General features: G+C 40.9%; 1 protein-coding gene and 2 pseudogenes across 1 annotated transcript; all 3 read right to left on the bottom strand.

Annotated features, from left to right (window-relative positions):
- Positions 1–33: 33 nt before the first annotated feature.
- On the bottom strand, positions 34–1,376 carry LOC142179122 (purine permease 1-like). The gene has a single exon (XM_075248936.1). The coding sequence runs from the start codon at positions 1,270–1,272 to the stop codon at positions 496–498; it is 777 nt and encodes a 258-aa protein (XP_075105037.1). The 5' UTR covers positions 1,273–1,376; the 3' UTR covers positions 34–495.
- A 26,781-nt stretch (positions 1,377–28,157) lies between these two features.
- On the bottom strand, positions 28,158–50,227 carry LOC142179121 (purine permease 1-like; annotated as a pseudogene).
- Positions 50,228–52,177: 1,950 nt separating this feature from the next.
- On the bottom strand, positions 52,178–54,513 carry LOC107795509 (purine permease 1-like; annotated as a pseudogene).
- Between the last annotated feature and the right edge of the window lie 2,487 nt (positions 54,514–57,000).

Raw genomic sequence — 57,000 nt, 5'->3', positions numbered from 1 at the left:
GTACGCCAATAGATCACCTAAAGAGAAGTTGATAGTTTGTACTGATTCGAAGGCCTTATGGATCTGATGATAATTAATACCAAACGAGAGAAATATGTTACTCATCCCGTAATTTATCTTGGCACGAAATTTAAGAAAGAAAAATAGAATAATGAAATTTGGGTTTTAAACATGTTATATAATATTTGCGTGTCTTTAAGACTTTTCAAACTTTTAATTTTAAACTTGTATTAATATTGTGTGGCTATAAAAAACTTCTTATTAAAGTTAAACAAGAAGTTTAATATCAAATACTTTCAAATACAGAAATGTGTTATTTTACTTGGGACAGACTAATATATAAAGATTTAAAATACTTACTCTTACACTGCAATTTTTTTTACCTCGTTATCAATTAATGTATTATAAAAATTACTTGCAGTTATCTTGTAAATGACATAACTATAACAAATTTACTTGACGACACACAAAAGTTAAACCGACAAAAAAATAGTGTCACATATGCGATGAAATGAGTAAGATGCATAAGTAGAAATGTGTCACAAGGGAAGAAAAAAGTACCTGAAAGTCGTTATTGGCGATCATTCCTACAGTGCAAAAAGCAGTAGCGGCAAAACACATGACCATCTGAATCTCCAATACCAGCGTAGCAGTAATAACTTGTTTTGCCTTCAAATAAATCAACTCAATACAAGGCAAAATGACTCCATACAAAGCTGCTGCCAGAAGTGTCATCATAAAACCAAGAATATAGGCTTTACTTGTCACACCTTCTGGTCGATCACCATTAGATCGAACACCCAATAAAACAGCACCAACTGTCAACAGAATCACTGCATTGATAGAGTAGGGTGTGAACTTCAGCTTCACTATGAAGAAAGCACCTACTGACGTGAAGGCAAGTTGAGCAGCAAGAAGAAGTGAAGAAGTTGACACAGGAAGTTTTGACCCACCCCACGAATAGAGAAAATCATCAAGACCAGTGACAACGCCAATGACGAATGATGCAATGAAAATTCGGGGTGTTATGAAGTAAAACTTGGCATTAGAGCCTTCTACTTTTCGACGATAGAAGTATAGGATGGCAAGAGGTATAAGGGTGAGTGGCCATCCAGCAGTTTGTAACCAACTGCTAAGCCATACTCTTGAACCTCCCTCGACATAATATAGACGCATCATTAGAGGGCCACCACAAATACCAACAGCGAGTATTAGACAGTTAATCACTAGGAGGATTCTCCTCATATTGGTGCTTAATCCTTTATCTTCCATATTTTTTTCAAAGAGATTTGGATACTAAGTTGGAGTATTCTGCTGCTCAGGCTGAATGGTCTTCTTCTGAAAAGGTTTGGATTATTTGACCTCTTGTAGTGATGAGATCTATTTATAATTGAGAAATGTTAGTACATCTCCACGATTTGTTTCACGACATGGAGTGGCCCCAGTTTAAGAAGGCTTTTCCATGATTAAATTAATTGTAGTACTAGTAATTTTCTTATGATTCACGAGGGAATAATATAACAATAAAAAAAGGGACACACAAGCATTGTTTGTGAGTAATTTTGTTATTAAATTGCTGTGTTGAGTTTCTAGGAAAACGAGTACGCCCACCATGGACTATGCTACTGGTTGGCATAGAGCTTTGCATTTGAAAAGAAAAATATGGATTCAAATTAACAAGGATGGGACAAACGTGGGTTTTAGTTAATTATGAGTAGTCAACTATGGTCTTCTGTCTTCCCCACTCCCCCACCTCCACCTAACTTGGAGTTGGAGGGACGCGCCATAATGGTTAGACCACATCTTTCAAATTCTTTTTTCTTTACTTCAATAAAATGAAGTGAAACTCGTGGTATATATTGATTCTATTCGGAGTATCATCTCGTCAGGTAGAGGTATTTAAATAGATAAACTGTAAGTTATAATTACCGGAATAACAAACGGGTACAAGTTTAGATGGTCATTAAGCTGATTTACCAATATATTAATTAACAAATAGGCAGAAAAGGAAAAAGTGAAAATATTTCCAACTATTCAAGTCATTAATAAGGAAACATAAAGTAAGCTTTCAAAGCATGAGATAATCAAGGAAAATATTTTACAAATGTTAATAACAAAGGCATTATAACATTTATAAGAAGGATAGTATAACTTAAATTTCAAAGCAAGTTACTTTTTGGATCTTCCACATTTAGAAATGATTCTTTAATAAAAGAACAGCATTCACACACACTATTTCAAGGCACTTCTATTTTTTTTAAAAGTTTGACCAAATATATTACAAATAGGCAAGACAATTACCTAGACCATGACACCCTAAACAAAAAAAGAATTTATTTTTAATTTAGACCTAATTCATAAAAGGAAAAAAAAGGTCCCAAATTTCACATTAATGTTCCGTTTCGTTCCTTCCTATAGCCAGTCAGTAGGTGGTTTGTTATAAAACTGAATTAGTCTATTTGTTTTAATGAGTGGAATACGTATCTATTCAGTAATATTGAAAGGAGAAATTTAGTCATGTAAAGTGAGTACTTTTTCAATATCTCTTGCATCTTAGTTGGCCTCATTAATATGTGTTTGGACAAGTTTCTTATTATCGGATCATTAGTTCTGGGTTTTCTATTAGAAAAGCCTTTAATTGTTGGAAATTTTGGGATATGAGTGATCAGTTTCTCTTACACAAAATATTTAAATACGATGTATGTAGCATTCCGTAAATTCAGACTAAGTATGGACGTGTTAAATCAGTATTAATATGACATCTTAGACATACGAAGTCCTATTGTAATGACCCGACCGTTCGTTTTGAGAGTTATAGCCCCGAACTCCTATTTATTGCTTCCCCCATATCTATTTATGCTATTGTGACTTGCCGAGAGATTTCGTTTTGGTTTTTGGAGTGTTTTGGGACACTTAGTCCCTAAACGGAGGCTAAAGTCTTAGGATTTGGATCGTAGTCGGAACTGTATGAAGACGACTCCAGAATGGAGTTCCGTCGATTCTGTTAGCTCCGTTAGATGATTTTGGGCTTAGGGGCGTGTCCGGATTGTGTTTTGGAGGTCTGTAACTTATTTAGGCTTGAAATGGCGAAAGTCGAATTTTTTAAGATTTGGACCGATAGTGGAATTTTTGATATTGGAGTACGTCCGTAATGTTGAATATGACTTGTGTGCAAAATTTGGGGTCAATCGAACGTGGTTTGATAGGTTTCGGCATCGGTTGTGAAAATTTGAAGTTTCAAGTTCTTTAAGTTTGAATTGGAGGGTAATTCGTGATTTATTCATGTGGTTTGAGGGCTCGACTACGTTCGTATGGTGTTTTAGGATTGGTTGGTATGTTTGGTTGAGGTTCAGGGGGCCTCGGGTGAGTTTCGGATGCTTAACGGATCACTTTTGAACTTCGGAAGATAGCCGATTTTCTGGTGTTTTGTTGGAGACATTTTCTTCATCGCCTTCGTGAGGGATTACTCATCGCGTTCGCGATGTGGTTCCCGCGTGTGCAAAGATGTGGAACATTGAGGCTACGCATTCGCGACATGGTCCTCACGTTCACGGAGAGGAATGGGCGGATGGAGCTTCAGGCATTTAAGCCTAAGCGTTCACGAAGAAGGTCCCGCGTTCGCGTAGGGTCCGCCAGTGAAAGGTGCTCGTTCGCGAAAGGTCACCCGCATTCGCAAAAGAGGAGTTTCTGATGAACATTTTTTGTTCAACGCGAACGCGAGGTTTTGACTGCGTTCGCGAAGAAGAAATTAACTGGGCAGATATAAAGATTCAAAAATGAGGGTTTGGCCATTTTTATCAAAACTTGAGTTTGGGAGCTCGGATTTCGACGAGATTTCGAGAGATTTTCAGAGATATCGATTGGGTAATGATTCTACACTTGATTTTGGTTATATCCCACTACTATATCATTAAATTTCGGATTTGGGTTGAAAATTTGGGAGAAAATGGGAAGAAATTCTTCAACTAAAATTTTGAGTTTTGATTGAGATTTTGACATCGGATTACTCATCGCGTTCGCGATGTGGTTCCCGCGTGTGCAAAGATGTGGAACATTGAGGCTACGCATTCGCGACATGGTCCTCACGTTCACGGAGAGGAATGGGCGGATGGAGCTTCAGGCATTTAAGCCTAAGCGTTCACGAAGAAGGTCCCGCGTTCGCGTAGGGTCCGCCAGTGAAAGGTGCTCGTTCGCGAAAGGTCACCCGCATTCGCAAAAGAGGAGTTTCTGATGAACATTTTTTTGTTCAACGCGAACGCGAGGTTTTGACTGCGTTCGCGAAGAAGAAATTAACTGGGCAGATATAAAGATTCAAAAATGAGGGTTTGGCCATTTTTATCAAAACTTGAGTTTGGGAGCTCGGATTTCGACGAGATTTCGAGAGATTTTCAGAGATATCGATTGGGTAATGATTCTACACTTGATTTTGGTTATATCCCACTACTCTATCATTAAATTTCGGATTTGGGTTGAAAATTTGGGAGAAAATGGGAAGAAATTCTTCAACTAAAATTTTGAGTTTTGATTGAGATTTTGACATCGGATTACTCATGGCGTTCGCGATGTGGTTCCCGCGTGTGCAAAGATGTGGAACATTGAGGCTACGCATTCGCGACATGGTCCTCACGTTCACGGAGAGGAATGGGTGGATGGAGCTTCAGGCATTTAAGCCTAAGCGTTCACGAAGAAGGTCCCGTGTTCGCGTAGGGTCCGCCAGTGAAAGGTGCTCGTTCGCGAAAGGTCACCCGCATTCGCAAAAGAGGAGTTTCTGATGAACATTTTTTGTTCAACGCGAACGCGAGGTTTTGACTGCGTTCGCGAAGAAGAAATTAACTGGGCAGATATAAAGATTCAAAAATGAGGGTTTGGCCATTTTTATCAAAACTTGAGTTTGGGAGCTCGAATTTCGACGAGATTTCGAGAGATTTTCAGAGATATCGATTGGGTAATGATTCTACACTTGATTTTGGTTATATCCCACTACTCTATCATTAAATTTCGGATTTGGGTTGAAAATTTGGGAGAAAATGGGAAGAAATTCTTCAACTAAAATTTTGAGTTTTGATTGAGATTTTGACATCGGATTTGGATAATTTTGGTACGAGTGAATGGGTATTCATATTTGGTGACTTTTACCTGATTCCGAGACGTGGGCCCGGGGAGGCTTTTTAGGGCGATTTTCTAATTTCTTGCTTTAGCTTTGATTTCATTAATTAGATTAGTTTATTATAGTTGTATTTATGGTATGAATTTGATTTTGGCTAGATTTGGGTCATTCGGAGTCGGATATACGTGGAAAAGGCACTGTTACTGATTGATTGAGCTTGGTTCGAGGTAAGTGGCTTGCCTAACCTTGTGGGGGGGTGGGGGTGGGAATCCCCTTAGGATTTGATACTGTTGTGATATGTGAGCATTGTGTACGTGAGGTGACGAGTACGTACACGGGCTATATTGTTGTAAAATCGGATTTTTACTGAGTAGCAAGCTTTCTTTTCTTTTAAATTGAGTTATATTTTTTTTATGAGTATTAGTCTGTTTCCATTCTTATTTGAGATATATCAATATGTGTAGTTATCCCTTTTAGTCTAATATCGCATGTCTACGTGCTTTAACTGCTTATTTGAACTATGTGAAGCATGCCTAGTCGATTTCCTGCTTTTCCTTGTTCTTTATCAGTCTTAACTACAGAACTCTTGTTGTTAACTGTGGTATTTATCGATTTGAGGTGTGTTTTTACTTTTGAGTCTATGAGACGGTTCCTCAGGAGTTCTCGCTGAACATTTAATTTTGAGACTACGAGGCAGTATCTCGAGAGTTCTCCCTGCACATTTACTTTTGAGATTACGAGGCGGTACCTCGGGAGTTCTCCCTGTACATTTACTTTTGAGACTACGAGGCGGTACCTCGGGAGTTCTCTCTGTTTATTTACTTTTGAGACTACGAGGCGGTACCTCGGGAGTTCTCCCTGCATACTTATTTTGGGACTACGAGATGGTATCTCGGGAGATTCCCTGTTGTTTATCCCCATGTGTTGTACTGTTATTTCGCTGTGTTTTCTTTTTGTTAAATTCTAGTATCTTATTATACTTTTATATTCTCCTGCTTTATTTATTATATACCAGTGGGCCTGACCTGACCTCGTCACTACTATACCGAGGTTAGGCTTGGCACTTACTGGGTACCGCTGTGGTATATTCATGCCCTTTCCTGCACATGTTTTTCGTGTGCGAATCCAGGTTTCTTTTACCAGCCTCGTCCTTAGTTGCAGTCGTTGCTATTTTTGGAGAACTTCAAGGTACATCTGCCCGCGTCTGCAGATCATCGGAGTCCCCCTCCATCCCCTATGTTGATTCTTCTCTTATTTCTATAGACACTGATGTATAAAATAGTTAGAACTTCGTAGAAGCTTGTGACTTACGGTGTTCCGGGTCTTGGGAGTGTTTTGTATATTTTGAGAGTTGATTATTGTATATACCGAGTGGCATCTCAATTGCTTATTAAAATATCTATTACCGTTAGTTGTTAATTTTCATGTTTTGTTTTCATTTCTTTTCCGCAAGTGTTAGACTTACCTAGTCGTAGAGACTAGGTTCCATCACGACGATTCACGAGAAAATTTGGGTCGTGACAAGCTGGTATCAGAGCTCTAGGTTCATAGGTGTCGTGAGTCACAAGCCGGTTTATTAGAGTCTCGCGGATCGGTATGAAGACGTCTGTACTTATCTTCGGGAGGCTACGGAACTTTTAGGAAAAATTACACTCCTTGATTCCTTATCGTGCGAAAATTGTTGACTTCAAAATTCTAAACTTCTGTATTCTATTCTCTCACAGATGGTGAGGACACGTATATGCAGATCTGATGACCAGGCACCCACGCCTCTGCTAGAGCCGCGAGAGGCCGGGGCCAGGTTAGAGGCCGAGGACGTCCACGCGGTGCAGCCAGAGCACCCGCACAAGCTGCTACAGAGGAGCCCCTAGTAGCTCCAGTTAGAGGGCAGACACTTGAGGTACTTGTTGTTGCACCAGCCCTCCAGGAGACTCTAGCCCAGTTTCTAAGCATGTTCAGCACCTTAGCTTAGGCTGGATTGATTCCACTTGCTCCTGCCACATCTCAGGCCGGGTCATAAGTAGGAATTTTGACCGCTTATTTGCTCTCTTTTACTTACGTTTTAGCTCAAAAATGCTTAAAGGTATTCCCGAGAACTAATGAAATGTGCTTTCTTGCAGGAATATTGGAAAACGAGCCAAAGAAGTGAAAATCAACTCAAAAAGGAGTAAAATTGGACAAAAACCAAAACAAGGCAAAAGGGCTACAGTGCGGACTGCATAATACTGTGTGCGGCCGCAAACTCTGAAGATGCATAGATAGAATTTCTTCACAGAGTGCGGACCGCATAATTATTGTGCGGCCATAGAAGACTAGATTCCGAGACTTGTAGTTTGGAAGCTTGAAGATGTGCGGACCACACTATTATTATGCGGCCACAAGATGCCAAAATGCGGCAGCACTCATAAATGTGCGGTCCGCAGAATGAAGCCCAGATCCATACCAAGAGCAAGAGTGCGGCCGCACTCAGAAATGTGTGGTCCGCACAATTAGAGGAAGTGCTGCCGTATCTAACTTTTATACGACCGCAGAAAGCCAACCTGACCAGTCAGTCTCAAAGTGCGGACCGCACATAGAATTGTGCGGCCGCAGAACATTCGCATGGGCAATTTTGTCAGATATTTTCAGCTAGGTATAAATAGATCTTTTTGTCATTTTTAGGTTAGGTTTGGTGCACCTATACACTTAGAGCCATTGGGTAACTTTATACTACTTTAGCATTTAAACATTAGATTTTATTTCCTTAATCAATTATTATGCATTTTATCTTAGTTTCTTCTTTAATTTATTCATTTTCCATGAGTAGCTAAACCCTTAGCTAGGGTTGTGACCCAACCCTAGTATGGTTACTTAATGGGTGATTGATTTAGGGCTTATTTATGATTGGGTATATGATATTTAGCCTAGTTCTTGCTTGAATTTAAGAATTGATGGTTGCAAATATTGATTCATGCCTAATTGACTTAGCCTATACTTGAAAAAGTGAGACTAAGTGTAGGAAAACTTGGCTAACAAGAAATTGGGGTGAACTCAAGAAATTGATAGCCCCAATTAAAGGGTCGAATCGAGAGATAGTAAGATTTGACTTGAGCATTTATCACTTGTTTCGTGAGATACCCATTTAGACATAAGAAGCCAAATTGGGCAAAATCACTCAAACTACGGAGAGGTATAGATTGAGTAATTGTGTGTGATTGCTATATTGTATCCCGATCAACCAAACATGCCCTAAAGCTCTAAATCCGTTAGGCAACCAACTAGGCGGAAGTCGCAACCTTAGATCTTTTATAACTTGAAAAACAACCAAATCTAAAAACATTGTCTCTTAGCTTTACCATTACAAGAATTAGCATAAAGTAGAAGGAGAAACAACAATTGCAAATGTGGAAGTGTAATCTTAGACACGTCATACATTCACACTAGGTATATACTTAATCCCACATCAAACTCCATGTGGAATCGACCCCGACTCGCATTGGGTTTTTATTATTGCATCGACCGCCTCACAACCTAAATTAGTGGTATGAGTTTAGGCTATATCACCGGGGGAGGAGCACAGACTCCCATCGCCGGCACTCCAAAAAAGCGAGTTTAGGTCAACCAGGTTCCAGAGATTATACAGATGCAGCCGGTAGCTCCAGCTCAGCCCGTGGTTAGGGCAACAGTTTCTGAGTCAGAGCAACTCATACTTAAGTGGTACAAGAAGTACCACCCTCCTATCTTCAGTGGATTGGCATCATAGGATGCCTAGGGTTTTCTGGAGGTCTGTCACCGTATTCTCCGTACTATGGGTGTAGCGGAGTCGAGTGGGGTTTCCTTTACTGCATTCCAGCTTAGAGGAGTAGCCTATCAGTGGTGGCGTGCTTATGAGTTGAGTAGTCTGACTGAGGCAACTTCATTTACATGGACTCAGTTCTCGGATATGTTTTTGAGAGAGTATGTCCCTCAAAGCCTCAGGGACGCATGGCGCACAGAGTTTGAGTAGCTGCGCCAAGGTGCTATGACCGTGTCAGAGTATGCAGTTCATTTCAGTTATTTGGCCCGACATGCACCGGCCTTGGTTGCCATAGTTCAAGAGAGGGTTCGTCAGTTTATTGAGGGACTCCACCCCAGTATCAGGATTAGTATGGCCTGGGAGCTAGAGATAGATATTTATTACTAGTAGGTTGTGAGTATTGCTAGGAGATTGGAGAGCATGCTTGCTCGGGATAGAGAGGAGAGGGAGGCCAAGAGGTCCCGAGAGTCTGGAACTTATAGTAGTACTCGTGCTCCTGTTGCAGTTCGCCATGGTGGGGGCTATGGGAGTCGCCACGTTCATTCAGCTATTCTAGCCGCCAGTGGTATTCCAGTCTCTTCTAGGCCCCGGGAGCCTTATTATGCACCGCTAGTGTCTAGTGTGCCTCCTGCACGGAGTACTTTTAGCGGTCAGTCCAGGAGACCTGGCCCAAGCCAGTCACAGTAGCCATGCTTTTCGAGATCTTGTTTTGAGTGTGGCGACACTCGCCATATGGTGAGGGATTGCCCCAGACTTATGAGGGGTGCACCTCCACAGACTTCTCAGGCACAGCATGTTCCACCGGGTCCTCAGGCTATGATTCCACCACCAGCTACCGCGCCACCTGCTCAGCTAGCTCGAGGTCAAGGTCGAGGTCGAGGTCGCCCTAGAGGGGGAGGCCAGGCCAGGTATTATGCTCTTCCGGCTCATACTGAGGCGGTTGATTCCAACTCTGTCATTACAGGTATTGTTCCAGTATGTCATAGAGATGCGTCGGTATTATTTGACCCAGGCTCTACGTATTCCTATGTGTCCTCTTATTTTGCCCCGTATTTGGGCATATCTCGGGATTCCTTGAGTTTCCATGTTTATGTGTCTACTCCTGTGGGAGATTATCTTATTGTGGACTGCATGTATTGGTCGTGTTTGATTGCTCATAGTGGTTTTGAGACCAGAGCTAATTTATTATTACTCAGCATGGTAGACTTTGATGTTATCTTGGGCATGGACTGGTTGTCGCCCCATTATGCCATCTCTATTCCTCCATATCGTATGGCTCCTCCTGAGTTGAAGGAATTGAAAGAGTAGTTACAGGAGTTGCTTGATAAGGGCTTCATTCGGCCCAGTGTGTCACCTTGGGGTGCTCCTGTCTTATTTGTGAAGAAGAAGGATGGTTCTATGCGGATGTGTATTGATTACCGCCAGTTGAACAAAGTCACAATTAAGAACACGTATGTATTGCCTCGTATTGATGATTTATTTGATCAGCTACAGGGTGCCATAGTGTTTTATAAGATTGATTTACGTTTCGGCTATCATCAGTTGAAGATTTGAGAGCCAGATATCCCGAAGACTGCTTTCAGGACTCAGTATGGTCACTACGAGTTCCTTGTGATGTCATTTGGGCTGACCAATGCCCCAGTAGCTTTTATGCACTTGATTCACAGTGAGTTCCAGCCTTATCTTGACTCTTTCGTCATTGCATTTATTGATGACATTCTGGTATACTACCAGACTCGGGAGGATCATGAGCAGCACCTGAGGACTGTGCCTCAGACCTTAAGAGAAAAGAAGTTATATGCAAAATTTTCAAAGTGTGAGTTTTGGCTAGACTTAGTGGCATTTTTGGGTCACGTAGTATCGAGTGATGGGATCCAGGTGGATTCGAAAAAGGTTGAAGCAGTGCAGAGTTGGCCTAGACCGTCCTCAGCTACGAAGATCTGGAGATTTCTTGGTTTGGCGAGGTATTACCGTTATTTTGTAGAGGGATTCTCATCTATTGCAGCACCTATGTCCAGGCTGACCTAGAAGGGTGTTCCGTTCAGGTGGACAGAGGAATTTGAGGAGAGCTTTCAGAAGCTTAAGATGGCCTTGACTACAACCCCAGTATTGATATTGCCTATAGGTTCGGGGTCTTACACTGTATATTATGATGCATCGCGGATTGGTCTTGGTGCGGTGTTGATGCAGGACGGTAAGGTGATGGCCTACGTGTCCAGACAGCTGAAGGTGCATGAGAAAAACTATCATGTTCACGACCTTGAGTTAGCAGCTATTGTTCATGCCATGAAGATTTGGCAGAATTATTTGTACGATGTTCCTTATGAGATTTACACCGATCATCGGAGTTTGCAGCATTTGTTCAAGCAAAAGGATCTTAACTTGCGTCAGTGGAGATTGTTGGAGCTGCTTAAGGACTATGATATCACCATTTTGTACCACCCGGGGAAGGCAAATGTGGTGACCGATGCTTTGAGTCACCGGGCGGAGAGTTTGGGGAGTTTAGCATATCTTCCAGCAGTAGAGAGATCCTTAGCATTGGATGTTCAAGCCTTAGCCAGCCAGTTTGTGAGATTGGATATTTTTGATCCGAGTCGAGTGTTGGCTTGTGTGGCTCTCGGTTTTCACTTTATGATCGTATCAGGGAGCTTCAGTATGATGACTCCCACCTGCTTGTCCTTAAGGGCACGGTTCAGCACGGTGATTCTAAGGAGGTCACTATTGGGGATGATGGCGTATTGAGGATGCAGGGCAGGCTATGTTTGCCTAATGTAGATGGTTTGCGTGAGTTGATTCTTCAGGAGGCTCATGGATCGCGGTACTCTATTTATCCGGGTGCCGCGAAGATGTATCAGGACTTGAGGCAGCATTACTGGTGGAGGAAGATGAAGAAGGACATAGTGGAGTATGTGGCTCGGCGCCTAAATTGCCATTAGGTGAAGTATAAGTATCAGCGACCGGGTGGGTTGCTTCAGAAGTTAGAGATTCCGGAGTGGAAATGGGAGCGGATCACTATGGATTTCGTTGTTGGACTCCCACGGACTCAGCAGAGGGTTGATGCAGTTTGGGTGATTATGGATAGGTTAACCAAGTCAGCTCATTTCCTTCCTATGATGACTACATATTCTTCCGAGCAGCTGGCTCAAATTTATATCTGCGAGATCGTCAGGCTTCATGGCGCACCGGTATCTATTATCTCTGACTAGGGTACGCTGTTTACATCACGGTTCTAGAGGGTTGTACAGCAGGAGTTGGGTACTGGGTTGAGTTGAGCATAACATTTTACTCTCAGACGGACAGACAGACCGAGCGCACTATTTAGATACTGGAGGATATGCTCCGCCCTTGTGTGATAGATTTTGGGGGTACTTGGGATCAGTTCTTGCCACATGCGGAGTTTGCCTACAACAACAGTTATTAGTCGTGCATTCAGATGGTTGGTACTAGCCGGGAAAGGCTAGATTTTTTGGCACGGACTTGGTTTAGGATGCCCTGGATAAACTGAAGGTTATTCAGGATCGACTTCGCATAGCCCAGTCCAGACAAAAGAGTTATGCGTATCGGAAGGTTTGCGATGTTACATTCATGGTTGGAGAGCGGGTCTTGCTCCGGGTTTTGCCTATGAAGGGCGTTATGAGGTTCAGGAAGAAGGGCAAGCTGAGCCCACGATTTATAGGCCCATTTGAGGTGTTACGATTCATTGTGGAGGTTGCTTATGAGCTTGCCTTGCCTCCCAGTCTTGCAAGGGCCCATCTAGTATTCCATGTTTCTATGCTCTGGAAGTATCACAACGATCTGGCTCATGTGTTGGATTTCAGCTCAGTCCAGTTGGACAAGGATCTATCTTATGTCTAGGAGCCAGTGGCTATTTTGGACAGGCAGGTTCGAAAGTTGAGCTCAAAGAACATTGCTTCCGTGAAGTTCCAGAGGAGGGGTCAGCCGGTCGAGGAGGTGACTTGGGAGACCAAGCATGATATGTGCAGCCGTTATCCTCATTTTTTCACCACTTCAGGTATGTCTTTATGCTCGTTCGAGGACGAACGATTATTTTAAAATGGGAATTATGTAACTACCCGGCCGGTCGTTTTGAGAGTTATAGCCCCGAACCCCTATTTATTTCTTCCTCTGTATCTATTTCTGCTATTGTGACTTGCCGGGAGGTTTCGTTTTGGTTTTTGGAGTGTTTTGGGATACTTAGTCCCTAAACGGAGGCTTAAATCCTAAGATTTGGATCATAGTTAGAACTGTGTGAAGACGACTCCGGAATGGAGTTCTGTCAATTTCGTAATCTCCGTTGGGTGATTTTGGGCTTAGGGGCGTGTCTGGATTGTGTTTTGGAGGTCCGTAGCTTATTTAGGCTTGAAATGGCAAAAGTCAAATTTTTGGAGATTTGGCACATAAGTGGAATTTTTGATATCTGGGTTGGATTTCGATTTCGAAAGTTGAGTAGGTCCGTAATGTTGAATATGACTTGTGTGCAAAATTTTGGGTCAATCAGACGTGGTTTGATAGGTTTCGGCATCGGTTGTGGAAATTTAAAGTTTCAAGTTTTTTAAGTTTGAATTGGAGGGCGATTCGTGATTTTAGCGTTGTTTGATGTGGTTTGAGGGCTCGACTAAGTTCGTATAGTGTTTTAGGATTGGTTGGTATGTTTGGTTGAGGTCCCGAGGGCCTCGGGTGAGTTTCGGATGCTTAACGAATCACTTTTGGACTTTGAAAGATAGCAGATTTTCTGCTATTTTGTTGCAGACATTTTCTTCATCGCGTTCGCGAGGTAGTTCTAGCTTTCGCGTAAGGCATCTGGGAAGTCCAGCTGAGTTACACTTCGCATTTGCGATGTGGTTCCCGCATTCGCAAAGATGTGGAACCTTGAGGCTACACGTTCGCGACATGGTCCTCGCGTTCGCGGAGAGGAACGGGCAGATGGAGCTTCAGGCATTTAAGCCTACGCGTTCGCGAAGAGGGTCCCCTGTTCGCGTAGGGTCTGCCAGTGAAAGGTACTTGTTCGCGAGAGGTCACTCGCATTCGCGAAAGAGGAATTTCTAGTCAACAGTTTAAGCTCAACGCGAACGTGAGGCTTTGACCACGTCCGCGAAGAAGGAATTAACTGGGCAGATATAAAGATTCAAAAACGAGGGTTTGGCCATTTTTATCAAAACTTGCGTTTGGGAGCTCGGATTTGGACGAGATTTTGAGGGATTTTCAGAGACATCGATTGGGTAATGATTCTACACTTGATTTTGGTTATATCCCACTAATCCATCATTAATTTCATCATTAAATTTCGGATTTGAGTTGAAAATTTGGGGGAAAATGGGAAGAAGTTCTTAAACTAAGATTTTGGGTTTTGATTGGGATTTTGACATCGGATTTGGATAATTTTGGTACGAGTGAACTCGTGAGTGAATGGGTATTCATATTTGGTGACTTTTACCCGATTTCGAGACGTGGGCCCGGGGAGGCTTTTTAGGGCGATTTTCTAATTTCTTGCTTTAACTTTAATTTCATTAATTAGATTAGTTTCTTATAGTTGTATTTATGGTATGAATTTAATTTTGGCTAGATTTGGGCATTTCGGAGTCAGATATTCGTGGAAAAGGCATTGTTACCGATTGATTGAGCTTGGTTCGAGGTAAGTGGCTTGCCTAACCTTGTGTGGGGGAAATCCCCTTAGGATTTGGTACTGTTGTGATATGTAAGCGCCGTGTACGTGAGGTGACTGTAGGATGTCGTGATGACACCTAGTCTCTAAGACTAGGTAAGCCTATCAATGCGGAATATAACTGATTACAAAACTGAAATTTGATCCTTAATAGTCGAATAAATAAAAACTGCAATTTAACAATTTCAACTCCCAAAATCCGGTAGAAATAAGTCACAAGCTTCCAAGAATTTATTCTCTATATCTCTATACATCAAAGTCTAAAGCAAATAAGGAATACAACATAATCAGATAGAAGGGGACTCCGGAGTCTGTGGACGCTGGCAGATATACCTCGAAGTCTCCATACACCGGTGGCTCACTGATATCTGGGCTGGTAAGAAGTACCTGGATCTGCACAAAAAAATATGCAGAAGCATAGTATGAGTACACCATAGCGGGACCTAGTAAGCGCCAAGCCTAACCTCGGAAGAGTAGTGACGAGGTCAGGTCAGGCCCTACTGGAATATAAAAGACATGGTTACATGTTTAACAATATACTAAGCATTTTCTTATATCACCGCGGGAGCCTTCACAATTTATTTTAAAGAAAATATTTTTTTTCAAATAGCAACCCGCATTTTAGCCACCCTTATCACACTGCATGACTTCTAGTAGTTCCCCTACTAGCCACGCGTATCAAGCCACCCGTATCTCACCGCATGCGTTTCAACACCCAGACCTTATACCACCGCATGCGTATCAATATCACAATTTGCACCTCAAGTGCCCAAATATGTCAATTTGCCAAAATAAACAACATCAACAATATTTTCCATAACAGGGAGCTCACGACTCAATCACAATGAGTGCAACAATCTCACAAAATATTCGGGAATAAATAACTCAGCAAAAATAATATTTCAATTTTTTTATACGTTGTCTCCGTACCAAATTTAAAATATCAAATACTTTACTTTAATAATATTTAAATTAAAAAAATTCAACCTTCAAATAATGCATTGAATAAAAAAAACCAAGTTTCAACTAAACAGGTAAAATAATTAACAGGAAAAGGTCAAGAAAATTTAAAGTATTAAAATCAGATCAATAATGAAGAATATAACAAAATAAAATAATTTAATTAATATGCAACAGTGATCTATACAATTTAAAAACATAATCTTCTATATTTAGCCCGTGTACACACTCGTCACCTCATGTACATGACTTTCAACACATTACAATTTTCACATCAATACCAATCCTAGGGGAAATTTTCCCCACACAAGTTTAGACAAGTCACTTACCTCGACTTGCTCCAATTTAATCCACCAGTAGGCTTTTTCTTCGATTATCAAACTCTAAATGGCTCGAATCTAGACAAAATAATTCGATACAATCAACACAAATTATATGAATCAATTTCATAAGAAAATACTATATTTTCAATAAAAATCCGAAATTAACTCAATCCAGTGAAAGTTACGAAATATGAACGCCCATTCAACCACGAGTCTAACCATACTAAAATTACTAAATTCCAATTACAATCCGGCCATCAAATCCTCAAATTTATCCAAGAGAGTTTACAAACTTTTCCAACTTAATTCACCATTCGGGTAATTTAACCAATATTGAGTTAAGAACAATTAATTCGTTGTTTTCTCTGAAAATCTCCCAAACATCGCCTCAATCCGAGCTCCAAATCGATAAAAATGAAAAATGGGATGAAGTCCCATTTTCAGAACTTAAACACCCTGCCCAAACATTTGCTCTATGTGATCACGGACTTGTCCACGCGATCGCGATTCACAATTATCCCACTGCCCATATTAACCCTACGCGATCGCGGACTTGTCCACCCGATCGCGAAGCTCAAACTCACAGGCCTACGCGATCACGAACTCATCAACGCGTTCGCGAATAACAAACTCCCTCAGCTACGCGATCGCGGCCCTCTTTACGCGATCGCGAAGAACAAAATCATCACTGCCTCAAACAAGTGTACACGATCGCGGTCCTTCTCACACGATCGCATAGAAGAAAACTAGACCTGAGCTCCAGAAAATTTCAGCAAAACACCAAGTCCAAAAATTGATCTGTTAGCCGTCCGAAACTCACCCGAGGCCCCCAAGACCTTAGCCAAATATACCAACAAGTCCTAAAACATCATACGAACTTAGTTGAAACTTCAAATCACATCAAACAATGCTAAAACCACGAATCATACCCCAATTCAAGCTTAATGAAACTTAGAAATTCTAACTTCTACATTCGATGTCGAAACCTATCAAATCAAGTTCGATTGACTTCAAATTTTGCACACAAGTCATAAAGGACATAGCGGAGCTATGAAAACTTTTAGAACTGGATTCCGACCCCAGTATCAAAAAGTCAACTCCCCGGTCAAACTTCTAAACTTAATTTCCTATTTTAGCCATTTCAAGCCTAATTTAACTACGGACTTTCAAATAAAATTCCGATCACACTCCTAAGTTCAAAATCACCATACGGAGCTGTTGGAATCATCAAAATTCTATTCCAGGGTCGTTTACACATAGGTCGACATCCAACCAATCTTCTCAACTTAAAACTTTGGAACTAAGTGCTCCAATTAATTCTAAAATCTCTCCGGACCCGAACCGACTACCCCGACAAGTTACATAACAATTATAAAGCACAGAATGAGCAGTAAATGGGGGAATGGGGCTACAACTTTTAAAATCACTGGCCGGGTCGTTACATCCCCCCCCCCAAACAAAACTTCATCCTTGAACGGGTTTAGAATTATACCAAAAGTCTCAAATAGGTATGGATATTTTCTCTGCATCTCCCGCTCAATCTCCCAAGTAGCTTCTCCTTCTGGCTGGCCTAATCACTGCACCTTCAGGGAAGCAATTTTCTTTAACCTCAGCTTTCAAACCTGCCTGTCCAAAACAGCCACTGGTTCCTCAACATTAGATAGATCCTTTTCCAGATGAACTGAACTGAAGTCTAACACATGAGACGGATCACCATGATACTTTCGGAGCATAGAAACATGGAATACTGGATGAACTACAGAGAGACTAGGTGGTAGTGCAAGTCTGTAAGCCACCTCTCCAACTCCTTCAAGAACTTCAAAAGGCCCAATATGTGTAGGGCTCAACTTTCCCTTCTTCCCGAACCTCATAACACCCTTCATAGGCGAAACCTGGAGCAAAACCTGCTCACTAACCATGAATGCAACATCACGAACCTTCTGATCCGCATAACTCTTCTGTCTAGATTGGGCTGTACAAAGTCGATCCTGAATCAATTTAACCTTTTCCAAGGCATCCTGAACCAAGTCTGTACCCAATAGCCTAGCCTCGCCCGGTTCGAACCAACCCACTGGAGACCGGCACCGCCTACCATACAAGACCTCATACGGAGCCATTTGAATGCTCGCCTGGTAACTGTTGTTATAAGCAAACACTGCAAGTGGCAAGAACTAATCCCAAGCACCCCCAAAATCTATCACACATGCATGAAGCATATCCTCTAGCATCTGAATAGTGCGTTGTGACTGTCCGTCCGTCTGAGGGTGAAATATTGTACTCAACTCCACACGAGTACCCAACTCTCGATGTACAGCCCTCCAGAACCGTGATGTAAACTATATACCCCGGTCATAGATGATAGATACCGGTATGCCACGAAGTATGACAATCTTGCGAATATAGACTTGAGCCAGTTGTTCCGAAGAGTAAGTAGTAACTACAGGAATGAAATGGGCTGACTTGGTCAATCTATCCACAATCATCCAAATTGCATCGAACTTTCTCTGAGTCCGTGGGAGCCTAACAACGAAATTCATAGTGATCTGCTCCCATTTCCATTCTGGAATATCTAACTTCTGAAGTAATCGACCTGGTCGTTGATGCTCACACTTCACCTGCTGGCAATTTAGGCACCGAGCTACATATTCCACTATGTCTTTCTTCATCCTCCTCCACCAATAGTGATGTCTCAAGTACCGATACATATTTGTAGCAACCGGATGAATGGAGTATCGCGAACTGTGAGCCTCCTAGAGAATCAACTTACGCAAGCCATCTACATTAGGTACACTCAGCCTTCCCTGCATCTGTAATATACCGTCATCTCTAATAGTGACTTCCTCGGCATCGTTGTGCTAAATTGTATCCTTAAGGACAATAAGATGGGGGTCATCATACTGACGCTCCGTGATACAATCATACAGAGAAGACTGAGAAACCACACAAGCCAAAACTTGGCTCGGCTCGAAAATATCCAATATGACAAACTGGTTGGCCAAGGCCTGAACAACCAAGGCTAAAGGCCTTTCTGCTACCGGTAAATATGCTAAACTACCCAAACTCTCCACCTTATGACTCAAGGCATCGGCCACTACATTGGCCTTCCCAGGATGATAGAGAATGGTGATATCGTTATCCTTAAGCAACTCCAACCATCTCCACTGCCGCAAATTAAGATATCTCTGTTTAAATAGATGTTGTAGACTCCGGTGATTGGTGTAGACCTCACAATAAACACCGTACAAATAATGCCACCAAATCTTTAAGGCATAAACAATAGCTGCTAACTCAAGGTCGTAGACCAGATAATTCTTCTCGTGTACCTTTAACTGTCTGTATGCATAGGCAATCTCCCTACCATCTTGTATCAATACTGTGTCGAGACCAATACGCGACACGTCACATTACACAGTATAAGATCCTAAACCTGTAGGTAATACCAACACTAGGGCTGTAGTCAAAGTTGTCTTGAGCTTTTGGAAGCTCTCCTCACATTCCTCGGTCCACCTGAACGGAGCACCTTCTGGGTCAATTTGGTCATAGGTGCAGCAACAGAAGAGAAACTCTCTACAAATCGGCGAAAATACCCTGCCAAACTAAGGAAACTTCGGATCTCCGTAGCTGAGGACAGTCTGGACCAACTCTGCATTGCCTCAATCTTCTTCGGATCTACCTTAATCCCCTCGCACGAAACTATATAACCCAAAATTCCCACTGAATCAAGCCAGAATTCACACTTTGAAAATTTTGCATATAACTTTTTTTCTCTCAAAGTCTGAAGCATAATCCTCAGGTGTTGTTCATGATCTTCCCGACTTTGGTAATACACTAGAATGTCATCAATAAACACAATGACGAAAGAATCAAGATAGGGCTGAAATACACTATTCATTAAGTGCATAAATGTTGCTGGGGCGTTGGTTAGCCCAAATGACATTACAAGGAACTCATAATGACCATACCGAGTCCTAAAAAGGGTCTTCGGGATATCGGGTTCCCGAATCTTCAACTGATTATACCCTGAACGCAAGTCAATTTTAGAGAATACCCTGGCACCCTCAAGCTGATCAAATAGGTCATCAATACGTGGTAATGGATACCTGCTCTTCACTGTAACCTTGTTCAGCTGGCGGTAATCAATACACATTTGCATAGAACCATCCTTCTTCTTCACAAATAAGACAGGAGCACCCTAAGGCGATTCACTGGGCCGAATGAAACCCTTATCAAGCAACTCCTGTAACTGTTCTTTTAATTCTTTCAAATCTGTTGGGGCCATACGATATGATGGAATAGAAATGGGTTGAGTGCCCAGTAACAAATCAATGCCAAAGTCAATATCCTTGTCGGGTGGCATACCTGGAAGATCCACTGGAAATACATCAAGAAAATCTTTACTACAGGAACTGACTCCACGGTAGGAGTATAAATACTAACATCTCTCACATATGCCAGATATGCATCGCACCCCTTCTCAACCATTCATTGAGCTTTAAGAAATGAAACAACTGTGCTAGGAACATGATCTGAGGTACCTCTCCACTCTAGTCGCGGTAGACCTGGCATAGCCAACGTCACCGTCTTGGCGTAACATCCAAGGATAGCGTGATAGGGCGACAACCAGTCCATACCCAAAATAATATCGAAATCTACCATACTGAGCAATAATAAATCAGCTCTGGTCTCAAAACCACTGATAATAATCAATTACGACTGATACACACGGTCAACAATAATTGATTCACCAACGGGTGTAGATACATAAATAGAAGAACTCAAAGAATTATGGGATACGCCCAAATACGGGGCAAAATAAGATGACACATAAGAATAAGTGGATCCTGGATCAAATAAGACTGATGCATCTCTATGACAGACAGGAATAATACCTGTGATAACAGAATCAGATGCAACAGCCTCTGTTCTAGCAGGAAGGGCATAATATCTGGCATGGCCTCCCCCTCTAGGGTGACCTCTACTTGTCCGACCTCTACCTCTAACTGGCTGTGCAGGTGGAGTAGCAACTGGTGCAGTGATCATGGCCTGAGAAACCTGAAGGCCCTGTGGAATAGGTGGGGCCTGAGAAATTTGTGGAGGTGCACCTCTCCTAAGTCTGGGGCAATCCCTCATTACATGACGAGTGTCACCATATTAAAAACAAGCCCTCGGAGGACGTGGCTGCTGGGACTGGCTCGGGCCTGATCGACTAGACTGCCCGCTGAAGGCACCCCGTACAGGAGGTACAGAAGACACTACAGTGCATAATATGGAACCTGAGGTCTGGGAGTTACCGGAATACCACTGGAAGCTGAAAGTGCTGAATGAATAGGATGGCTCACATAATCTCTACCATGACGGGCTGTAGTTGGGGCACAAGAATTATTATATGTGCCAGAATCTCAGGGTCTCTTAGCTTCCCTCTCTTCTCTCTCCCGAGTCCGCATACCCTCCAATCTTCTAGCAATTGACACCACCTGTAGGTATGTGATGTCCATCTCCAGTTCTCGGTCCATAATGAATTTGATACTAGGGTGGAGCCCCTTAATAAATCGGCGAACTAGCTCTCGAACAGTAGCAACTAAGGCTGGTGCATGCCTAGCCAAATCACTAAATCAGACCGCATATTCCTACACGGTCATAGAACCCTGGCCTAGATACTCAAACTCTACGTGCCATGCATCTCTAAGACTTTGAGTAACATACTCCTTTAACAACATATCTAAAAATTGAGTCCTAGTAAGTGAAGCTGCCTTAGTCGGACTATCCAACTCATATGCCTGCAACCACTGGTAGGCTGCTCCTCTAAGCTGAAATGTCATGAAAGAAACCCCACTGGAATCCACAATACCCATAGTACGGAAGATACAGTGACATTCCTCCAGAAAACCCTGAGCATCATCTGAAGCTAAACCGCTGAATGTGGAAGGGTGATACTTTTTGTACCTCTCGAGCCTGAGCTGCTACCCCTCTGAAACTGTTGTCCTAACCTCAGGCCGAACTAGGACAACAGGCTGCACTAGTATAACATTTGGGGCATGGTCAACTTGGGCCCGTGGCTCGGGAGTATGGGCGGTGGGAGTGTGTGCTCCTTCCCCTATCTGAGATGTGGCAGAAGCAAGTGGAATCAACCCTGCCTAAGCTAGAGTGCCAAACATGCTCAAAAACTGGGCAAGGGTCTCCTGAAGTGCAGGAGTAAAAACAGGCGTCTCAGGTGCCTACTCTCCAACTGGAGCTACTAGTGGCTCTGCCGCAACAGCTCGTGCAGGTACTCTGGCCGCACCACGTGGTCTTTCTCGGCCTCTAGCACAACCTTTGCCCCGACACCGGCCTCTTGCGGCTCCAATAGAGGGAACGGGTGTCTGATCATCGGATCCAGTTGTGTGTGTCCTCACCATCTGTGAGAGAATAGAAAGTCAATGGTTTAAAATTTTGAAGTCAGCAAATGCGCACGATAAGGAATCAAAGAAGTGAATACTTCCTAACAGTTCCATAGCCTCCTGAAGATAAGTACAAACATCTCTGTACCGATCCGCAAGACTCTACTAAACCTGCTTGTGAATCATAACACCTATGAACCTAGAGCTTTGATACCAACTTGTCACGACCCAAATTCCCTCCGTAGGATGTCGTGACGGAACCTAGTCTCTAAGACTAGGTAAGCCTATCAATGCGGAATATAACTGAATACAAAACTGAAATTTAATCCTTAATAGTCGAATAAATAAAAACTGCAATTTAACAATTTTAACTCCCAAAACCCGGTAGAAATAAGTCACAAGCTTCTAAGAATTTATTCTCTATGTCTCTATACATCAGAGTCTAAATCAAATAAGGAAGACAACATAATAAGATAAAAGGGGACTCCGGAGTCTGCGGATGCTGGCAGATATACCTCGAAGTCTCTGTACACCGGTGGCTCACTGATATCTGGACTGGTAAGAAGTACCTGGATCTACACTAAAAATATGCAGAAGCATAGTATGAGTACACCACAGCGGTACCCAGTAAGTGCCAAGCCCAACCTCGATAGAGTAGTGACGAGGTCAGATCAGGCCCTACTGGAATAATAAAAGACATGGTGACATGTTTAACAATATACTAACAATAAAATGACAATGGAAATGAATCAGGTAAATAGTATGTCACCATTTAACTACACAGAATAAAGGCAAATAATACCTCGCGGAAACAAAACAGAATTTTCAACTTTAAGAAAAATACAACAATAATCAAAGGCAACTGCGGCATAAATAAATATCAACAAGGGCACTCCCGAGGTACCGGCTCGTAGTCCCAAATAATAATAATTTCATAATATCTCATTTTCTTATATCATCGCGGGAGCCTTCACAATTTATTTTAAAGAAAATATTTTTCCCGAAATAGCATCTCGCGTCTTAGCCACCCTTATCACACCGCATGACTTCTAGTAGTTCCCCTACTAGCCATGCGTATCAAGCCACCCTTATCTCACCGCATGCGTTTCAACACCCAGACCTTATACGGGCATGTATACCAATATCACAATATATCACAATTTGCACCTCAAGTGCCCAAATATTTCAATTTGCCAAAATAAACATCAACAATATTTTCCACAACAGGGAGTTCACGGCTCAATCACAATGACTACAACAATCTCACAAAATATTCGGGAATAAATAACTCAACAAAAATAATATTTCAAAATTTAATTTTTTTAATACGTTACCTCCGTACATAATTTAAAATATCAATACTTTACTTTAATATTATTTAAATTAAAGAAATTCAATCTTCAAATTCTGCATTGAATAAAAGAAACCAAGTTTCAACTAAACAGGTAAAATAATTAACAGGAAAAGGTCAAGCAAATTTAAAGTATAAAAATCAGATCAATAATGAAGAATATAACAAAATAAAATAATTTAATAAATATGCAAAAGTAATCTACACAATTTAAAAACATAATCTTCCATATTTAGCCCGTGTACACACTCGTCACCTCGTGTACACGACTTTCAACACATTACAATTTTCACATCAATACCAATCTTAAGAGAAATCTCCCCCACACAAGGTTTTACAAGTCACTTACCTCGACTTGCTCCAATTTAATCCACCAGTACGCCTTTTCCTCGATTATCAAACTCTGAATGGCTCGAATCTAGCCAAAATAATTCGATACATTCAACAAAAATTATAGAAATCAATTTCATAAGAAAATACTACATTTTTCAATAACAATCTGAAATTAACTCAAAAATTGCCAGTGGGGCCCACGTCTCGAAATCCGGTGAAAGTTACGAAATATGAATGCCCATTCAACCACGAGTCTAACCATATCAAAATTACTAAATTCTGATAACAATCCGGCCCTCAAATCCTCAAATTTATCCAAGAGAGTTTTCAAACTTTTCCAACTTAATTCATCAATTAAATGATAAAAATATCCATGGATTCTGGTAATTTAACCAATATTGAGTTACGAACACTTACCCCGTTATTTTCTCTGAAAATCTCCCAAATATCGCCTCAATCTGAGCTCCAAATCGGTAAAAATGGAAAATGGGACGAAGTCTCATTTTCAGAACTTAAACATTCTGCTCAGACATTTGCTCTACGCGATCGCGGACTTGTCCAGGAGATCGCGATTCACAATTATCCCACTGCCCAAATTAACCCTACGCGATCGCGGACTTGTCCATCCGATCGCGAAGCTCAAACTCACAGGCCTACGCGTTCGCGAATAACAAACTCCCTCAGCTACGTGATCACGTCCCTCTTCACGCGATCGCGAAGAATAAAATCATCACTGCCTCAAATAAGTCTACGTGATTGTGGTCCTTCTCACACGATCGCGTAGAAGAAAACCAGAACTGAGCACCAGAAAATTTCAGCAAAACACCAAGTCCAAAAATTGATCCGTTAGCAGTCTGAAACTCACCCGAGGCACCCAGGACCTCAACCAAATACACCAACAAGACCTAAAACATCATACGAACTTAGTCGAAACTTCAAATCACATCAAACAACGATAAAACCACGAATCATACCCCAATTCAAGCTTAATAAAACTTAGAAATTCTAACTTCTACATTCGATGTCAAAACCTATCAAATCAAGTCCGATTGACCTCAAATTTTGCACACAAATCACATATGACATAACGGAGCTATGAAAATTTTCAGAACTGGATTCCGACCTCGATATCAAAAAATCAACTCCCCGGTCAAACTTCTAAACTTAATTTTCTATTTTAGCCATTTCAAGCCTAATTTAACTACGGACTTCCAAATAAAATTCCGATCACGCTCCTAAGTCCCAAAACATCATACAGGGCTGTTGGAATCATCAAAATTTTATTCCGGGGTCATTTACAGATAGGCCGACATCCAGCCAATCTTTTCAACTTAAGTTTTAAACTTTGGAACTAAGTGTTCCAATTCATTCTAAAATCTCTCAAGACCCGAACCGACTACCCCGGCAAGTTACATAATAGTTATAAGGCACAGAATGAGCAGTAAATGGGAGAACGAGGCTATAACTTTTAAAACGACTGGCCGGGTCGTTACTTGATGAGTACGTACACGGGCTATATTATTGTAAAATCCGATTTTTACTGAGTATCAAGTTGTTTTTCCTTTTAAATTGAGTTATATTTTTTATGAGTATTAGTATGTTTCCATTCTTATTTGAGCTATTCCAATATGTGTAGTTATCCCGTTTAGTTTAATATCGCATATCTACGTGCTTTAACTGCTTATTTGATCTCTGTGAAGCATGCCTAGTTGATTTCCTAATTTTCCTTGTTCTTTATCAGTCTTAACTGTAGAACTCTTGTTGTTAACTGTGGTATTTATCGGTTTGAGCTGTGTGTCTACTTTTGAGACTACGAGGTGGTCCCTCGGGAGTTCTCCCTGCACATTTAATTTTGATACTACGAGGCGATACATCGAGAGTTCTCCCTGCACATTTATTTTTTGAGACTACAAGGCGGTACATCGGGAGTTCTCCCTGCACATTTTCTTTTTAGACTACGAGGCGGTACCTCGGGAGTTATCCCTATATAGTTATTTTGGAACTACGAGACGGTATCTCGGGAGATCCCCCTACTGTTTATCCTTGTGTGTTGTACTGTTATTTCGCTGTGTTTTCTTTTTGTTAAATTTCAGTCTCTTATTATACTGTTATATTCTCCTGCTTTAGTTATTACATACCATTGGGCCTGACCTGACCTAGTCACTACTCTACCGAGGTTAGGCTTGGCACTTACGGGGTATCGCTATGGTGTACTCACGCCCTTTCCTGCACATATTTTTATGTGCAGATCCAGATTTCTTTTACCAACCTGGTCCTTAGTTGCAGTCGTTGCTGTTTCCGAAGAACTTCAAGGTACATCTGCCCGCGTCTGTAGATCCTTGGAGTCCCTATCTATCCCCTATGTTGATTCTTCTCTTATATCTATAGATACTAATATATAGAACAGTTAGAACTTCATAGAAGCTTGTGACTTACGGTGTTCCGGGTCTTGGGAGTATTTTGTATATTTCGAAAGTTGATTAATATATATTCCGAGCGGCATCTCAATTGTTTATTAAAATATCTGTTACCGTTAGTTGTTAATTTTCATGTTTTTGTTTCATTTCTTTTCCGCAAGTGTTAGGCTTACCTAGTCGTAGAGACTAGGTGTCGTCATGGTGATTCACGGAGGGAGAATTTGATGTTGTGATACCTATCGGGATGATTATGGGTGAAAATAATTGTTTTGGAATCAAGACTGAGAGTGAGGTGCATTTCGATAAAATCTACTAAGTTTATGAAAGGTCTATCTTCTAGCATAATTTCGTGACTTTCCGTTGAGAATTTGGGAAAACATAAAACATAAAAATTATAGACCTTTAAAGTACCTTTCCAATGTTATATTCTGGAGCCCGAACGGATCTCTGTGCAAAAGGTTATACATATTTTACTGGACAATACACAGTCAATGCGCTCGTGTGCGCGCCCAGCTGTTCCTATGCGTGGCCTCACACTTGTGGCAGTGCCACTGCCTTTGGTGCGCGTTCAGCTGCACGGTTGGGCCTTCAGCTACGTGGAAGAGCACCCAGAAAGTCATTTTTAAAAGCCCTACCTCGTCCCCCACACTCCCAAACATGAAAACTTGCTCTAGAAGGGAAGTTCTCAAGAACCCAACTTCCTCCAAGATCCCTCCATCATAAAAGGTAAGTTCGAATGATGATTCTAAGTTAATTTTAAGTCTTCGGCACCTTATTAACATGGGTAAACCCTTCAAATCATTATATATTCTTCCGAGACATCATTGTTGAGAAAAGAAACCCTAGAACTCGAATTCAAGAGGATTAAACGTCAAAAAGTAATATCTTCACCCTCTAATTGATTATAGCATCGGATTAATAATTATAGACTCTAAGTTCATGAGATATGAGTTGATGAATTTGATAGAAAATCATGAACGGACATAGGTTTGGGTTGTTAATTGTTGATTATTGGTTAAGGGTGTTGTTATTCTTATGGGTGATGAAGAATGATATTGATTATAGGAAATTTGAGATTTTAGAATTTATCTAGGAGTAAGAGAATATGGTTGTTGGGTGTAAAGACACCATTAATAAGGGTTATGAGGCTTTACGCGCGTAAGGTGTTTGATAAAATGCCCAAGTGACTAAAACATGAGCATTTGTGCTAATATTGGTTCCTCTTGATATATATTGTCATAGATTATCTTTGAAAGAGGTGATGAACATTGTGATACGCTTAAAAGGCCAGAATCAAGGTAAGTGAGGCTAACTCTCTATGTTGGGAAATGTTAATGATTCTCCCTACACTACGTTTGCTTTTACGACGTTACTAATTGCCTCTGAAATATAGTTAAGCCTAGTTCCTTGAATAGTTGCACGACTTCTATTCTCTAGTTTCATAACTCGTTCATGACTTTCATTCTGAACTTTCTGAGCTCAGTGCATAATCAATATAGACTTGGGTTTGATGCCCATGAGTCTCAGTTTAGATTACTTAGCATGTCATAAACCGTTGAAGTTTTAGTTTTCACAATCAGTTCATGAATACATATATCAATCTAGTCCTATTCATCTTTCTAGTATCATGTAACTTAGTATTATTACATGACTTGTGTTGGTATTGTATTTGGTTGGGTTCCTATAATTAATTAGTATTTAACAGTGGTGTTATAGTCGTAATGTTGAATTAGTCATGAAAAATGAGCATTTATTGGAAACTGCATATCTTCATGTGTTGTATTAGAGATTTAACAGAAACATTAGAAATTTCAAAGAAAAAGACCCTTTCACAAACATAAGAAAGTAGCAATGAAGTAAAAACGACGTACACTATTTTCTACAAAAAAATAAATATTTCTTTATCCATATAGCCATGAACAATATATGAAAAAGACTCAATAATTCAAACAGACTCAGTATGCGTTGTTTTCATCTCAATTTGTGGACTTTTGTTCTTCTGCTTCTTTGTTTGTCTGAACTCTCCGTAGAAGTATGACACGAAACCCCAAAGAGAAAGGAAAAGAGCAAGGCCTTTTTCACCTGAAAAATTTTCCCTAAAAAAAACTACAGCTAATACTTCAGTAACCGGAAGTAAAACCGCGATCATAACCCAGACATCAAAGAAGAAGAGCAGTAAATGACTCCAATAACACCCACAAAGAAGCATTGCCAAATTATAGAAGTCCATACTATCACTGTATAATATCTTGCTTCTCCGAGGTTAAATTGTTTTGCCTCCCTTGACATTGCCTGCAAAGTTTGATCAATATGTTAATCCTTGCTCAGTTGCTCCTTAAAGAGAATGTCTATAGCTAAAGCAAAATTGAAACCGAGGAAGTATTTATGATACATCATATTTAGGTAAATTTGATCGAATCTAGTACTGCTCCAGTTTTCAAATATTTTGTACATATCCAAATATAATATAAAAATAAAGGCAGATTTTATAACAAACTTCTAAATGATTATCTATTTAACATTATGAAAATGTAACACAGAGATATACTTAATGCGCGCTATATTAAATAAAAATCATAAAAGTATGATAGATTTCATGACAAATTTACAAAAGGACTATTCTATTTATAATTTTAATAAATTTAAATTATAATTTATAATAAGATATAGCATAATTTAAATTATAGGTAAAATCATAAAATAGCATATACAATAAAAAAAGATTGAGGATGGAATTGAAAATAACAAGGGCAACATAGACATTGTGTAGGATAAAGGAAAGAGAATGATAATTTTTCATAGTCGAGGGGAGAGTTTGATTTTTAAAGCAAAGTTAGGAAGTGTAAATAATTTTCACCCAAAGTGGAGTTTTCAACCCTCTATGGGATATGAATAATTTAGGGTTTTGCGCTAGTTCCTTCGTTAAGATCAGAAAACTTTATGAGAATTGAAATAAGAATAAAACAAACGAAACAAAAACAAAAACAAAGAAGTTTCCAATGTAAATAATAATCTGTAAAGATGGACTTCATTTCATCGTGGGGTACGCCAATAGATCACCTAAAGAGAAGTTGATAGTTTGTACTGATTCGAAGGCCTTATGGATCTGATGATAATTAATACCAAACGAGAGAAATATGTTACTCATCCCGTAATTTATCTTGGCACAAAATTTAAGAAAGAAAAATAGAATAATGAAATTTGGGTTTTAAACATGTTATATAATATTTGCGTGTCTTTAAGACTTTTCAAACTTTTAATTTTAAACTTGTATTAATATTGTGTGGCTATAAAAAATTTCTTATTAAAGTTAAACAAGAAGTTTAATATCAAATACTTTCAAATACAGAAATGTGTTATTTTACTTGGGACACACTAATATATAAAGATTTAAAATACTTACTCTTACACTGCAATTTTTTTTACCTCGTTATCAATTAATGTATTATAAAAATTACTTGCAGTTATCTTGTAAATGACATAACTATAACAAATTTACTTGACGACAAACAAAAGTTAAACCAACAAAAAAATAGTGTCACATATGCGATGAAATGAGTAAGATGCATAAGTAGAAATGTGTCACAAGGGAAAAAAAAAAGTACCTGAAAGTCGTTATTGGCGATCATTCCTACAGTGCAAAAAGCAGTAGCGGCAAAACACATGACCATCTGAATCTCCAATACCAGCGTAGCAGTAATAACTTGTTTTGCCTTCAAATAAATCAACTCAATACAAGGCAAAATGACTCCATACAAAGCTGCTGCCAGAAGTGTCATCATAAAACCAAGAATATAGGCTTTACTTGTCACACCTTCTGGTCGATCACCATTAGATCGAACACCCAATAAAACAGCACCAACTGTCAATAGAATCACTGCATTGATAGAGTAGGGTGTGAACTTCAGCTTCACTATGAAGAAAGCACCTACTGACGTGAAGGCAAGTTGAGCAGCAAGAAGAAGTGAAGAAGTTGACACAAGAAGTTTTGACCCGCCTCACGAATAGAGAAAATCATCAAGACCAGTGACAACGCCAATGACGAATGATGCAATGAAAATTCGGGGTGTTATGAAGTAAAACTTGGCATTAGAGCCTTCTACTTTTCGACGATAGAAGTATAGGATGGCAAGAGGTATAAGGGTGAGTGGCCATCCAGCAGTTTGTAACCAACTGCTAAGCCATACTCTTGAAATATCTCAATTGCTTATTAAAATATCTATTACCGTTAGTTGTTAATTTTCGTGTTTTGTTTTTATTTCTTTTCCGCAAGTGTTAGACTTACCTAGTCGTAGAGACTAGGTTCCATCACGACGATTCACGAGAAAATTTGGGTCGTGACAAGCTAGTATCAGAGCTCTAGGTTCATAGGTGTCGTGAGTCACAAGCCGGTTTATTAGAGTCTCGCGGATCGGTATAAAGACGTCTGTACTTATCTTCGGGAGGCTACGGAACTTTTAGGAAAAATTACACTCCTTGATTCCTTATCGTGCGAAAATTGTTGACTTCAAAATTCTAAACTTCTGTATTCTATTCTCTCACAGATGGTGAGGACACGTACATGCAGATATGATGACCAGGCACCCACGCCTCTGCTAGAGCCGCGAGAGGCCGGGGCCAGGTTAGAGGCCGAGGACGTCCACGCGGTGCAGCCAGAGCACCCGCACAAGCTGCTACAGAGGAGCCCCTAGTAGCTCCAGTTAGAGGGCAGACACTTGAGGTACTTGTTGTTGCACAAGCCCTCCAGGAGACTCTAGCCCAGTTTCTAAGCATGTTCAGCACCTTAGCTTAGGCTGGATTGATTCCACTTGCTCCTGCCACATCTCAGGCCGGGTCATAAGTAGGAATTTTGACCGCTTATTTGCTCTCTTTTACTTACGTTTTAGCTCAAAAATGCTTAAAGGTATTCCCGAGAACTAATGAAATGTGCTTTCTTACAGGAATATTGGAAAACGAGCCAAAGAAGTGAAAATCAACTCAAAAAGGAGTAAAATTGGACAAAAACCAAAACAAGGCAAAAGGGCTACAGTGCGGACTGCATAATACTGTGTGCGGCCGCAAACTCTGAAGATGCATTGATAGAATTTCTTCACAGAGTGTGGACCGCATAATTATTGTGCGGCCATAGAAGACTAGATTCCGAGACTTGTAGTTTGGAAGCTTGAAGATGTGCGGACCGCACTATTATTATGCGGCCACAAGATGCCAAAATGCGGCAGCACTCATAAATGTGCGGTCCGCAGAATGAAGCCCAGATCCATACCAAGAGCAAGAGTGCGGCCGCACTCAGAAATGTGTGGTCCGCACAATTAGAGGAAGTGCTGCCGTATCTAACTTTTATGCGACCGCAGAAAGCCAACCTGACCAGTCAGTCTCAAAGTGCGGACCGCACATAGAATTGTGCGGCCGCAGAACATTCGCATGGGCAATTTTGTCAGATATTTTCAGCTAGGTATAAATAGATCTTTTTGTCATTTTTAGGTTAGGTTTGGTGCACCTATACACTTAGAGCCATTGGGTAACTTTATACTACTTTAGCATTTAAACATTAGATTTTATTTCCTTAATCAATTATTATGCATTTTATCTTAGTTTCTTCTTTAATTTATTCATTTTCCATGAGTAACTAAACCCTTAGCTAGGGTTGTGACCCAACCCTAGTATGGTTACTTAATGGGTGATTGATTTAGGGCTTATTTATGATTGGGTATATGATATTTAGCCTAGTTCTTGCTTGAATTTAAGAATTGATGGTTGCAAATATTGATTCATGCCTAATTGACTTAGCCTATACTTGAAAAAGTGAGACTAAGTGTAGGAAAACTTGGCTAACAAGAAATTGGGGTGAACTCAAGAAATTGATAGCCCCAATTAAAGGGTCGAATCTAGAGATAGTAAGATTTGACTTGAGCATTTATCACTTGTTTCGTGAGATACCCATTTAGACATAAGAAGCCAAATTGGGCAAAATCACTCAAACTATGGAGAGGTATAGATTGAGTAATTGTGTGTGATTGCTATATTGTATCCCGATCAACCAAACATGCCCTAAAGCTCTAAATCCATTAGGCAACCAACTAGGCGGAAGTCGCAACCTTAGATCTTTTATAACTTAAAAAACAACCAAATCTAAAAACATTGTCTCTTAGCTTTACCATTACAAGAATTAGCATAAAGTAGAAGGAGAAACAACAATTGCAAATGTGGAAGTGTAATCTTAGACACGTCATACATTCACACTAGGTATATACTTAATCCCACATCAAACTCCATGTGGAATCGACCCCGACTCGCATTGGGTTTTTATTATTGCATCGACCGCCTCACAACCTAAATTAGTGGTATGAGTTTAGGCTATATCACCAGGGGAGGAGCACAGACTCCCATCGCCGGCACTCCAAAAAAGCGAGTTTAGGTCAACTAGGTTCCAGAGATTATACAGATGCAACCGGTAGCTCCAGCTCACCCCGTGGTTAGGGCAACAGTTTCTGAGTCAGAGCAACTCATACTTAAGTGGTACAAGAAGTACCACCCTCCTATCTTCAGTGGATTGGCATCATAGGATGCCTAGGGTTTTCTGGAGGTCTGTCACCGTATTCTCCGTACTATGGGTGTAGCGGAGTCGAGTGGGGTTTCCTTTACTGCATTCCAGCTTAGAGGAGTAGCCTATCAGTGGTGGCGTGCTTATGAGTTGAGTAGTCTGACTGAGGCAACTTCATTTACATGGACTCAGTTCTCGGATATGTTTTTGAGAGAGTATGTCCCTCAAAGCCTCAGGGACGCATGGCGCACAGAATTTGAGTAGCTGCGCCAAGGTGCTATGACCGTGTCAGAGTATGCAGTTCATTTCAGTTATTTGGCCCGACATGCACCGGCCTTGGTTGCCATAGTTCAAGAGAGGGTTCGTCAGTTTATTGAGGGACTCCACCCCAGTATCAGGATTAGTATGGCCTGGGAGCTAGAGACAGATATTTATTACTAGTAGGTTGTGAGTATTGCTAGGAGATTGGAGAGCATGCTTGCTCGGGATAGAGAGGAGAGGGAGGCCAAGAGGTCCCGAGAGTCTGGAACTTATAGTAGTACTCGTGCTCCTGTTGCAGTTCGCCATGGTGGGGGCTATGGGAGTCGCCACGTTCATTCAGCTCTTCTAGCCGCCAGTGGTATTCCAGTCTCTTCTAGGCCCTGGGAGCCTTATTATGCACCGCTAGTGTCTAGTGTGCCTCCTGCACGGAGTACTTTTAGCGGTCAGTCCAGGAGACCTGGCCCAAGCCAGTCACAGTAGCCATGCTTTTCGAGATCTTGTTTTGAGTGTGGCGACACTCGCCATATGGTGAGGGATTGCACCAGACTTATGAGGGGTGCACCTCTACAGACTTCTCAGGCACAGCATGTTCCACCGGGTCCTCAGGCTATGATTCCACCACCAGCTACCGCGCCACCTGCTCAGCTAGCTCGAGGTCAAGGTCGAGGTCGAGGTCGCCCTAGAGGGGGAGGCCAGGCCAGGTATTATGCTCTTCCGGCTCATACTGAGGCGGTTGATTCCAACTCTGTCATTACAGGTATTGTTCCAGTATGTCATAGAGATGCGTCGGTATTATTTGACCCAGGCTCTACGTATTCCTATGTGTCCTCTTATTTTGCCCCGTATTTGGGCATATCTCGGGATTCCTTGAGTTTCCATGTTTATGTGTCTACTCCTGTGGGAGATTATCTTATTGTGGACTGCATGTATTGGTCGTGTTTGATTGCTCATAGTGGTTTTGAGACCAGAGCTAATTTATTATTACTCAGCATGGTAGACTTTGATGTTATCTTGGGCATGGACTGGTTGTCGCCCCATTATGCCATCTCTATTCCTCCATATCGTATGGCTCCTCCTGAGTTGAAGGATTTGAAAGAGTAGTTACAGGAGTTGCTTGATAAGGGCTTCATTCGGCCCAGTGTGTCACCTTAGGGTGCTCCTGTCTTATTTGTGATAAAGAAGGATGGTTCTATGCGGATGTGTATTGATTACCGCCAGTTGAACAAAGTCACAATTAAGAACACGTATGTATTGCCTCGTATTGATGATTTATTTGATCAGCTACAGGGTGCCATAGTGTTTTACAAGATTGATTTACGTTCCGGCTATCATCAGTTGAAGATTTGAGAGCCAGATATCCCGAAGACTGCTTTCAGGACTCAGTATGGTCACTACGAGTTCCTTGTGATGTCATTTGGGCTGACCAATGCCCCAGTAGCTTTTATGCACTTGATTCACAGTGTGTTCCAGCCTTATCTTGACTCTTTCGTCATTGCATTTATTGATGACATTCTGGTATACTACCAGACTCGGGAGGATCATGAGCAGCACCTGAGGACTGTGCCTCAGACCTTAAGAGAAAAGAAGTTATATGCAAAATTTTCAAAGTGTGAGTTTTGGCTAGACTTAGTGGCATTTTTGGGTCACGTAGTATCGAGTGATGGGATCCAGGTGGATTCGAAAAAGGTTGAAGCAGTGCAGAGTTGGCCTAGACCGTCCTCAGCTATGGAGATCTGGAGATTTCTTGGTTTGGCGAGGTATTACCGTCATTTTGTAGAGGGATTCTCATCTATTGCAGCACCTATGTCCAGGCTGACCTAGAAGGGTGTTCCGTTCAGGTGGACAGAGGAATTTGAGGAGAGCTTTCAGAAGCTTAAGATGGCCTTGACTACAACCCCAGTATTGATATTGCCTATAGGTTCGGGGTCTTACACTGTATATTATGATGCATCGCGGATTGGTCTTGGTGCGGTGTTGATGCAGGACGGTAAGGTGATGGCCTACGTGTCCAGACAGCTGAAGGTGCATGAGAAAAACTATCATGTTCACGACCTTGAGTTAGCAGCTATTGTTCATGCCATGAAGATTTGGCGGAATTATTTGTACGATGTTCCTTATGAGATTTACACCGATCATCGGAGTTTGCAGCATTTGATCAAGCAAAAGGATCTTAACTTGTGTCAGTGGAGGTTGTTGGAGCTGCTTAAGGACTATGATATCACCATTTTGTACCACCCGGGGAAGGCCAATGTGGTGACCGATGCTTTGAGTCGCCGGGCGGAGAGTTTGGGGAGTTTAGCATATCTTCCAGCAGTAGAGAGATCCTCAGCATTGGATGTTCAAGCCTTAGCCAGCCAGTTTGTGAGATTGGATATTTTTGATCCGAGTCGAGTGTTGGCTTGTGTGGCTCTCGGTTTTCACTTTATGATCGTATCAGGGAGCTTCAGTATGATGACTCCCACCTGCTTGTCCTTAAGGGCACGGTTCAGCACGGTGATTCTAAGGAGGTCACTATTGGGGATGATGGCGTATTGAGGATGCAGGGCAGGCTATGTTTGCCTAATGTAGATGGTTTGCGTGAGTTGATTCTTCAGAAGGCTCATGGATCGCGGTACTCTATTTATCCGGGTGCCGCGAAGATGTATCAGGACTTGAGGCAGCATTACTGGTGGAGGAAGATGAAGAAGGACATAGTGGAGTATGTGGCTCGGCGCCTAAATTGCCATTAGGTGAAGTATAAGTATCAGCGACCGGGTGGGTTGCTTCAGAAGTTAGAGATTCCGGAGTGGAAATGGGAGCGGATCACTATGGATTTCGTTGTTGGACTCCCACGGACTCAGCAGAGGGTTGATGCAGTTTGGGTGATTATGGATAGGTTAACCAAGTCAGCTCATTTCCTTCCTATGATGACTACATATTCTTCCGAGCAGCTGGCTCGAATTTATATCTGCGAGATCGTCAGGCTTCATGGCGCACCGGTATCTATTATCTCTGACCAGGGTACGCAGTTTACATCACGGTTCTAGAGGGTTGTACAGCAGGAGTTGGGTACTCGGGTTGAGTTGAGCATAACATTTTACTCTCAGACGGACAGACAGACCGAGCGCACTATTTAGATACTGGAGGATATGCTCCGCCCTTGTGTGATAGATTTTGGGGGTACTTGGGATCAGTTCTTGCCACATGCGGAGTTTGCCTACAACAACAGTTATTAGTCGTGCATTCAGATGGTTGGTACTAGCCGGGAAAGGCTAGATTTTTTGGCACGGACTTGGTTTAGGATGCCCTGGATAAACTGAAGGTGATTCAGGATCGACTTCGCATAACCCAGTCCAGACAAAAGAGTTATGCGTATCGGAAGGTTTGCGATATTACATTCATAGTTGGAGAGCGGGTCTTGCTCCGGGTTTTGCCTATGAAGGGCGTTATGAGGTTCAGAAAGAAGGGCAAGCTGAGCCCACGATTTATAGGCCCATTTGAGGTGTTACGATTCATTGTGGAGGTTGCTTATGAGCTTGCCTTGCCTCCCAGTCTTGCAAGGGCCCATCTAGTATTCCATGTTTCTATGCTCTGGAAGTATCACAACGATCTGACTCATGTGTTGGATTTCAGCTCAGTCCAGTTGGACAAGGATCTATCTTATGTCTAGGAGCCAGTGGCTATTTTGGACAGGCAGGTTCGAAAGTTGAGCTCAAAGAACATTGCTTCCGTGAAGTTCCAGAGGAGGGGTCAGCCGGTCGAGGAGGTGACTTGGGAGACCAAGCATGATATGTGCAGCCGTTATCCTCATTTTTTCACCACTTCAGGTATGTCTTTATGCTCGTTCGAGGACGAACGATTGTTTTAAAATGGGAATTATGTAACTACCCGGCCGGTCGTTTTGAGAGTTATAGCCCCGAACCCCTATTTATTTCTTCCTCTGTATCTATTTCTGCTATTGTGACTTGTCGGGAGGTTTCGTTTTGGTTTTTGGAGTGTTTTGGGATACTTAGTCCCTAAACGGAGGCTTAAATCCTAAGATTTGGATCATAGTTAGAACTGTGTGAAGACGACTCCGGAATGGAGTTCTGTCAATTTCGTAATCTCCGTTGGGTGATTTTGGGCTTAGGGGCGTGTCTGGATTGTGTTTTGGAGGTCCGTAGCTTATTTAGGCTTGAAATGGCAAAAGTCAAATTTTTGGAGATTTGGCACATAAGTGGAATTTTTGATATCTGGGTTGGATTTCGATTTCGAAAGTTGAGTAGGTCCGTAATGTTGAATATGACTTGTGTGCAAAATTTTGGGTCAATCAGACGTGGTTTGATAGGTTTCGGCATCGGTTGTGGAAATTTAAAGTTTCAAGTTTTTTAAGTTTGAATTGGAGGGCGATTCGTGATTTTAGCGTTGTTTGATGTGGTTTGAGGGCTCGACTAAGTTCGTATAGTGTTTTAGGATTGGTTGGTATGTTTGGTTGAGGTCCCGAGGGCCTCGGGTGAGTTTCGGATGCTTAACGAATCACTTTTGGACTTTGGAAGACAGCAGATTTTCTGCTATTTTGTTGCAGACATTTTCTTCATCGCGTTTGCGAGGTAGTTCTAGCTTTCGCGTAAGGCATCTGGGAAGTCCAGTTGAGTTACACTTCGCATTTGCGATGTGGTTCCCGCATTCGCAAAGATGTGGAACCTTGAGGCTACACGTTCGCGACATGATCCTCGCGTTCGCGGAGAGGAACGGGCAGATGGAGCTTCAGGCATTTAAGCCTACGCGTTCGCGAAGAGGGTCCCCTGTTCGCGTAGGGTCTGCCAGTGAAAGGTACTTGTTCGCGAGAGGTCACTCGCATTCGCGAAAGAGGAATTTCTAGTCAACAGTTTAAGCTCAACGCGAACGTGAGGCTTTGACCACGTCCGCGAAGAAGGAATTAACTGGGCAGATATAAAGATTCAAAAACGAGGGTTTGGCCATTTTTATCAAAACTTGCGTTTGGGAGCTCGGATTTGGACGAGATTTTGAGGGATTTTCAGAGACATCGATTGGGTAATGATTCTACACTTGATTTTGGTTATATCCCACTAATCCATCATTAATTTCATCATTAAATTTCGGATTTGAGTTGAAAATTTGGGGGAAAATGGGAAGAAGTTCTTAAACTAAGATTTTGGGTTTTGATTGGGATTTTGACATCGGATTTGGATAATTTTGGTACGAGTGAACTCGTGAGTGAATGGGTATTCATATTTGGTAACTTTTACCCGATTTCGAGATGTGGGCCCGGGGAGGCTTTTTAGGGCGATTTTCTAATTTCTTGCTTTAGCTTTAATTTCATTAATTAGATTAGTTTCTTATAGTTGTATTTATGGTATGAATTTAATTTTGGCTAGATTTGGGCATTTCGGAGTCAGATATTCGTGGAAAAGGCATTGTTACCGATTGATTGAGCTTGGTTCGAGGTAAGTGGCTTGCCTAACCTTGTGTGGGGGAAATCCCCTTAGGATTTGGTACTGTTGTGATATGTAAGCGCCGTGTACGTGAGGTGACTGTAGGATGTCGTGATGGCACCTAGTCTCTAAGACTAGGTAAGCCTATCAATGCGGAATATAACTGATTACAAAACTGAAATTTGATCCTTAATAGTCGAATAAATAAAAACTGCAATTTAACAATTTCAACTCCCAAAATCCGGTAGAAATAAGTCACAAGCTTCCAAGAATTTATTCTCTATATCTCTATACATCAAAGTCTAAAGCAAATAAGGAATACAACATAATCAGATAGAAGGGGACTCCGGAGTCTGTGGACGCTGGCAGATATACCTCGAAGTCTCCATACACCGGTGGCTCACTGATATCTGGGCTGGTAAGAAGTACCTGGATCTGCACAAAAAAATATGCAGAAGCATAGTATGAGTACACCATAGCGGGACCTAGTAAGCGCCAAGCCTAACCTCGGAAGAGTAGTGACGAGGTCAGGTCAGGCCCTACTGGAATATAAAAGACATGGTTACATGTTTAACAATATACTAAGCATTTTCTTATATCACCGCGGGAGCCTTCACAATTTATTTTAAAGAAAATATTTTTTTTCAAATAGCAACCCGCATTTTAGCCACCCTTATCACACCGCATGACTTCTAGTAGTTCCCCTACTAGCCACGCGTATCAAGCCACCTGTATCTCACCGCATGCGTTTCAACACCCAGACCTTATACCACCGCATGCGTATCAATATCACAATTTGCACCTCAAGTGCCCAAATATGTCAATTTGCCAAAATAAACAACATCAACAATATTTTCCATAACAGGGAGCTCACGACTCAATCACAATGAGTGCAACAATCTCACAAAATATTCGGGAATAAATAACTCAGCAAAAATAATATTTCAATTTTTTTATACGTTGTCTCCGTACCAAATTTAAAATATCAAATACTTTACTTTAATAATATTTAAATTAAAAAAATTCAACCTTCAAATAATGCATTGAATAAAAAAAACCAAGTTTCAACTAAACAGGTAAAATAATTAACAGGAAAAGGTCAAGAAAATTTAAAGTATTAAAATCAGATCAATAATGAAGAATATAACAAAATAAAATAATTTAATTAATATGCAACAGTGATCTATACAATTTAAAAACATAATCTTCTTAATTTAGCCCGTGTACACACTCGTCACCTCATGTACATGACTTTCAACACATTACAATTTTCACATCAATACCAATCCTAGGGGAAATTTCCCCCACACAAGTTTAGACAAGTCACTTACCTCGACTTGCTCCAATTTAATCTACCAGTAGGCTTTTTCTTCGATTATCAAACTCTAAATGGCTCGAATCTAGACAAAATAATTCGATACAATCAACACAAATTATATGAATCAATTTCATAAGAAAATACTATATTTTCAATAAAAATCCGAAATTAACTCAATCCGGTGAAAGTTACGAAATATGAACGCCCATTCAACCACGAGTCTAACCATACTAAAATTACTAAATTCCAATAACAATCCGGCCATCAAATCCTCAAATTTATCCAAGAGAGTTTACAAACTTTTCCAACTTAATTCACCATTCGGGTGATTTAACCAATATTGAGTTAAGAACAATTAATTCGTTGTTTCCTCTGAAAATCTCCCAAACATCGCCTCAATCCGAGCTCCAAATCGATAAAAATGGAAAATGGGATGAAGTCCCATTTTCAGAACTTAAACACTCTGCCCAAACATTTACTCTATGTGATCGCGGACTTGTCCACGCGATCGCGATTCACAATTATCCCACTGCCCATATTAACCCTACGCGATCGCGGACTTGTCCACCCGATCGCGAAGCTCAAACTCACAGGCCTACGCGATCACGAACTCATCAACGCGTTCGCGAATAACAAACTCCCTCAGCTACGCGATCGCGGCCCTCTTTACGCGATCGCGAAGAACAAAATCATCACTGCCTCAAACAAGTGTACACGATCGCGGTCCTTCTCACACGATCGCATAGAAGAAAACTAGACCTGAGCACCAGAAAATTTCAGCAAAACACCAAGTCCAAAAATTGATCTGTTAGCCGTCCGAAACTCACCCGAGGCCCCCAAGACCTTAGCCAAATATACCAACAAGTCCTAAAACATCATACGAACTTAGTTGAAACTTCAAATCACATCAAACAATGCTAAAACCACGAATCATACCCCAATTCAAGCTTAATGAAACTTAGAAATTCTAACTTCTACATTCGATGTCGAAACCTATCAAATCAAGTTCGATTGACTTCAAATTTTGCACACAAGTCATAAAGGACATAGCGGAGCTATGAAAACTTTTAGAACTGGATTCCGACCCCAGTATCAAAAAGTCAACTCCCCGGTCAAACTTCTAAACTTAATTTCCTATTTTAGCCATTTCAAGCCTAATTTAACTACAGACTTTCAAATAAAATTCCGATCACACTCCTAAGTTCAAAATCACCATACGGAGCTGTTGGAATCATCAAAATTCTATTCCAGGGTCGTTTACACATAGGTCGACATCCAACCAATCTTCTCAACTTAAAACTTTGGAACTAAGTGCTCCAATTAATTCTAAAATCTCTCCGGACCCGAACCGACTACCCCGACAAGTTACATAACAATTATAAAGCACAGAATGAGCAGTAAATGGGGGAATGGGGCTACAACTTTTAAAATCACTGGCCGGGTCGTTACATCCCCCCCCCCAAACAAAACTTCATCCTTGAACGGGTTTAGAATTATACCAAAAGTCTCAAATAGGTATGGATATTTTCTCTGCATCTCCCGCTCAATCTCCCAAGTAGCTTCTCCTTCTGGCTGGCCTAATCACTGCACCTTCAGGGAAGCAATTTTCTTTAACCTCAGCTTTCAAACCTGCCTGTCCAAAACAGCCACTGGTTCCTCAACATTAGATAGATCCTTTTCCAGATGAACTGAACTGAAGTCTAACACATGAGACGGATCACCATGATACTTTCGGAGCATAGAAACATGGAATACTGGATGAACTACAGAGAGACTAGGTGGTAGTGCAAGTCTGTAAGCCACCTCTCCAACTCCTTCAAGAACTTCAAAAGGCCCAATATGTGTAGGGCTCAACTTTCCCTTCTTCCCGAACCTCATAACACCCTTCATAGGCGAAACCCGGAGCAAAACCTGCTCACTAACCATGAATGCAACATCACGAACCTTCTGATCCGCATAACTCTTCTGTCTAGATTGGGCTGTACGAAGTCGATCCTGAATCAATTTAACCTTTTCCAAGGCATCCTGAACCAAGTCTGTACCCAATAGCCTAGCCTCGCCCGGTTCGAACCAACCCACTGGAGACCGGCACCGCCTACCATACAAGACCTCATACGGAGCCATTTGAATGCTCGCCTGGTAACTGTTGTTATAAGCAAACACTGCAAGTGGCAAGAACTAATCCCAAGCACCCCCAAAATCTATCACACATGCATGAAGCATATCCTCTAGCATCTGAATAGTGCGTTGTGACTGTCCGTCCGTCTGAGGGTGAAATATTGTACTCAACTCCACACGAGTACCCAACTCTCGATGTACAGCCCTCCAGAACCGTGATGTAAACTATATACCCCGGTCATAGATGATAGATACCGGTATGCCACGAAGTATGACAATCTTGCGAATATAGACTTGAGCCAGTTGTTCCGAAGAGTAAGTAGTAACTACAGGAATGAAATGGGCTGACTTGGTCAATCTATCCACAATCATCCAAATTGCATCGAACTTTCTCTGAGTCCGTGGGAGCCTAACAACGAAATTCATAGTGATCTGCTCCCATTTCCATTCTGGAATATCTAACTTCTGAAGTAATCGACCTGGTCGTTGATGCTCACACTTCACCTGCTGGCAATTTAGGCACCGAGCTACATATTCCACTATGTCTTTCTTCATCCTCCTCCACCAATAGTGATGTCTCAAGTACCGATACATATTTGTAGTAACCGGATGAATAGAGTATCGCGAACTGTGAGCCTCCTAGAGAATCAACTTACGCAAGCCATCTACATTAGGTACACTCAGCCTTCCCTGCATCTGTAATATACCGTCATCTCTAATAGTGACTTCCTCGGCATCGTTGTGCTAAATTGTATCCTTAAGGACAATAAGATGGGGGTCATCATACTGACGCTCCGTGATACAATCATACAGAGAAGACTGAGAAACCACACAAGCCAAAACTTGGCTCGGCTCGAAAATATCCAATATGACAAACTGGTTGGCCAAGGCCTGAACAACCAAGGCTAAAGGCCTTTCTGCTACCGGTAAATATGCTAAACTACCCAAACTCTCCACCTTACGACTCAAGGCATCGGCCACTACATTGGCCTTCCCATGATGATAGAGAATGGTGATATCGTTATCCTTAAGCAACTCCAACCATCTCCACTGCCGCAAATTAAGATATCTCTGTTTAAATAGATGTTGTAGACTCCGGTGATTGGTGTAGACCTCACAATAAACACCGTATAAATAATGCCACCAAATCTTCAAGGCATAAACAATAGCTGCTAACTCAAGGTCGTAGACCAGATAATTCTTCTCATGTACCTTTAACTGTCTGTATGCATAGGCAATCTCCCTACCGTCTTGTATCAATACTGTGTCGAGACCAATACGCGACGTGTCACATTACACAGTATAAGATCCTAAACCTGTAGGTAATACCAACACTAGGGCTGTAGTCAAAGTTGTCTTGAGCTTTTGGAAGCTCTCCTCACATTCCTCGGTCCACCTGAACGGAGCACCTTCTGGGTCAATTTGGTCATAGGTGCAGCAACAGAAGAGAAACTCTCTACAAATCGGCGAAAATACCCTGCCAAACTAAGGAAACTTCGGATCTCCGTAGCTGAGGACAGTCTGGACCAACTCTGCATTGCCTCAATCTTCTTCGGATCTACCTTAATCCCCTCGCACGAAAGTATATAACCCAAAATTCCCACTGAATCAAGCCAGAATTCACACTTTGAAAATTTTGCATATAACTTTTTTTCTCTCAAAGTCTGAAGCATAATCCTCAGGTGTTGTTCATGATCTTCCCGACTTTGGTAATACACTAGAATGTCATCAATAAACACAATGACGAAAGAATCAAGATAGGGCTGAAATACACTATTCATTAAGTGCATAAATGTTGTTGGGGCGTTGGTTAGCCCAAATGACATTACAAGGAACTCATAATGACCATACCGAGTCCTAAAAAGGGTCTTCGGGATATCGGGTTCCCGAATCTTCAACTGATTATACCCTGAACGCAAGTCAATTTTAGAGAATACCCTGGCACCCTCAAGCTGATCAAATAGGTCATCAATACGTGGTAATGGATACCTGCTCTTCACTGTAACCTTGTTCAGCTGGCGGTAATCAATACACATTTGCATAGAACCATCCTTCTTCTTCACAAATAAGACAGGAGCACCCTAAGGCGATTCACTGGGCCGAATGAAACCCTTATCAAGCAACTCCTGTAACTGTTCTTTTAATTCTTTCAAATCTGTTGGGGCCATACGATATGATGGAATAGAAATGGGTTGAGTGCCCAGTAACAAATCAATGCCAAAGTCAATATCCTTGTCGAGTGGCATACCTGGAAGATCCACTGGAAATACATCAAGAAAATCTTTACTACAGGAACTGACTCCACGGTAGGAGTATCAATACTAACATCTCTCACATATGCCAGATACGCATTGCACCCCTTCTCAACCATTCATTGAGCTTTAAGAAATGAAACAACTGTGCTAGGAACATGATCTGAGGTACCTCTCCACTCTAGTCGCGGTAGACCTGGCATAGCCAACGTCACCGTCTTGGCGTAACATCCAAGGATAGCGTGATAGGGTGACAACCAGTCCATACCCAAAATAATATCGAAATCTACCATACTGAGCAATAATAAATCAGCTCTGGTCTCAAAACCACTGATAATAATCAATTACGACTGATACACGCAGTCAACAATAATTGATTCACCAACGGGTGTAGATACATAAATAGAAGAACTCAAAGAATTATGGGATACGCCCAAATACGGGGCAAAATAAGATGACACATAAGAATAAGTGGATCCTGGATCAAATAAGACTGATGCATCTCTATGACAGACAGGAATAATACCTGTGATAATAGAATCAGATGTAACAGCCTCTGTTCTAGCAGGAAGGGCATAATATCTGGCATGGCCTCCCCCTCTAGGGTGACCTCTACTTATCCGACCTCTACCTCTAACTGGCTGTGCAGGTGGAGTAGCAACTGGTGCAGTGATCATGGCCTGAGAAACCTGAAGGCCCTGTGGAATAGGTGGGGCCTGAGAAATTTGTGAAGGTGCACCTCTCCTAAGTCTGGGGCAATCCCTCATTACATGACGAGTGTCACCATATTAAAAACAAGCCCTCGGAGGACGTGGCTGCTGGGACTGGCTCGGGCCTGATCGACTAGACTGCCCGCTGAAGGCACCCCGTACAGGAGGTACAGAAGACACTACAGTGCATAATATGGAACCTGAGGTCTGGGAGTTACCGGAATACCACTGGAAGCTGGAAGTGCTGAATGAATAGGATGGCTCACATAATCTCTACCATGACGGGCTGTAGTTGGGGCACAAGAATTATTATATGTGCCAGAATCTCAGGGTCTCTTAGCTTCCCTCTCTTCTCTCTCCCGAGTCCGCATACCCTCCAATCTTCTAGCAATTGACACCACCTGTAGGTATGTGATGTCCATCTCCAGTTCTCGGTCCATAATGAATTTGATACTAGGGTGGAGCCCCTTAATAAATCGGCGAACTAGCTCTCGAACAGTAGCAACTAAGGCTGGTGCATGCCTAGCCAAATCACTAAATCAGACCGCATATTCCTACACGGTCATAGAACCCTGGCCTAGATACTCAAACTCTACGTGCCATGCATCTCTAAGACTTTGAGTAACATACTCCTTTAACAACATATCTAAAAATTGAGTCCTAGTAAGTAAAGCTGCCTTAGCCGGACTATCCAACTCATATGCCTGCAACCACTGGTAGGCTGCTCCTCTAAGCTGAAATGTCATGAAAGAAACCCCACTGGAATCCACAATACCCATAGTACGGAAGATACAGTGACATTCCTCCAGAAAACCCTGAGCATCATCTGAAGCTAAACCGCTGAATGTGGAAGGGTGATACTTTTTGTACCTCTCGAGCCTGAGCTGCTACCCCTCTGAAACTGTTGTCCTAACCTCAGGCCGAACTAGGACAACAGGCTGCACTAGTATAACATTTGGGGCATGGTCAACTTGGGCCCGTGGCTCGGGAGTATGGGCGGTGGGAGTGTGTGCTCCTTCCCCTATCTGAGATGTGGCAGAAGCAAGTGGAATCAACCCTGCCTAAGCTAGAGTGCCAAACATGCTCAAAAACTGGGCAAGGGTCTCCTGAAGTGCAGGAGTAAAAACAGGCGTCTCAGGTGCCTACTCTCCAACTGGAGCTACTAGTGGCTCTGCCGCAACAGCTCGTGCAGGTACTCTGGCCGCACCACGTGGTCTTTCTCGGCCTCTAGCACAACCTTTGCCCCGACACCGGCCTCTTGCGGCTCCAATAGAGGGAACAGGTGTCTGATCATCGGATCCAGTTGTGTGTGTCCTCACCATCTGTGAGAGAATAGAAAGTCAATGGTTTAAAATTTTGAAGTCAGCAAATGCGCACGATAAGGAATCAAAGAAGTGAATACTTCCTAACAGTTCCATAGCCTCCTGAAGATAAGTACAAACGTCTCTGTACCGATCCGCAAGACTCTACTAAACCTGCTTGTGAATCATAACACCTATGAACCTAGAGCTTTGATACCAACTTGTCACGACCCCAAATTCCCTCCGTAGGATGTCGTGACGGAACCTAGTCTCTAAGACTAGGTAAGCCTATCAATGCGGAATATAACTGAATACAAAACTGAAATTTAATCCTTAATAGTCGAATAAATAAAAACTGCAATTTAACAATTTTAACTCCCAAAACCCGGTAGAAATAAGTCACAAGCTTCTAAGAATTTATTCTCTATGTCTCTATACATCAGAGTCTAAATCAAATAAGGAAGACAACATAATAAGATAAAAGGGGACTCCGGAGTCTGCGGATGCTGGCAGATATACCTCGAAGTCTCTGTACACCGGTGGCTCACTGATATCTGGACTGGTAAGAAGTACCTGGATCTATACTAAAAATATGCAGAAGCATAGTATGAGTACACCACAGCGGTACCCAGTAAGTGCCAAGCCCAACCTCGATAGAGTAGTGACGAGGTCAGATCAGGCCCTACTGGAATAATAAAAGACATGGTGACATGTTTAACAATATACTAACAATTAAATGACAATGGAAATGAATCAGGTAAATAGTATGTCACCATTTAACTACACAGAATAAAGGCAAATAATACCTCGCGGAAACAAAACAGAATTTTCAACTTTAAGAAAAATACAACAATAATCAAAGGCAACTGCGGCATAAATAAATATCAACAAGGGCACTCCCGAGGTACCGGCTCGTAGTCCCAAATAATAATAATTTCATAATATCTCATTTTCTTATATCATCGCGGGAGCCTTCACAATTTATTTTAAAGAAAATATTTTTCCCGAAATAGCATCTCGCGTCTTAGCCACCCTTATCACACCGCATGACTTCTAGTAGTTCCCCTACTAGCCACGCGTATCAAGCCACCCTTATCTCACCGCATGCGTTTCAACACCCAGACCTTATACGGGCATGTATACCAATATCACAATATATCACAATTTGCACCTCAAGTGCCCAAATATTTCAATTTGCCAAAATAAACATCAACAATATTTTCCACAACAGGGAGTTCACGGCTCAATCACAATGACTACAACAATCTCACAAAATATTCGGGAATAAATAACTCAACAAAAATAATATTTCAAAATTTAATTTTTTTAATACGTTACCTCCGTACATAATTTAAAATATCAATACTTTACTTTAATATTATTTAAATTAAAGAAATTCAATCTTCAAATTCTGCATTGAATAAAAGAAACCAAGTTTCAACTAAACAGGTAAAATAATTAACAGGAAAAGGTCAAGCAAATTTAAAGTATAAAAATCAGATCAATAATGAAGAATATAACAAAATAAAATAATTTAATAAATATGCAAAAGTAATCTACACAATTTAAAAACATAATCTTCCATATTTAGCCCGTGTACACACTCGTCACCTCGTGTACACGACTTTCAACACATTACAATTTTCACATCAATACCAATCTTAAGAGAAATTTCCCCCACACAAGGTTTTACAAGTCACTTACCTCGACTTGCTCCAATTTAATCCACCAGTACGCCTTTTCCTCGATTATCAAACTCTGAATGGCTCGAATCTAGCCAAAATAATTCGATACATTCAACAAAAATTATAGAAATCAATTTCATAAGAAAATACTACATTTTTCAATAACAATCTGAAATTAACTCAAAAATCGCCAGTGGGGCCCACGTCTCGGAATCCGGTGAAAGTTATGAAATATGAATGCCCATTCAACCACGAGTCTAACCATATCAAAATTACTAAATTCTGATAACAATCCGGCCCTCAAATCCTCAAATTTATCCAAGAGAGTTTTCAAACTTTTCCAACTTAATTCATCAATTAAATGATAAAAATATCCATGGATTCTGGTAATTTAACCAATATTGAGTTACGAACACTTACCCCGTTATTTTCTCTGAAAATCTCCCAAATATCGCCTCAATCTGAGCTCCAAATCGGTAAAAATGGAAAATGGGACGAAGTCTCATTTTCAGAACTTAAACATTCTGCTCAGACATTTGCTCTACGCGATCGCGGACTTGTCCAGGAGATCGCGATTCACAATTATCCCACTGCCCAAATTAACCCTACGCGATCGCGGACTTGTCCATCCGATCGCGAAGCTCAAACTCACAGGCCTACGCGTTCGCGAATAACAAACTCCCTCAGCTACGTGATCACGTCCCTCTTCACGCGATCGCGAAGAATAAAATCATCACTGCCTCAAATAAGTCTACGTGATTGTGGTCCTTCTCACACGATCGCGTAGAAGAAAACCAGAACTGAGCACCAGAAAATTTCAGCAAAACACCAAGTCCAAAAATTGATCCGTTAGCAGTCTGAAACTCACCCGAGGCACCCAGGACCTCAACCAAATACACCAACAAGACCTAAAACATCATACGAACTTAGTCGAAACTTCAAATCACATCAAACAACGACAAAACCACGAATCATACCCCAATTCAAGCTTAATGAAACTTAGAAATTCTAACTTCTACATTCGATGTCAAAACCTATCAAATCAAGTCCGATTGACCTCAAATTTTGCACACAAATCACATATGACATAACGGAGCTATGAAAATTTTCAGAACTGGATTCCGACCTCGATATCAAAAAATCAACTCCCCGATCAAACTTCTAAACTTAATTTCCTATTTTAGCCATTTCAAGCCTAATTTAACTACGGACTTCCAAATAAAATTTCGATCACGCTCCTAAGTCCCAAAACATCATACAGGGCTGTTGGAATCATCAAAATTCTATTCCGGGGTCGTTTACAGATAGGCCGACATCCAGCCAATCTTTTCAACTTAAGTTTTAAACTTTGGAACTAAGTGTTCCAATTCATTCTAAAATCTCTCAAGACCCGAACCGACTACCCCGGCAAGTTACATAATAGTTATAAGGCACAGAATGAGCAGTAAATGGGAGAACGAGGCTATAACTTTTAAAACGACTGGCCGGGTCGTTACTTGATGAGTACGTACACGGGCTATATTATTGTAAAATCCGATTTTTACTGAGTATCAAGTTGTTTTTCCTTTTAAATTGAGTTATATTTTTTATGAGTATTAGTATGTTTCCATTCTTATTTGAGCTATTCCAATATGTGTAGTTATCCCGTTTAGTTTAATATCGCATATCTACGTGCTTTAACTGCTTATTTGATCTCTGTGAAGCATGCCTAGTTGATTTCCTACTTTTCCTTGTTCTTTATCAGTCTTAACTGTAGAACTCTTGTTGTTAACTGTGGTATTTATCGGTTTGAGCTGTGTGTCTACTTTTGAGACTACGAGGTGGTCCCTCGGGAGTTCTCCCTGCACATTTAATTTTGATACTACGAGGCGATACATCGAGAGTTCTCCCTGCACATTTATTTTTTGAGACTACAAGGCGGTACATCGGGAGTTCTCCCTGCACATTTTCTTTTTAGACTACGAGGCGGTACCTCGGGAGTTATCCCTATATAGTTATTTTGGAACTACGAGACGGTATCTCGGGAGATCCCCCTACTGTTTATCCCTGTGTGTTGTACTGTTATTTCGCTGTGTTTTCTTTTTGTTAAATTTCAGTCTCTTATTATACTGTTATATTCTCCTGCTTTAGTTATTACATACCATTGGGCCTGACCTGACCTAGTCACTACTCTACCGAGGTTAGGCTTGGCACTTACGGGGTATCGCTATGGTGTACTCACGCCCTTTCCTGCACATATTTTTATGTGCAGATCCAGATTTCTTTTACCAACCTGGTCCTTAGTTGCAGTCGTTGCTGTTTCCGAAGAACTTCAAGGTACATCTGCCCGCGTCTGTAGATACTTGGAGTCCCTATCTATCCCCTATGTTGATTCTTCTCTTATTTCTATAGATACTAATATATAGAACAGTTAGAACTTCATAGAAGCTTGTGACTTACGGTGTTCCGGGTCTTGGGAGTATTTTGTATATTTCGAAAGTTGATTAATATATATTCCGAGCAGCATCTCAATTGTTTATTAAAATATCTGTTACCGTTAGTTGTTAATTTTCATGTTTTTGTTTTATTTCTTTTCCGCAAGTGTTAGGCTTACCTAGTCGTAGAGACTAGGTGTCGTCATGGTGATTCACGGAGGGAGAATTTGATGTTGTGATACCTATCGGGATGATTATGGGTGAAAATAATTGTTTTGGAATCAAGACTGAGAGTGAGGTGCATTTCGATAAAATCTACTAAGTTTATGGAAGGTCTATCTTCTAGCATAATTTCGTGACCTTCCGTTGAGAATTTGGGAAAACATAAAACATAAAAGTTATAGACCTTTAAAGTACCTTTCCAATGTTATATTCTGGAGCCCGAACGGATCTCTGTGCAAAAGGTTATACATATTTTACTGGACAATACACAGTCAATGCGCTCGTGTGCGCGCCCAGCTGTTCCTATGCGTGGCCTCACACTTGTGGCAGTGCCACTGCCTTTGGTGCGCGTTCAGCTGCACGGTTGGGCCTTCAGCTACGTGGAAGAGCACCCAGAAAGTCATTTTTAAAAGCCCTACCTCGTCCCCCACACTCCCAAACATGAAAACTTGCTCTAGAAGGGAAGTTCTCAAGAACCCAACTTCCTCCAAGATCCCTCCATCATAAAAGGTAAGTTCGAATGATGATTCTAAGTTAATTTTAAGTCTTCGGCACCTTATTAACATGGGTAAACCCTTCAAATCATTATATATTCTTCCGAGACATCATTGTTGAGAAAAGAAACCCTAGAACTCGAATTCAAGAGGATTGAACGTCAAAAAGTAATATCCTCATCCTCTAATTGATTATAGCATCGGATTAATAATTATAGACTCTAAGTTCATGAGATATGAGTTGATGAATTTGATAGAAAATCATGAACGGACATAGGTTTGGGTTGTTGATTGTTGATTATTGGTTAAGGGTGTTGTTATTCTTATGGGTGATGAAGAATGATATTGATTATAGGAAACTTGAGATTTTAGAATTTATCTAGGAGTAAGAGAATATGGTTGTTGGGTGTAAAGACACCATTAATAAGGGTTATGAGGCTTTACGCGCGTAAGGTGTTTGATAAAATGCCCAAGTGACTAAAACATGAGCATTTGTGCTAATATTGGTTCCTCTTGATATATATTGTCATAGATTATCTTTGAAAGAGGTGATGAACATTGTGATACGCTTAAAAGGCCAGAATCAAGGTAAGTGAGGCTAACTCTCTATGTTGGGAAATGTTAATGATTCTCCCTACACTACGTTTGCTTTTACGACGTTACTAATTGCCTCAGAAATATAGTTAAGCCTAGTTCCTTGAATAGTTGCACGACTTCTATTCTCTAGTTTCATAACTCGTTCATGACTTTCATTCTGAACGTTCTGAGCTCAGTGCATAATCAATATAGACTTGGGTTTGATGCCCATGAGTCTCAGTTTAGATTACTTAGCATGTCATAAACCGTTGAAGTTTTAGTTTTCACAATCAGTTCATGAATACATATATCAATCTAGTCCTATTCATCTTTCTAGTATCATGTAACTTAGTATTATTACATGACTTGTGTTGGTATTGTATTTGGTTGGGTTCCTATAATTAATTAGTATTTAACAGTGGTGTTATAGTCGTAATGTTGAATTAGTCATGAAAAATGAGCATTTATTGGAAACTGCATATCTTCATGTGTTGTATTAGAGATTTAACAGAAACATTAGAAATTTCAAAGAAAAAGACCCTTTCACAAACATAAGAAAGTAGCAATGAAGTAAAAACGACGTACACTATTTTCTACAAAAAAATAAATATTTCTTTATCCATATAGCCATGAACAATATATGAAAAAGACTCAATAATTCAAACAGACTCAGTATGCGTTGTTTTCATCTCAATTTGTGGACTTTTGTTCTTCTGCTTCTTTGTTTGTCTGAACTCTCCGTAGAAGTATGACACGAAACCCCAAAGAGAAAGGAAAAGAGCAAGGCCTTTTTCACCTGAAAAATTTTCCCTAAAAAAAACTACAGCTAATACTTCAGTAACCGGAAGTAAAACCGCGATCATAACCCCAGACATCAAAGAAGAAGAGCAGTAAATGACTCCAATAACACCCACAAAGAAGCATTGCCAAATTATAGAAGTCCATACTATCACTGTATAATATCTTGCTTCTCCGAGGTTAAATTGTTTTGCCTCCCTTGACATTGCCTGCAAAGTTTGATCAATATGTTAATCCTTGCTCAGTTGCTCCTTAAAGAGAATGTCTATAGCTAAAGCAAAATTGAAACCGAGGAAGTATTTATGATACATCATACTTAGGTAAATTTGATCGAATCTAGTACTGCTCCAGTTTTCAAATATTTTGTACATATCCAAATATAATATAAAAATAAAGGCAGATTTTATAACAAACTTCTAAATGATTATCTATTTAACATTATGAAAATGTAACACAGAGATATACTTAATGCGCGCTATATTAAATAAAAATCATAAAAGTATGATAGATTTCATGACAAATTTACAAAAGGACTATTCTATTTATAATTTTAATAAATTTAAATTATAATTTATAATAAGATATAGCATAATTTAAATTATAGGTAAAATCATAAAATAGCATATACAATAAAAAAAGATTGAGGATGGAATTGAAAATAACAAGGGCAACATAGACATTGTGTAGGATAAAGGAAAGAGAATGATAATTTTTCATAGTTGAGGGGAGAGTTTGATTTTTAAAGCAAAGTTAGGAAGTGTAAATAATTTTCACCCAAAGTGGAGTTTTCAACCCTCTATGGGATATGAATAATTTAGGGTTTTGCGCTAGTTCCTTCGTTAAGATCAGAAAACTTTATGAGAATTGAAATAAGAATAAAACAAACGAAACAAAAACAAAAACAAAGAAGTTTCCAATGTAAATAATAATCTGTAAAGATGGACTTCATTTCATCGTGGGGTACGCCAATAGATCACCTAAAGAGAAGTTGATAGTTTGTACTGATTCGAAGGCCTTATGGATCTGATGATAATTAATACCAAACGAGAGAAATATGTTACTCATCCCGTAATTTATCTTGGCACAAAATTTAAGAAAGAAAAATAGAATAATGAAATTTGGGTTTTAAACATGTTATATAATATTTGCGTGTCTTTAAGACTTTTCAAACTTTTAATTTTAAACTTGTATTAATATTGTGTGGCTATAAAAAATTTCTTATTAAAGTTAAACAAGAAGTTTAATATCAAATACTTTCAAATACAGAAATGTGTTATTTTACTTGGGACAGACTAATATATAAAGATTTAAAATACTTACTCTTACACTGCAATTTTTTTTACCTCGTTATCAATTAATGTATTATAAAAATTACTTGCAGTTATCTTGTAAATGACATAACTATAACAAATTTACTTGACGACAAACAAAAGTTAAACCAACAAAAAAATAGTGTCACATATGCGATGAAATGAGTAAGATGCATAAGTAGAAATGTGTCACAAGGGAAGAAAAAAGTACCTGAAAGTCGTTATTGGCGATCATTCCTACAGTGCAAAAAGCAGTAGCGGCAAAACACATGACCATCTGAATCTCCAATACCAGCGTAGCAGTAATAACTTGTTTTGCCTTCAAATAAATCAACTCAATACAAGGCAAAATGACTCCATACAAAGCTGCTGCCAGAAGTGTCATCATAAAACCAAGAATATAGGCTTTACTTGTCACACCTTCTGGTCGATCACCATTAGATCGAACACCCAATAAAACAGCACCAACTGTCAACAGAATCACTGCATTGATAGAGTAGGGTGTGAACTTCAGCTTCACTATGAAGAAAGCACCTACTGACGTGAAGGCAAGTTGAGCAGCAAGAAGAAGTGAAGAAGTTGACACAAGAAGTTTTGACCCGCCTCACGAATAGAGAAAATCATCAAGACCAGTGACAACGCCAATGACGAATGATGCAATGAAAATTCGGGGTGTTATGAAGTAAAACTTGGCATTAGAGCCTTCTACTTTTCGACGATAGAAGTATAGGATGGCAAGAGGTATAAGGGTGAGTGGCCATCCAGCAGTTTGTAACCAACTGCTAAGCCATACTCTTGAAATATCTCAATTGCTTATTAAAATATCTATTACCGTTAGTTGTTAATTTTCGTGTTTTGTTTTTATTTCTTTTCCGCAAGTGTTAGACTTACCTAGTCGTAGAGACTAGGTTCCATCACGACGATTCACGAGAAAATTTGGGTCGTGACAAGCTAGTATCAGAGCTCTAGGTTCATAGGTGTCGTGAGTCACAAGCCGGTTTATTAGAGTCTCGCGGATCGGTATAAAGACGTCTGTACTTATCTTCGGGAGGCTACGGAACTTTTAGGAAAAATTACACTCCTTGATTCCTTATCGTGCGAAAATTGTTGACTTCAAAATTCTAAACTTCTGTATTCTATTCTCTCACAGATGGTGAGGACACGTACATGCAGATATGATGACCAGGCACCCACGCCTCTGCTAGAGCCGCGAGAGGCCGGGGCCAGGTTAGAGGCCGAGGACGTCCACGCGGTGCAGCCAGAGCACCCGCACAAGCTGCTACAGAGGAGCCCCTAGTAGCTCCAGTTAGAGGGCAGACACTTGAGGTACTTGTTGTTGCACAAGCCCTCCAGGAGACTCTAGCCCAGTTTCTAAGCATGTTCAGCACCTTAGCTTAGGCTGGATTGATTCCACTTGCTCCTGCCACATCTCAGGCCGGGTCATAAGTAGGAATTTTGACCGCTTATTTGCTCTCTTTTACTTACGTTTTAGCTCAAAAATGCTTAAAGGTATTCCCGAGAACTAATGAAATGTGCTTTCTTACAGGAATATTGGAAAACGAGCCAAAGAAGTGAAAATCAACTCAAAAAGGAGTAAAATTGGACAAAAACCAAAACAAGGCAAAAGGGCTACAGTGCGGACTGCATAATACTGTGTGCGGCCGCAAACTCTGAAGATGCATTGATAGAATTTCTTCACAGAGTGTGGACCGCATAATTATTGTGCGGCCATAGAAGACTAGATTCCGAGACTTGTAGTTTGGAAGCTTGAAGATGTGCGGACCGCACTATTATTATGCGGCCACAAGATGCCAAAATGCGGCAGCACTCATAAATGTGCGGTCCGCAGAATGAAGCCCAGATCCATACCAAGAGCAAGAGTGCGGCCGCACTCAGAAATGTGTGGTCCGCACAATTAGAGGAAGTGCTGCCGTATCTAACTTTTATGCGACCGCAGAAAGCCAACCTGACCAGTCAGTCTCAAAGTGCGGACCGCACATAGAATTGTGCGGCCGCAGAACATTCGCATGGGCAATTTTGTCAGATATTTTCAGCTAGGTATAAATAGATCTTTTTGTCATTTTTAGGTTAGGTTTGGTGCACCTATACACTTAGAGCCATTGGGTAACTTTATACTACTTTAGCATTTAAACATTAGATTTTATTTCCTTAATCAATTATTATGCATTTTATCTTAGTTTCTTCTTTAATTTATTCATTTTCCATGAGTAGCTAAACCCTTAGCTAGGGTTGTGACCCAACCCTAGTATGGTTACTTAATGGGTGATTGATTTAGGGCTTATTTATGATTGGGTATATGATATTTAGCCTAGTTCTTGCTTGAATTTAAGAATTGATGGTTGCAAATATTGATTCATGCCTAATTGACTTAGCCTATACTTGAAAAAGTGAGACTAAGTGTAGGAAAACTTGGCTAACAAGAAATTGGGGTGAACTCAAGAAATTGATAGCCCCAATTAAAGGGTCGAATCTAGAGATAGTAAGATTTGACTTGAGCATTTATCACTTGTTTCGTGAGATACCCATTTAGACATAAGAAGCCAAATTGGGCAAAATCACTCAAACTATGGAGAGGTATAGATTGAGTAATTGTGTGTGATTGCTATATTGTATCCCGATCAACCAAACATGCCCTAAAGCTCTAAATCCGTTAGGCAACCAACTAGGCGGAAGTCGCAACCTTAGATCTTTTATAACTTAAAAAACAACCAAATCTAAAAACATTGTCTCTTAGCTTTACCATTACAAGAATTAGCATAAAGTAGAAGGAGAAACAACAATTGCAAATGTGGAAGTGTAATCTTAGACACGTCATACATTCACACTAGGTATATACTTAATCCCACATCAAACTCCATGTGGAATCGACCCCGACTCGCATTGGGTTTTTATTATTGCATCGACCGCCTCACAACCTAAATTAGTGGTATGAGTTTAGGCTATATCACCAGGGGAGGAGCACAGACTCCCATCGCCGGCACTCCAAAAAAGCGAGTTTAGGTCAACTAGGTTCCAGAGATTATACAGATGCAACCGGTAGCTCCAGCTCACCCCGTGGTTAGGGCAACAGTTTCTGAGTCAGAGCAACTCATACTTAAGTGGTACAAGAAGTACCACCCTCCTATCTTCAGTGGATTGGCATCATAGGATGCCTAGGGTTTTCTGGAGGTCTGTCACCGTATTCTCCGTACTATGGGTGTAGCGGAGTCGAGTGGGGTTTCCTTTACTGCATTCCAGCTTAGAGGAGTAGCCTATCAGTG

This window comes from Nicotiana tabacum, unplaced genomic scaffold (assembly GCF_000715075.1).
Source record: "Nicotiana tabacum cultivar K326 unplaced genomic scaffold, ASM71507v2 Un00384, whole genome shotgun sequence".
NCBI classification, from domain to species: Eukaryota; Viridiplantae; Streptophyta; class Magnoliopsida; order Solanales; family Solanaceae; genus Nicotiana; species Nicotiana tabacum.
Note: the sequence above shows the minus strand (reverse complement) of the source record. Positions and strands in the feature narration are given on the sequence as shown.

What these genes read in the sequence shown, in the direction of transcription:
- LOC142179122 (XM_075248936.1), bottom strand. Translation starts at nt 1,272, where the DNA reads ATGGAAGATAAAGGATTAAGCACCAATATGAGGAGAATCCTCCTAGTG.